The 72,089-nt window shown below is 35.2% G+C and overlaps 4 protein-coding genes across 7 annotated transcripts; all 4 read right to left on the bottom strand.

Moving 5' to 3' along the window:
• Positions 1-4,321: 4,321 nt before the first annotated feature.
• Positions 4,322-11,253, bottom strand: LOC108360673 (uncharacterized protein C9orf172 homolog; the record flags this gene model as incomplete). Its single annotated transcript, XM_017613065.1, has 2 exons — positions 4,322-6,360; positions 11,001-11,253. Coding segments are annotated over 2 exons (1,695 nt in total), but the record flags the coding sequence as incomplete, so codon positions are not given.
• A 3,251-nt stretch (positions 11,254-14,504) lies between these two features.
• LOC108360672 (rho GTPase-activating protein gacZ-like) lies at positions 14,505-39,438 on the bottom strand (the record flags this gene model as incomplete). The annotated part of the gene is made up of 4 exons (XM_017613064.1): positions 14,505-14,870; positions 35,647-35,859; positions 35,941-36,545; positions 39,343-39,438. Coding segments are annotated over 4 exons (1,248 nt in total), but the record flags the coding sequence as incomplete, so codon positions are not given.
• slam (slow as molasses) lies at positions 39,350-57,414 on the bottom strand. 4 transcript variants are annotated; one of them, XM_017613058.1, is made up of 4 exons: positions 57,105-57,414; positions 51,709-51,869; positions 41,841-44,127; positions 39,350-41,778 (listed from the first exon to the last, which is right to left on the bottom strand). In XM_017613058.1, exons 3-4 carry the CDS (start codon positions 44,124-44,126, stop codon positions 39,469-39,471), a joined length of 4,596 nt encoding a protein of 1,531 aa, XP_017468547.1. In that variant the 5' UTR covers position 44,127; positions 51,709-51,869; positions 57,105-57,414; the 3' UTR covers positions 39,350-39,468. The 4 variants fall into 4 exon arrangements, with proteins under 4 accessions (XP_017468547.1, XP_017468550.1, XP_017468548.1 ...); XM_017613061.1 differs by having other exon boundaries at positions 51,709-51,921; positions 57,264-57,414; XM_017613059.1 differs by having other exon boundaries at positions 57,264-57,414.
• A 7,983-nt stretch (positions 57,415-65,397) lies between these two features.
• On the bottom strand, positions 65,398-67,140 carry dunk (disrupted underground network). Its single transcript, XM_017613062.1, has one exon. The coding sequence runs from the start codon at positions 66,607-66,609 to the stop codon at positions 65,689-65,691; it is 921 nt and encodes a 306-aa protein (XP_017468551.1). The 5' UTR covers positions 66,610-67,140; the 3' UTR covers positions 65,398-65,688.
• Positions 67,141-72,089: the final 4,949 nt, after the last annotated feature.

The following is a 72,089-nucleotide window of genomic DNA, read 5'->3' as shown; positions in this document are numbered from 1 at the left end:
CGATATATTTGATAGTTAAAATGCTCACATTCATTGAATTTTATTGCAGTTATCCACTTTTTAATAATTTCCACAGATTTTATGCAGGAAATACAAATTTTTATGTAATTTTAATGCAAATATTAACTTTTTCACAAATTTTTCCCCATAAAATGTAAGCAAACAATGCATGCATTAAAATTAGCAAACGGCAGTGTCGTACTTATCCGTTTCTGCATCTTCTACGTAGAAGTGTGCAGACCTCCTTTGAAATGCATGTGCTCGTCTCAAAATTTCAGGGCGCGACGATAACGCAATCATGATTGGACGACAAGTGTGCAAATGGCCTTACTGAATATATCGTCTCAAGTCACAAAAATAGTCACTCATTTCATAGTCTCCAACTTAGTGATTTGAGAAGTGACTGGCTTACTGACCATAAAGTGAAAATACATATGTACATACATATATAACGTCCATTGCGTCACCGTCAGTTGTCAAAAAGATGAATCGGTGTATTTGTATGAAGTAAAATCGTCGTGAGAATGGGTACTTGTACGTCAATATTGGAAAAGAATGTGTAGGAAGTGGTGCTCCTAACGTATAGAGACGCCAAAATAAAGGCGTCGGGTTTGTAAACAAAAATCAGCTGTTATTTATGGCCGGTACTTGCCTTGTCTTGTATAAACGCAAGGTTATACAACTGCCGGTATTGCCGGACCTACTTGCGTCAAAAGTTTAGAGTTCGTCAACGTGCATTGGTTCCGTCATGCAAGGGTTGTCAGTCTTGCGCTGCATATGCGCCTATGCGACTATGCACACACAGTCTACTCAATTGCCAATTTCACCTTTGAGCGGAACGTCCGCAAAGTACCCATTCTGACGGGGCCATTATGTACTTTAGCTTTTATAACGAATTTCCGTCGTTTGAACAATGCCACAACTTAAGCCGAATTCCCACTAGGCATTGAAATGACAAAAAATTTAAGCCATTTAAAAAATGTCATGTGAAAATGAACTTAATCAATACTTTTTTTTAATGTAATGGCAGAGATCAAGGCATATGAAACAGATAGCAGTAGCACTAGAGCAAAAACAACATTTTATTATTAAGAGTTAAGTGAACGTTCCAAAAGATGGTTTTCAATAGCTTTTTATGAAAAAAGTATCAAATGAAAATACGTTTTGGCAATTTAGTATTTTTGTGAAAAAATAATAATATTGTTTGACACTTTAGAGACCAAATAATTAAAAAAAAAAAATAAGATCAGCTTATCTACTGACAACACTACCTGTTCAATATGCCTCAGTATGAATATTTTTTAATGCCCAATTTTTTCGTTAAAACTGTTGGCATTTAATGCCTAGCGGAAATCCGGCATTAATGACTATGTTTGTCAATGGACAATTTCATCATTAAAATTGTGTGTTTCTGTAATTTGGTGGAAATTTGTCATAAGAAAAGTTGCCTCACACATAAATATATACATACTTATTTATTTGTTTTGAATACGCCTACAAAGTGCATAACGTAATGAAATTATAAGCTATAACTTCCTGTTATTTGTAAAAGATTTTCGAAGTCGAAAAATTATTGTTAAAAAAGTTTTTATATTCGCCGTGCATTCGCAGATAGGGGGTCTCCGCTTAAGACCACCTGACGCTGCGTATGAATATTTGTCTCTTTTAAGTATCTTTCGCCAAAACGTCAAATGTCAAAGTAAATCCCATATACTCCAAAATCTTAACTGCAGTTCAGAGCTCTGTAAGAGTTTCAATCGTAAATATTATATCCAGATCCTAAGGAAACGGTCAGGAAAAAGTGTTATTATTTCGTTTGTGTGAATAGTAGTGTCGAAGAAATTTTGACATCTGATATTGCACAGCCGGTTGTCTCATTCTTTCCTCGCGAAAAAATGGAACGGACATAATTTCTGTTGCAAACATGGGTTTCCTTGTGCTATTTTTTCATTAAAAAAAACTTTAGGAAACCTTAGTAAAAAGCNGTAGTGTCGAAGAAATTTTGACATCTGATATTGCACAGCCGGTTGTCTCACTTCTTCCTCACGAAATAATGGAACGGACATATATTTCTGTTGCAAACATGGGTTTCCTTGTGCTATTTTTTCATTAAAAAAACTTTAGGAAACCGTAGTAAAAAGAGTAGCAAATTTCATAAGAACTGCGTACTGCCTTAAGGAAATTTGACACAAGAAAATTTCTTCGCTATTTCTTGAGCTTTGTTTATATGGTGTTATTGATTTTCTTGAGAGCAGTGTTGCCATAAGTGTAGACTTATCTTCGAAAAGAAAATATATTTCATAAATAATCGAAAAATTTTCACATGAAAATAATTACAACAAAATAAAACTCCATACAACAAATCTTCTCAGTGTAGACATCTGGCAGCACCTGACGATTTTTTTTAGAATAGTTGGCAACAAATTTTTCGTTTTCGTCATCAATTTACTGCTTACATGCGAACGTAGGCCAGCTAGATTTCTATTGTCAAATATGGATAGGAAAAAATTAAACCTTGAACTATGCCCACTTTATACTCTGTGGTTTTTTTGTAGTTGGAACTAGTAGGTGACAAAAAACTTTTCGTTTTTGTCATCAATTTATCTTGCAAGACAAACTCGGCGTTGTGAATTTCAGCAAAATAAAAATGATGGAGCGTTATTTGTTAAAACAAAAACGGAAAATAATTTTGGTTTCTAAATTTACATTAACAAATTAAATTTTCTATAATTGGCTTTATGGAGACATTATCATCATCATTCGATAGCGGGGATGAATTTTAGTAAAAATTCGAAGTGTTTTTATTATAAAATCTTCAATAAAGATAAATCTAGAAAAAAAAAAAGATTTTCTTTCAGTTTTGTAACCTTTTTATGGTTTTTTGAAAATCTTATCATCACTCGAAAGATTTTTAACAAAATTTTTCTGGCAACACTTATTGAGAGCTGGATACTAAGCGTAATCAAGAATTATGGAATACAAGCCCATCAGATCAGATTTTTGAGAATAGTTTTTGTGTGACGTCATACTGGTGCAGTTGCGAGAGAGAAATGCCAAAACGCGAGCAAGAATGGAAGAAGAAGAAGAAATTTTGTAAGAAAAACGTAAACAAGTTGCACATGTGTGACGTCATAAAAACAGCGATTCTGTCAAATTCACTGAGAGCGATATAGCGGTACCAAGATGGGCGCCACTTTTGTTCTCTACATCGTGAAGCGTAATCAAGTTTTGGATTGTATCCATTTTGATAGTTTGCTTTCATAGGATTTATTGTTTCCAAATAGTATGATTGTTTACTTTGCTTACGATAAAATTTAAAATTTTTGCGTTTAACTGATAATAATAAATTTCAGGGATAGGGAATACCGCTAAATAAATTTCTCTCCTCTGTCCTTGGATGCGCGTAAATGTATACCGTGTTTAGTGTTAATACAGCCATAGCTGTTTACGAGTTAAAAAGCTGAAATTTTTTTGTAGCTTTTAGCACTGAAACGAGGTTCACTGCAAGCCTTTTGAGAAACTACAACAGCTGGAGTACAATTTTTTGCCTAAATCGACTTCCATAACACTATTCTCTACGTAAATATAATGCCAGCGCATTTAAATATATTTGTTCATTATTTTGTCAATTTCTTTTTAATCCTACAATACCTTTGTGTATTTATGCATAATGCTTGCATGATTAATTTTGATCCGAGTATGTATTATCTTAAAATCACCATGAATTCCATACCTAGAAAAATTTTTTTTTTTTTAACACTAAGAAAGCACATAAATTAAAATTATCTAGCTAAATACAAATATGACGAAGAAATATTGTACTTTTATGCATGTACACTGACGGCAAAAAGTATTGACACAGCGAATTTTGCGCAATATATGCACCAATTTCTAATCTGATATTTTCCCGCTAATTTCTTTATAAAAATATAATTTCTAAACTTTGTGCAAGGCTCGCGAAAATTCATTAAAGTTCGGAGTTAGTCAAAAATCGCGTTGATTTTTGAGAATTTTTTTTTGTGTTGAAAGCGTTTTTCCCACATGAAGTATTTTCGAAATTTATTTTTTCTATGGAAGAGACTGCTTAGAACTTCTACTTTATTACAATAGAATTTATTGGGCTACAAATCTGCATACCAAAAAAAAATCTTATTAAAAAGTTGAAAATTTGCTGAATTTTGCGCGAGTTTTGCACAAAGTTTAGAAATTACATTTTTATGTTTTTTTGTTGTAGAATGAACCATATGTTTATAAAAAATTGGCGGAAAAATATTACAATAAAAATTGTTGCATATATTGTAAAAAAGCAGCTGTACCAATACTTTTTGCCGGCAGTGTATGTATGTATGTATAGGCTACGGTCATTTACATCGGTATATACTTATGTATGCACGTGTATGTTAAGATAAAATGGATTTAGGAAAATTTAGCAAAAAGTGACTTCCGAAGACGAGAATGATTTAAGCGAACCATGGAAGAATTTTTTGCGTATTCGCGATCGAGTTGTTATGTATGTATGTTTTTAAGCTTTCAAGTGTGTTCCATGTGATTACATATGTATGTATGTATATACGAGTATGCGTTTCTTCAATTGTTGCGTATAGGGGAAGCTTATTTTGACCGTATGCATTTCAGGCAATAAGAGTGAATGATTACAAGTTTATATGTATCTATTCACGTGTGTATGTTTTTATAATTAATAACTTTCTTAAACCCTATTCAAGCTGCGTACTTAGTTGCTAAAATCGTAGCTTTCATAGTTCCTCAATCCTTACATACGCGTGCTCTCCAACGTCAACGAGCCGGCGGCAACATCCGCTGACGCTGTCAGTAATAACAGATCCGACGCCGTCGAATTGGCAGCGCCCGCCGACGAAGAGCGTTTCTTCGTACTGCCTCGACCATTGCTTTTTAAAAATCAACTCGAGGAACGCGTAAGCAGCTCATCATCGTCAAGTTGCGCCAAAGCTGCCGGCGAACCCACATCGATGGTGGTCACACGATTGCCGCCATCCGAGGCAGATGGCAACTTGATGACATCATTGTCAGATGAATGCACTGGCATAATAATGCAAACGAAGCTCTTGCCTGTCTGTGAGTCGCGCGGATGCAATGTTACCGGATTGAATTTCTCCGTTTGTCCATCGGTGTAGGTTTGTAGCCGCTGATAAATCTCCGGATAATGTTTACGCAGCAATACACCACGCCGAGATAATATATCCAGTATGTTGGAGAGTATGAGTTCGCCTTGATTGGCATTCGAGCGCAAGTTCGGATTAAATGTGAGTATAAGTATCTCGGTGGTGGGTTCCGGTACAGCGACAACTGTCAGCGGTGGCTGTTGCTGTTGGAGGGCCTGTTGCTGTTGCTCCAGCTCGGCTAGGATGCTCTTGCAGAGTTTCAGTTTGGCACAACGCGAGACCAGCTGGCGTTCCCAGCGTACTGGCGCCTGTCCCATGCCCGGCGCTTCGCTCACCACACATATGGCCACATAGATGAGCATCTTCGAGTCTGGCTTGTATTCGGTGCTTAGCTTGAGCAACTCCGAGTACAGCTCGAGACCCATTTCGGCGGGCATCAGATCGGGCCAACGCACATAGGACGCCTCGCCCATACACTGAAAGCCGTGCTTGATGAAACTCTCAGCCGCCTCGGCGGAACGGAAGAGCACCCGCACAACGCCGCGACCCTGCGACAGGGAGCCCTTACGTGCCAGCAGACTGAGATGGCGCTGCGAATCTACATCGTCCTTGCAGGTGGCTAACACTTGGCGGCACAAATTCGACGCACGTGAGTGCAGACACGCCTTGCGGTGCTTCTCCCAGTGGGCGCGTCGACATTCACGCGAACAATATAAATGGGTACAATTGTGGCATGACTTGTAATACTTTTTGGCGTCCGCGGGCGTGGCGCTACGATCGCACTTGGTGTTGCGGCACTTGATCTGCAATTCGGATGTGGTCTTGTTATTGGACTCGGAACTGTCGCCGAGCGAGACACGGCGCGTCGGCTGTGTGGCGTTCCCGGTGCCGATGACACAGCTGCCACCTCCGCCAGCTCCGCCTCCATCGATAGCGGGCGTGTTGCTGTTATCTTGGAAGTTGCCAGCGTTGGTGTGCATGTTATTGGCTGTCGAGTTGGTTTTGGCATTTTGGTTGTAGAGTTGTGGTTGCTGTTGTTTTTGTTGTTGCGGTGCATCGCCCTCACTGCGGCGGCGCAAGCGTTGCTGCTCAGCCTGTAATTGCAGTAGTAGTTGCTGTTGGGACTGTTGTAGTTGTGACTGGGACTGGGGGTTTTGTGCCGGCTGTTGCTGCTGCGGCATATGACGAAATGTGACCAGGGACTGACTAGCTGAATCGCCTGCGAAAAGAAGAGAGAAAAGAGAGATATTTTGCTGGAGAATGGAATTGTCAAAAGCTGCGTCACGTATAACATTAGAACTTTTGCTAATAAACTCCTAATATAGAACAACGCTAAGGCATTCCACACAAAGGTTAAATATGAATGTAGAAACGAAATGAAAACAAAAGTTTATTAACGATATTAATTTGGAAATGTTTCGATAAGCACAAGTAGGGAAACTGTAACGAAGAGGAATGAGTTGAACATGCTTGGAGGGATTCAATCGTACTACTTGCTTGGCAATACTTTGACAGATCTTTGAAAATAATAATCAAGCTGCCCTTTTTACCTATACATATAATCACGATTTTTGAAGTTATATTTACATATGTATGTATGTATGTATATGTACTTACAAGTTAAAGAATTTAAAGCAATTTTATGGGTAGGTTTATATCTTTTCACAAATCCGCCCCTTATTCCCATCTCGATGCGCTGGTAATTGCCTCAGTAATGTCCTTCATGCGTACCCTTTCATTTTGGAGAAAATTCCTAGGCTCTCAGATAAATTTACATATTTAAGGCACTGCCTGAACCCCTCTCACTAATATACCTAAAGTACATAAATTAAACTTCCACATTACGGAGATATTTTACAGTAGTTATATTATTTAAAGGAGACCCGTTTTGGCGATGTATAATTTTGCGTAAGCCCCAATAAAAGTGATTCGTGCTTTCTAAATACATATACATACATATATGCCCTCTTTTCTTTGCTGCCTAACAGATGAAATTTCCCATTTCCATCAATAGCTTAACAGCAATTAAGAATTCTATTGAGTTCTAGAAATTATCAGGCCTTCCACCGTATGTTGTTAACTTAAAGGTCGACCGATTGGTAGTTTTCAATTTCAAGGTTTCATTGTTTTGGTATTTATTGTTACCAGGATAATGATTCCTTATTTCTTTCGAGGAAAAACTTCATAATTTTTACTAAACATACAATAGGGGCATTTCAGCGTGACGGATAGGACATTTTAACCAAGGAATGAAACCGATTCAAAATAACGTTCCGGTTTCGTTTCGGTTTTGAAATAAAAAAATTAAAGCAAGTTTGACAAAAAAAGTCACCACCATATTCACTTAAATGTTAAATTTTTGCTGTAAAATTGAAGGTGTATGAAAACTAAAATAATTATGAAATTTTATCCACCCATTCACTTCTGTGCGCTTTACAACTATACATGTGAAAATGAAAATGAAAATGACTTCTTCCAAATAACCGATGGCAGATCGGAGATTTAATTTATTTGGCATCTTTTTAGCAGCGTTTTGCGAAAAGTTACTTTGTCAAAATTACTACTTAACAAGAATTTTAGCAAAATAATTGTGCTTTTGGTTAAATAAATCATTTATTTCAAAGAAATTTATATTTATTTGGGAGGTAAATGTAATTTGTGGAAAGTGAAGTAAAATGAAGTGACGAAGTTAAGGCTTCTAAAGTGAAGTGAAAAACTTCAATTGAAGTGACAGCCGCAGCACTTCGACCGCCTTGTATAAATTCGCCTTGAAAACGCACAGTTATGCTACTGAAGAAAAAATTTTTGGTTGCTAGAGCCTGCAGCTGATTTTTATAAATTTCTGGAAACCGATTGAAACCTGTGCTTGAAACGGTTTCGGTTTCGTTCCTTTTCAGGTCAAGATAAAGGTTACGGTTTCGGTTTCATTCCTTGATTTTAGCTCGTTTACGCTCAAACTTTAAGTAATTTCTCTTAAGCCATTAATTTGACAAGTTTCAAAAAGTCAGCGCTTTAAATCAGATATCAGTTTAATACGAGATTAATAAAGTATAAAACTTAAGGTATATTTTATGTTTTGGTGGCATTATTAAAATGCGGACACATACTTTGTGAGTTAAATGAATACTACTTTTTTGTTATGAATATTTATAATTTTTTTAATAAAATGGTCTTATTTAAAAAATTAGAAGCTTACGTATTTGTACGTTGGTTAAAAACAAACAAATTTTGCCGTGGCGGATGGGACATCCGCATTTCTCTGAATGCTGACAACTTCTCGACATAAATAATAAATAATTTTTTTTAATGTGTTGTGCTCAGTTTTAAAGTCCATGAGTTGTATTTTATTTCCTCTTACACGCTCCAATTTTGTTGAATTCAAGTTGTTGGTTCTTTAAATGGCAAACAATGAAAATGTCAAAAGCAAATCCAGAAACTTGAAACGACACTTCTTCCACTTGCAAGCAGGGAATTTAATTCAATACTTGACCATGTAGAACCCGTTTAAAACTAAAAAAATAGTGGAAAATAAATATTTTACCTCCTTTAAAATTGTCTCAGATTTAAGCGCAATCTGTGTAATTTATTTTTTGGCTTGTAGTGTTGTCTTCGCTGGAATGACCCATGTGTATTTTCTGTGCGAAAAGGGCCTAAAAGTATTTTATGAATCCTTGAGTTAACACCGTTCTGAAATACTGTTAAGACTTTTATATAGGAACATTTTTGTTAAAGCATGCATGGGCGTAGCCAGGTAGGGGCAGGGGGGTGCTCGACACGTTAATCTGCAATATAAAAGTTAACCTCAGATTAAACCAATAACTTTTCGGTGTCCGACCTGGTTTTGTCGATGATTTTTGCGAAGTAGAGGAGAAACCTCAAATGTGAATGTAAAGGAAAATGGTCGTTAGTAAAACAAGAGGTTTTTGCAAGGAAACTTCAAAAAAAAAAAATTTTTTTTTTTTGTTGGTTGAATGCATTAGGGATCTTCGGCTTTTACAGTCGGATTTTAAATTATTGTATATCGGTGTTTTTTTGTTCCAAAGTTCATTGACCTCAAGCACTCCATCCTAGTGTTTACCAACCAGATTTCAGTTCTTATCGCCCTAACGTACCACACTAATTTCATTAAATTAAAGCCCACCAAAATCATTAAACTTTTTCTAAAGGATTGTCTTCACTATGTCAAATTCAGTGGCAAATACTTAAGTGAAACCGCGTTTTCAAATGGAACTAAAAATAGTTAGACGATCGATTTAGATCAGAATAGGTCTTCAGTCCTGCACATGTGCTGCTAAATTTGCTATCTGTCCGTTTTTGGCCAATAATATAACACCGTGCGACAAAAACAAACAAAATTTAAAACACACGAAAGAATCGATATACTCACGAAACTATGGCTCAAATATTGTAAAACTGCCTTTTTACTTCTTCACTCTAACGTCAGGTTTTTTTCAAGGGACTTTGAAATTTTAAAGATGTGATTAATTAATAAAAAAAAATATTTAAAAATATCAGTGCAATGTAGAATAACAATAGATAGAAAATTCTGTGGAATTTAAAAACAATAGTTTTTTTTTTTTTGGTTTACAAGGACGAATAGGTACTGAAAGTGCGCTTTTAATAAATTTTCTCTTTTTAAATTATAAAGTTGTGAGGTCGTGCGCATATTAGTCCTCAAACAATAATTAAAAACAAAAAAATAAAAAATATTGCAAGTTTTCAAGGATATTGTGCATGTGTTCCATACCCATTCGTCCAACATTGCACTGATTTTTTTTAAATAACTTTTTGAAATAATGATCTTTTATAAATCTCAAAGTCCTTTAAAAAAATATCCTGACGTCAGAGAGAAAAACTAAGTACGCAGTTTAACCATAATTTACCCATAGTTTCGAGAACATATTAAGTTTTTTGTGTGTAAAATTTACTGTCGCACGGTGTAATCAGTAAAAGTATGGATAATGAAGATGAATGATGTGTCAACCAGCCTTAAGGAAGTGTTTCGATTATTCCAGTAGAACTACAAATACTAAAGAAGAAACTACTTTAGGCTCAGGGGGGTCGGCGAAATTTTTGTTTGCTTGTAAGGTCGTACGGTAAAATACACATATGTATGTACAGAGAACATTTGACTTTTAGATTTATGTATGTAATTAGCAGTAATTTTCTGTGATCGATAAAGTTCGTACTTCAGTTTTATTAAGTGAACAAAAAAATCAAAACTTCATTTCTAAAATAAGTTAAAGTGGTATGACCCCCTAAAATACTGTAATCTCATAACCATAGAAACTAATAACTAAAGTGAATTGAAGAGAAAATATTTTCCATTACATAAAGGTCATTTCATATTTATAATACAAAAGCAATAAAATTTAAATTTTTGCAAAAATTAATTTCATACACACCACTCGGTGGATAGTGCAAAAATCTTGTTGGAAGTAATTTTTTTTAAATATTTTTTCATCTTTTATTTAAACAAAATATTTAAATAAAGCACTTACTTTAAATTAAAGATAGATGTATGTACGAGTATATAAGACGCTATGATAAAATATTCTTTAACACATAGAAAGAAACACAACAATAAAAAGGAATCCAAAACAATTTTGTGGTTATAATAAAATTTTAAGTAAATCGTTATATTTTGTTTTTTTTTTTGTTTTTGATTATACAAGTAAAACACAATTGTTATTATCTTATTTTTTTTAATTTTCAAATTCTAAATTCAATGTTTACGCGCGCGCATGATTATTTGAACAAGTCTAATTTTTGTTTTTTGTATACTATAATTAGTAAATGTGTATATACGAGTATGTACGAGTATATTTTTGTGATGGAACAAAACTTACAGGTTCATACCTGTCGTCGTGGACCTAGCGTATGGATCACTTGTGGAGGATGGGCCCGCGCTGACGTTGACGCCGACGCCGACGCTAGCGCCTGCACTCGCACTCGCACCTGCACCCGCACCAGCGCCTACGTTCACGCCCTGCACTCCACCACTTGACGCTGACGACGATGGCAGTCCTAATAGTGAGGCTAAGACATCTTCTAGCGATGCGGTGCTCAACGAGCGTTCTGGCGCTAAATTCAGGGTTTCCGAATTGGGCAATTATTTTTTTTATGAATTTGTTTTGTTGTTGATCGGATTAGTAGGAGGGAAAAGGTTGTGTTAATTGGAGTTATCGTTTTTTTTTTTTTTTTTAGTGACATATGTGTTGGTTGGCCGCCATTAGTTGATGCATCGTTTTAATTGTATTTTTTTTTTTATTATCGACATAGTAATGTTTTTGTGATAAAAAAAGGAAAAAAGAAACGAGAATACAAACGCATATTTATAAAAAATTGCTTGAATTTTTTCAAGTCGTTACATTATTATTCTAGCCTAAAATTATACTTAACTAAATTTTAATGAAAATCATTCTACTAACAACAATAAGTGGTTGAAATATACAGACGAAAGACTGAATTGCAAAAATGACTGCCTCAAATGATTATTGCTATTTCTTCAATTGCCGTGTTTTTGCAAAAAAATTTTGAAAAAAGCAAATATGCATAAATCATTGAGTAAGGGTTGCCTACTGTTATCGCAAGTAAATACGCGAGGAAGAAAGGAAGCGTTGAACTGTGGAAGTAGTAGTCATTTGGAGTACGGAAAGGGTGTTTTTAGGAAAGTTGCAAATCAAAAAACATCTACTGGTTGCGTCTACTGGCTACTGCAAATTAGGTGACAAATTATGATCGTTTAGTGAATGTGAATTTTAAGCTACAACCTACAATATGTGTGTATAAAGCTACTTTAGAGTGATTAAAATCTAAGAGTGATACTATGTTAAGCATTTAAAAAAGGAAAAAACATAGACAAAGAATAACATAAATATATGTAGTAAGTTAATAGTAAACAAATCTTTTTGAAACAAGCTTTCTAAATATAAAACAAATCGGACCATAAATATATCAAACCCTAAGCCACCTACCAGAAATTTTTTTTGTGGAGTTATTTCTCTTCATGTATGTAATATACAGGGTGTCTTATACCACCCGTCTACCCCCTCTAAAATGGAGGAAATGTTTTTTTTTTTTTTAAACCGCGAAAATATGACCTAACAAATCGACTTCCGGTGTTGCCAGCATTGGGGTTAAACTGATCGGAGGTACATTTTTTAAATATGTATGTTCTTACCACAAAAAAATACACAACTATTGTAGGAAACTTTATTCTGTAATGCAGTTCCGGTTAAAAGAATGGGCTTCCGGTCTGCTTAACCCACTTCCGGTCGAAACCGAAAGTCGATAACACCGTGCGACAGTAAATTTTACACACAAAAAATGAATATATTCGTGAAACTATCGGTAAATTATAGTAAAGCTGTGTACTTAGTTTTTCTCTCTGACGTTAGAATTTTTTTTAAAAGGACTTTGAAATTTTAAAATATAATTATTTCAAAAAATCATTTGGAACGATTAGCAGTAAATAATATTATTCAAATTTATGTTATTTACTATACTTTTATTACAATTTAAGACGAAAAAGTGGTATTTGCCTTGAGTAAAGGTTTTCAACTTTTAAAGAAAGCCATCACCCACAAACTTTTTTCACTTGATAAGTTATCATTTAAATAATATCAGTGCAGCTAACTTAAAAAAAAAATTTTTTTTTTTTCAACTAAAATTTTGCCGTCTCTAAAGTTTGCCGCCCTAGGCACCTGCCTATGTTGCCTTTACGGTAAATCCGCCACTGGATATGGAATATGTCTTTTAAAAATTTTGTCCTTAAATATCCTAGAAAATTTTCAATATATTTTTGTTTTTTTTAACTATTGTTTGAGGAAAAATTTACTAATTTGAAAATATAAAATTTATTAAAAACGCATTTTTAATACCTATTCGTCCTTGTAAACCAAAAAAGTTCATTGTTGTTAAATTCAACGGAATTTTCTCTCTCATTTGGTACCCATATTGTTATTCTAAATAGCACTGATTTGTTTTAATAATGTTTTTTTAATTAATCATATCTGAAAAATTTCAGAGTCCTTTGAAAAAAATTCTGATGTCAGAGTGAAAAACTAAAAACGCAGTTTTACTATATTTGGCCCATAGTTTCGTGAGTATATCGATTCATTCGTATATTTTGATTTTTTTTTTTGTTTTTGTCGCAATAGTACAAAAAGATAGAGCACCCCTAGCTTGATGATAAATTTTTCTTTTCTTTTTCATTAAGGAAATTTTCGTCCATTTTAGAAGTCCAGGACAAGTTGAAGTTCGAAGGTCATTTAGAGGTTGAAAAAGCCACTTTTAAAAAAGAGTTTTATACATACGTATTTTTATCCTAAGAATTTGAATATGTAGCAAAAACATGTATGTCTAATTTAAGAAAATGGTCAGTTTAACCCACTTCCGGTCGAAATATTACCAAAACATAGAGCATCCCAGATTTGTTAGGACATATTCTTGCGTTTTTTTTTTTTAATAAAAAACATTTCCCTCATACAGGGTGCCTTATGAATATAAACTAAAATGAAACCACAGGTATGCAGGATTTCGAAATATATCGACTGCCGCGCCACCTACCGGCAACATTTTTTTTTGTGGAATCTTTAGAGGTAGATGATATTCCAAACATTTATGCGGTATTTTCCACAATGCCTAAGTGTGTTTGCATTTGAAGGCCATCCTAAGGGTTAGGCACGTGGCTTCGCATTACCATTAAGTTACATAGCGTTGCCAGATAAAGTACGACCACTTTAGACAGCTAATCACTGCGAACCAGAAGCAATACTGAAGAACATCGCAGTCCTTTTGGCAAACTGGAACAACTGGTTATACCCTACCAGATTAGGTAAAAAACCTGCTCGCAGTGGACTAACCCGCAGTCTGCCAAGGGCAGGACACTCGCAGAGGATATGCTCCACCGTCTAAGTGTTAATCGTCTTCAATTGTCTCTTTATTTTGTTTGAGTAGCATAAATCGCTTAATTTTGTAATCGGGTTTTATGGAAACGGTGCAAAGAAAACCTTAAATTGTTTTTTATTTCGGAAAAGTAAGTGGCAATATATTGCTGGTGGTGGTATTTTTTTCAATTAAGGCCTACAGAAAAAGGTGCAAGTGTTTTGGAAAGTGGCGCTGTTCATCGGCAACCTCACTGAGGTTGTGTTGCTGTCCATAATTGACTCATTAGAGAATTTTACATCTTCGTACTATTTAAAACATTATAAAACGATTCTGTTTTTCGGACGTAAATATTTATTATTTATTTCACTTTGATGATATGTTTTACAAGTAAATTTTTAATATNTATATATATATATATATATATATATATATATATGCATATATTTATGTATATGTATAATATTACTAAAAAGTATTATGTAGTATTTAATTAAAAATGTTGCCTAAATCATAATTGTCGACTCACCACCGCCAACGATACTCAGACCGTTCATGCGTAATACATGTGGATTTGTGGTGATCGCTGTGGTGATACCAATGCCACCAATACTATTTGGTGTTGTTATTGCCGTTAATGTATTTGTTGATGAATTATTCGTATTGTAATTGTAATTATAATTGTAATTGTTATACTGGCTGCTGCTGACGCTGTTATTAGTGGTGGTGTTGTTGGTATTGGTAGCGCTACTAAATGCAGTTGCTGTATTCTCGATGACCGGTGTTTGTGGTGAGTCCAGCGGGCGTATGCCAACAAATGAGGATTCAAGCCAACATTTTCTGGCGTAGTGGAGAGGGGAAGATAAGAGCAAAGTATGGTGATAATTAGTTAAATTGCTTAGCTAGAAATACGTAAATATTATTTAGTTAATTTATTAAAAGTTGAACGGCAACTGTTAGTAATCTGTTAGTGTTAGTGCATTAGTGCTTTGGTTCGGTAAAGGTTACAATATGGATTTACATAGATTTTAAAGTAGAGTAGGGTTGAATGTACCTACACCTGTAGATTTCAAGCGACAAGAAATCGCGCTGATTTTTAATAATTTTTTTCCTCGCGAATAAAGCACTCGAAATATATATGGTTTTGGTTAAAGCTTGGACATATTTATAGAAAACAACAAAAGTATTTAACTTGAAAAACATTGTGAATATTTAAAGAAAATCAACACGTCATCACTTCTTTGAGTCATTGTATGTATGTAAATACACATATGTACACTGGTGTCAGAAAAAATAGACCCACCTTATTTTGTTTAAAAATGGACTTAGCAACTTTTCACTCGTAAGCAAGCGATATACAAAAATGCGCATTTTAAACTTTGTGCAAAAGTTATAAAAATTCTAAAAATTAAAAAAACAAACCAAACTTTTATTCAAAAGTTTTAGAAAAATTTACGTATACAGTTTTATAGCAAACTAAATTTTAGTAAGACGAAGTGCAAGATTCATGGCTCCAAAAGTTGCCTAAATTTTTTTGTCGCCATTGCTTCCAAAAACACAATTTATTTTTATATGGAACAAAATCGCTACACCTTCGGCAAAAATGGTAATCAAAGGCATTTAGTAAACACTGCCAGCTACTTTATCCTTCTAAAACGTCATGGGCATGATTACATTTTTTCTTAAACTTCTGATTAAAAAAGTTTGAATTTTAGGGCGGAAATTCGTTGATTTTTATAATTTTCCTTTACAAAGTTTTAAACGCATATTTATATGTGGTTTATTTTATAAAAAGTTGAACTTTTATAAAAAATTGTTAAACATTAAATAAATAAAAGAAATATAGCCATAACTGGTGAAAGTGAGAGTTTTCCATTATTTCTGCCCGAAGTATACAAAGTCTTCTAAACGTTGCGTATACGCCATGACGTTCACGACTTACCTATACCCATAAACTACACTCATACAGCCCGATTCTGTGCACTTGATAAATTGAAAATCTTTATAATTTGTCAATTTTTTATTATTTATCAAGAATTGGAATTCTAGCACAGAAATCAAAAGCTCTTTTCTTGATAAATTATCAAGATTGAAAATGCTATTGACAAATTGAATTTTCATGTGAAATGTATAAATTTTCTATATTAATAAATTTGTTTCTAACAGCTAAATAAATCATTTGCCGGCATTTGAACCTGCAATACACGGAATATTATGGTCGGCATCCCTACCTACTCGGCTACGGCAGTCAAAAGCTTTTTTGCTTTTAAATTCATATTTTTCATATGTGACAATGAAATCAGATGCACTCATGTGGAAATCAGTTCCACTCATTTGGAAATCGTAGAGCTTTTTGTCTTATAAATATTGACAAAGAATGCGAAGGGAGCTTTTACTTGATAAAAATCTTGATACAATTTCTTTACAAAAAATGTATCAAGAAAACACAGAATTGGGCGGATAGTATGTATAATCTCATATTGTCATCATCATTGCGAAAGGCTTCATGTGATTTTATGATTTTTATGATTTGAAAAAACCAGTAAGTTTTAAATTCGGAAAATTTACTACAGATGTAAAGCCGAAGCAAGCCTTATAGGCACTTAATAACAATTTTTTTTTTAGTTGATTTACTTAACTCGGTTATTTAAATATATTTATAATCTCTTTATACCTAGCCCCTTTCTACATTAAAGTATTCATTAAATCATAGAAATGTGAGATGTTATTTAAGAGTAGCTTGCTGGTGTTCATTAGCATTACTCATACGCCGTGGGACTCGTATTTCGCATTCCATTACACAATTTATTTACATTATTCTATATTTTTATATTTTTTAATCACGCGTTTACATACACTTACTATGCTTTTTTCTATAATATTTTTTGGTTTCGATTAAATCTACAAATTTTTTTTGGATTACTTGCAGATGACCCAGAATTTGTAGCGAATAAAAGTGTTTGAAAATACAAAAACTCGATGAAGCTTTGCAACAACAGCTTAAGAAAACCAATATAGAAAAAAGGCTAAAGCCAGATTTATGTGTTTGGTCCCTTGAAAATCAGTGATTGACTGGTATTTCTAAGCAAAATTATCCAATTTCAGGGGTGAGTACCGTACTTATTTCTCACAACTATACATATTCTTGGCAAAATAATTTATTACCACTTTGTTTAGCAATTATTTATAACAAGAAAACCATACATCTTAGACAAATTAAGGCACCAAAGTCAAGATCTAAATCAGATTTGCTCTTTGCATTACATTTTAAAGCTATATGTTTTATATCTTTTAGTTATTGTTAATTATTTTTGATTTTCAATCCGCTAATAATTAAAAAAATCTATTTGGTTTGTGATTTGATTCATCGAGCAAACTACAAATTAATTTAATTTGTGATTTGATTCGTCGACCAAATAGGGAAAAAAATTATTTGCGGTTTCTTTTGTTGGCTATATAAAAAGTAAAATTTATTTGTGATTTGATTCGTCAACCAAATAAAAAATTTAATTTTATTTAGTCGAAAATCGTGCTTGCGTTACACAAAAAATGTTTTGCTCAACAAATCAAATCACAAATAAACTGTATTTTTTTTATTTTTTTGACAAATCAATTCACAAGTAAATTTTATTTTTTATTTTTTATTTGGCCGACCAAATCAATTTTGTTTTTCAATTTGGAATTTGACTTATTAACAATCATGAAATCCTGTTACGGAAAACCTTATTAAAAACCTTAATGCTTTTATCGCGCAACTTTTATTTTCTGAGTTATGACGTTCTTCCAAACAACGAGAAAACAGCTTAAAATTGGTTTATTTTAAAATTAAAGCTACAGTTGTACGCAAAGTAATAAGAGTGCAATATTTTGACCAGTTTTGTTAATTTAATGTTTATTATTTTATACGACAAACACCATATAAATACAGATTTCAAACTTTGTATAAAAATTATAAAAATCTCGCAAATTTCAAACTATTTAATCAGAATCTTTAAAGAAAATTTTGGTATGCACTCTTGTAGCCCATTTAATTCAAGTATAAGGAAGTGCAAGTTTCAAGCTACCAAAAAATTCCGTTGATTTTATGCATTTTTTTTTTGCTGGCAGTGTCCTCAATATAAAAGAAAATTGTCGAACATACTTTGTATGGAAAAAACGTGCAACACCTTCAACCAAAAAAATTCTCAAAAATACTAGAATTAAATGCGCAACAAAACTGCATACCACAATTTTTTCTAAAAATTCTGATTAAAAAGTTTGAAGTTTTGGTGAAAATTTACATAATTTGTATAATTTGTGTATAAAGTTTATATGGTGTTTGTTGTATAACCAGCTAGACTTTTATAAAAGAAATAATAAACATTAAATAAACAAACGACAAATAGGAAAAACTGCTCAAAATATTGCACTGCTATTATTTTGTGGAAAACTGTAAATGTTCTCTTTTCATTATCTTATCCATATAACCTCTAAATGACCAGAGTTCACTTATATTTCGGGGTCATAAACACAAATTTTATCGATTTACTTTTTCTCATAAATCAAAAGTAGAATTTTTCAGTTAGAAAAAAAAAAAAACTAAAAAAATAGGAGGTGGTAAAAATCGCTTAAACTAAATTTTAAAATAACTGCTTAAGTTTGCTCAAAAATGTATTGGTATGAAGAATAATTTAAAAGAGACTAGACTCTCCTTAACAAGTTCTTATTTTACCAAAGCCATTAATTGCTTTGGTCCGAGAGCAGGCGACTTCCGACTATCTCTATCTATAATTTGCGCTATTCCGCCCGCCAAATGCTGAAAGATCTTTTTGCGCTTGCTCCTTTAATTCCACTCATGCACCCTTGCCAATCGTTGCCAATCCTTGGCTGTATAAACAAAGCTTTTTCGTTGGGTTTTTTCATACCAATTTCATATTCTTCGAAAAGTATTGCAGTTTTATATTCTTTCGTGTGCTTTTATATACTTTTATAATAGGCATTAATAACGATTCCAGTGTATGCCTGCTGATCTACCCTTAATTGTCTTGAAAAAATCTTGATAAAAATATAATTTACTTTTCCACCCTTAAATAGGTACTTTTCACTCATTATTTTCATTGCCATCGTGAATTGTCGCCCTCTTTATATCGTGTATAGATATATGTAAGTAAATATAGTATACTCGTGTAACGTTCTACGCACCGGCTAACAATAAGATGTTTATCGCACTCGCTTGTCTATGCTGCTACCTACTTTAGACTTTAGTTAGTTACTTTTTGTACTGCAATTTACAACAAAAGCTTAATTGACGCTTACGTTTGCACTTTTAGTAAATTGCATGATGCGGCTGCAATGCTTGTGAGTGGGTGCAAAAAAATCAATAAATGTTTCCTTAGTTTTTGCAAACAGTATTTACTTGTACTACAAAAAATCAAAAATGTTGCATATAAAAAAGGGTGCAAAACACGGCTGTGCAAATTGCATATGTAGCAAAAGTGTAAAGTGATACGAAAAGAACTAAATATGGTAAATAGAGATATATAGGTAGGTATTGCTGTCGGAACGAAAATCCACAAATGTCATGGAGTTTATTTGCAACTAACTAAAGCCATGCATCTGTTTTTTGGTTTCTTAAACTTTCCAATATGCCTTATACATACATATGTATAAGCAGCATTATTATTCTTATATATTTCTGAGCCATTTGTGTGCCATTGTCCTCTTATTGGCAATTTAACTTCGTATCCTAACCTTTGACAATACAAAGCAAAGATTCATTTTCCGAAATCTGTGTTTATGTAGGTTAGTGGGTTACGTAGGCATGAATCATCAGCTGCGTAGGTGCGCTTGTCTATATACAAAAATGTCTATGTAGTACAAAAATGTCTGTTCAGCTTCCATTGAGCTACATCTATATGCAGATACTATACATACAACATACTCATATATGTGTATAAGTCTTTAATGGTGCAGGTTTAGAGGAAAATCAGAACAATAAATATAGTACATAAATACTCTCAGATTAGTTGGCCACAAAAAATATAAAAAATTTATGAATGTTCATAAAAGATTACAAAGCATACTAAAACACCGTCCGACACGATTTTTCTCCCATAAAAAAATTAAGCATTTTCGGAAATAAGAGCCCAAAAAGTGCCCGTATTTTACAGTTTTTCTAGATCAAGTCATTTACGGTCTCTTAGCTGAGCTCAGTTTTTTAAAACTCAAAATGGCGTATTCAATATGGTGGACAGATTGTTAAAAAATTGTCGGATATTTATGAAATTTGATATCCAAAGGTTCTTTAAGGCGCTGATTACAAAACTAAAATCAATTTAAATAATTTTTTTGTTTCCCATTCATAATAGTGTTCGATGTTTTTATTTTTTTTTTATATTATTTATCGTTATCAATAAAGTTTATCGTTATCGTTATGGATATTACTTTTCAGTTTGTCACCGTTTTTATTGGGCATATTGTCATAGTGGGCGATAATATTATGTATTGCAATCGACATTTCATCGTCGTTTAATTTATAAGCTACAAAATTACTAACCGGAAAATCTCCTGCTTTGGAACTAAAACGTGACTACAATTTTTTATATCTTTGAAGGTGTTTTGGAGTATTTTGGCAGGACTTGGAATTGACCCGATACATTTCAGTGTGTCGATAAATTTCGATAATTTTATACATATTGATAACTCAATGAATTTCAAAAGCACTAACACCGATAAGTCAACAAAATTCAAAAGCTCGACTAATTTCGATAGTTTTCGAGGCTCGGAAAAATTTCGATAACTCAAAAATGTATATATCTCGATATAAATCAATAACTCGATAAACTTTGGATACCTCCATAAATTTCTATAACTCGGTTAATATTGATAGCTTCAAATATTTTTTTTTTTTTTTGATAACGAGATAAATTTTGTCAAGTCTATAAATAATGATAGTTCCATAAATATCGATAGCTTGATAAATTTCATAAACTTGACAAATGTTGATAGTACTATGAACTTTTATAGCTCGATAACTATGCGTGCATATATATTTCGACAACTAAGTTTCTGTGTCTATAAATTTCAACAATTCAATAAACATTGATCGATTTGAATAATTCGATACGTTGCAATAAATCAATTAGCCTGAATAGCCGGATAAATTTTGATAACTATAAATTTCAATGATTCGATTAATTTCGGTAACTTGATAACTTTCGTTAACTAGATTTTTTAAGACTGAATTTATTTCGATTCTTATAGAAAAATTTCAATAAGTACCCTTTCAGTTTTTATCATTTATTTCTTCATTACAAAGTCTAATTTCAAATACGAAGTAAAACAAAATGCGAAAACAACCCATTTTGAACAGGTTGCAACAACAACTATAAACAAATAGGAACATTTTTAAAAGACGATTTTGACTATAATTTGCCACCAATTTTGAAATCATAAAAACTCTCCTCATTTTTCAAAAAAAGCCTGGAAAAAAAAGGATTTGAAAGCCTGTTCTTGGTTTCGAAATCGTGACAAACTACTCTTAAACTCAAAAAACACCAACTGCCGTTCGGAGCCAGCGTTGAACTTTAGACCGACTCCCAAGTGAAATTCTATCCTTTTTAATTGAGAAAGTTCTGGTGGTATTAGTTTTCCGGCATGTCGCTGGAAATGGAGAGATCTGTAGAAATTTAGCTACACATTTTTCAAATTGAACTGCATAACTACGGGCACATTTAGTGAGTGAGTCTAAAATTAGTATGATCTTTTGGCACAATATACTGTATCCTTACGTATTTTAATTTTAGAATTTTAGAGTTTGAAACCACTTGGAATTAGTAGTTATTTCAACAGGCGTCTTTAGTTTTCACTTAAAGCAAAGCAGTTGCCCTTTCTACATATTACAACAAGTAGTAAATATATTCGAAAATCTGTAATTAAAATCTCCTAAAAATCATTTCAACATTTTTACATAGAACAAAGCATACAAATTTTATTTATTTTAACCCAAATTCCCCGTTAAAGGGCTCTTAAATGTACGCTCCAATTTCCTCTTTCAATCGAGTAATTACCTTCAAGTGTAGCTTGCAAAAGTTTTTTTTTTATCCGAAGGCTTACTGCTGCTAAGTAAAATATTTACTTGACTTTACTGTGTGCCAATTGCATTAACTTTAACACTGTTATTTACTTCTTTTATTCCAACTAAAATGAATTCACACAAAAAGTTTAAACTGACTTTTCACTTTACGTTGCGCAAGAGAACACGTCCAACATCTGACACGTTGCAGGCAGCAATGAAACCGAATGCGAATGAAACCGTGTAATATGTACTGGTAACCTCTGCATAAAAGCACATACTCATGTACATATATACATATATATGTATATATATATATGTCTATGTACAGGCAATAATGATCCATACATAAATACTTGGTGCCAGACATACAGGAATATATGGTGACCTAACAACAACTACACGGATATACTCGTAAATACCGCAATGTCGTCTATTTTATGCTATAGTAGTATGTGTTTGACAAAACACACACACACACACACACACACACACATACAACAAACACTGACTTTTCGCTTATGGGTATGGCGTAGCAGCGGTGACTGAAGTGGTTGAACTGCAACTACATACAGTTACAGCATATACGGAAGGCATTTCTTATGAAACTCAAATATATAAATAAAGGATATACGACATGTACATACTTATATGCTTGTATGTTTGTACTTCTTTAATAAAAGAAATTGCAGAAAACTAAGAATCATCTGACGTTGCAAAAAAACATCGCTACTGGCGCCTTAAATTAAGCATCGTTCTAATCCTTGTTTTTCTTTTCTTTACGGCCAAGTTGTGATCGTCTCCGTCTTGACGGCGAATGCTGCTTGGGTGCTTTTTGTTATTGTCTCATAGTTTTGTTTTGAGTTTGGGTTCAATGTGCGGGGTTTATTGGGCGTATTCAGATTCATTCATTTTTCTATGCATATAGTACTTACATATGTATATGCGAATGTGTTTATATTCTATACTAGTAACTATGAGTCATTCCATTTTACAAGAAAGCTCTTAATGGTTGTAAATTTCTTGGTTGTTTGTAGTCGGTGAAAGTAGTAGGACAGAAGTCGGCGAATTTTCACTAAATATTCGTAATTCCTCATTCATCAAAGCTGAAGTAATTGAAGGGATATGAACCATATTGACCATTGGTCTGCTACATTCTACCGAAATGCATGAAGCTGAAATAAAGTTTTACAATTAAGCTTATAATAGCGTTCTATTGTAACCATTAAAAAAAAACTATCTTCCAGCTTAAATCAGAGACAAACACAAATATATATTTAAAAGCTTTTCAAATAGAGAATTCAGGAAAAACAAACAAATTTAAACAAATTTCCTTGACCATCAAAGGGGGGAGGTTTTAATTTTTTTCCTTTTTGATCTGAAATAGCGCAGCAAAAAATTGGTAATCGCTTTTAGTGGTAACGTGTTCTAGAAGGCATAGCATTATAATGCCTTCGAATTTTTTCGCTTCTTTTAGGCATTGCCGGTAATGCAAAGTGGAATGTCCTACAATATTTTATTTGTTTCGCTTCCTTGCTTCGTTTCAGGGAATGCAAAGTAGAATGTCCTACAGCATTTTCTTTTATTTCGCTTGGGTTGTTTACATTTTTTTCTTTAATTTTTTGATCAGTGAAAGTTTCAACACACATTTTTGCTGCTCTTTCAAGAAGGAATCCATTTCCCTTGTCACAGCCGAAATGCTGTTTTTAGGTAGAAAAAGACAAAAAATCAAATTTTCACTTTTCCAGGTCAAGTTTTTTTTTTTTGTTCAATGACCTTCAAAGTAAATTTTTTGATTTTTTATAAAAGTTTGTGCTTAACACTTTTTTAAAAGCTCACTGTATTCTATTTTTAGGTAAAAGAAGGGGAAAAAATTAAAACCTCCTCCACTTGAAGGCCATTTGAAAGGTCAAGGAAACTTTTTTACCCAACGAAAATATATTTCCCGAATTCTCCATCTCAAAAGCCTTTCACTACCCTACGCTCTTTAAGAAAGTCCTAAAAGCGATGTACAAAAGTTTCTATGCCATGGTGCTTTCATTTCTTGTAGCGTTTTTACTTGCGCAAATTCGTTCGTTTATTGAAAAGTTTTTGCCTTCAAACCAGGCTATATACTGATTTAAAAAAAAAAAAAAACAATTTTCAATTAGTGAATAGACCATCGTTCTCATAAGACCTCTCATCATGAAAGATATGATGCATTAGTCTGATTATGACTTTTACTTGGGATAAAAAGATTTTATATTTTTTAAGTTCGTTCTAAACTGTTCGGCTTTTTCACTAATTGATTTGATTTAATCATAATACTTTCAATGAGCTTTCACTAGGATTTTTTGTTTTTTCAATTTAAGCTTTTTCTGTGGCATCCTTTGTTGCATGGATTTTCAAAAAAAAAAATCAATTAAAAAGCACACGAGGCGCATATTCACTTCCTCGCAATAAAAAAAGCAGGCTTTAATTATACTATCACTCAATTATTGATTACTTTTTTCTTTACCTACATCTGATTTCCTTTACATATTTGCTCCTTTATGTTCTGCTTATTTTTTTGACTTTTATTTGTTAGTTCTGGGAACTGCTGCTCTTTATTTGATTTTACATAGTGCGCTTGTGCGGCTTGATTGTTGCTATGTATAAAGAAAGTGTATGAGCTTGGCAAATGTTGCTTTCGAATTCTATAAAGTAGGTGTGTGTGTGTGTATGTGGTTGCTGCACAGAAACACATTCACTGCAATTGTGCTGCAGTTGTACTACATTAAGGTACACAGCATTGTTTACTTTTTCTTCCGTTGCTTTAGTAGATAGTACGAAAAAGTGCTTACGTATCATATATAGTCATGCCCGCAGTGGCAGCGTAATTGCAACAAAACACCAAACGTCAGCAAAAAATAGAAAATGAAACAACAAAAGTGCTGGCATAAGGCACTCCACAACATGTGCACTGAGGATTTCTCACGCAGCGCCAGCCAGCTAATGAACCACAAAGCAGATGGTGAAGCCAACGTGGCGTATGAGTGATGTGCAATTTATATACCAGTATGTATGCATATGTATGTAAATATGTATGTCCATTAGGTTGCATCACTGAACATAAAAAAAAATTGATACTGTTTTTTCATCGGAATTATACAATTTATTATAATTTAAGGAATCCGCCAAAATATTTCGGAAAAATATTAATATTTACTTGAGCTATACCCATTTGAAATTCCTCAAAAAAGTTTTTATAAATAAAATTATTCTTTTGTTTTTTGTTTGTTATTATTTATGGCCTTAAAACAATTAAATTCAACAATTTTATTGAGCTTGAGGCTGTTTCCAATGAAAAATGTTTGTGTGTGTGTTCTTTTTCCACAAACATTTTTCATTGGAAACGGGCTCAAGCTGAATAAAATCGTCCAATAACTCAGATGATAAAATACTTTATGCTTAAAAGGTAGGCATAAAAATGTTTTAAAATGTTGTCAATGTTTATCATAGACATCAAAATAATGTATGTATGGATGTACATATAAAAAAATATGTTTGTATATACATTAGACCGTATCACGATGTATGGGCCGAAATAAAGTTCCATATATTGGAAGCGATTTTGAACACCCATTAAGAAAATACAACAGGAGTGAACACCCTGTAAAACAGCTAAATCGGTGTTTTTTCTATAATTTTTTATTTGATGTCCGATTGGTGCATAACCTTCGGTTGTATTTACAGAACTATTAGCATGCCTAATAATTTTTGCAAGTTATGTTCATTTGTTTGAAAACAACACAGTGTACGCAATATTATGTGTCAGAGAAATTAACTCCATATCAAATTATAACATTACGGCAAGAAAAATACTAACCCATTTTTAACCGACTTCCAAAAAAGGATGAGGTTATCAGTTCGTCGGAATATTGTATTTTTTTAAATGTTTGTTACCGCATAACTTGCTTTTTGCATCGGAAAGGTAGTTTCTCAGAGGTGGTCCCATACTAATCCGGTTTAGATCCGATCAATGGATCATGATATATATATATATATATATATATATATTTTTATATGAGAATTAAAGTCGGTTTTTTTTTTGCTAAAAATTACTTGTCATTAAACAACAACCAGTAAAGATTTAGTTGAAGTAAATCTTTTCGGGATGAAAGATGTCTGTGCTTCTTCCGATGTATTACCTGCATAGCTCACCATAACTATTATGTCTATTATTTCTGCATAGTCAGGCAGATTTCTGCAATTTACCTCCGAGTGAATTTCAACCCCTTTTAATCTGAGTTATCTTTACCTTTGTCTAAATTTTAATCGTAATCCTAATCTTAATCTAAGTGTTAATCCCAATTTCAACCTCAATCTTAACCTCAATCGAAATCTAAATTTTAATCTTAATATAAATCGTAGTCTTGATCTTAATCTTAAACTTAATGTTAAGCTTAACCTCAATTTTAAATCTTAATCTTTATCCCAATCCAAATTCCGATCTTTGTCTAAAAGTATGTTTACATGTAAATATAATCCCATTTTGTTTACTTTTCTATTTGGCATTTCTCCTCTTCTTCGCAAAAATAATCGATAAAAATAGGCAGGACGCCGAGAAGTTATCGGTTTAATCTGAGATTATTTTATAATTACAGATTAACGAGGGATGGATTTTGTATGGCTAATCTCTTTGTCTAATTACAGATTAGGGAGCTAAGCACGAAAATGAGGATAATCTACTTATATGTATGTAAACCTAGTATTAGCCCCTTCATAAATTTGTATCTAAATCGCAATCTGAATCTTAATATAAATTTTAGTCTTAATATTAATCTTAACCTTAATCGTGCACAATCACGCTATCCTCTCCTTTCTTTTGTCGCTATTTCGTTGCGTTGAATGAATGTTTTTCGGGGGCTTAAAATTATAGTCGATTTTTCGTTACATCGACTCCCAACCGAACTTAAAGAAGAATAACTTCGAAAAAACAATTTAGTTGTTTTTACAGAGTGTCGAAAAAAATTTTACACCCCCGAAAAACATTCATACTGAGTGTTGAAAATGGCTGGGAACAAATTCAACTTTTTTTGTGACACAGTCTAATGTACATAAGTACATAAATGCGCACCATACTCGTACATATCATACTTGGAGTAAAATGAAATCGTCCTGAATATGGCCGCCGCTTGAATTGGCACATATTTAAGCTAATAATAGCCTGCTCCTATTTCTTCTGTAAAGTAAACTCATCTTCTGGCCGGCCAACCCGTGTATGTATGTGCGTCAAAGGCAAGGTATTTGTATGTATGTACATAAATCCTCTAAATTTACCTATATTAGTTGCATTGCTCTGCGCATCTCTTTACACACACACACATTTACGTATTAAAGTACAAGCAACTATTTAAAACTCGTAAATCTCAGTTAGAGGGCCACTGAAGTGTCACTTCGCTAGCATTCATTGGCTTGTAATGAAGAAAGCGAAACTAGTTTATGTAAAATGTGCAAATGGCAAAAGCGAAAATTACAAATAGAAAAAAGCAGCCCAATGTGATAAGATATCTAGGACATCGCATAATAAAGCTTCCATTTCAATGACCAACTAAATAAACTGTCTGCCACTAGCAATGCATATGTAGCTGCTGCAGCCCGAGTTTAGGGAGGAGCAGCAGTTGCAGAGAAAGAGAGTAATATAAAATGAAAGTCCACCGCAGCTGTTGCAGAGTGAGAAGGTTCTTCGATGAATATATGTACATATGTATGCACTTCCATAAAGTCGTATTTTCAAATATTTGTGCCAAAGATAAATCTACTGTACGTATGCATTTCACCTGAAAAGTAAACGAAAAAAAAAAAATCATTACGTTTCCTATGCATTTTCACCAGCGCATCCGAAGGACATAAAAACTTCCTCACGTATGTACATATGTACATATTAACGTTACTCAGCAGTATTTTTGCTATGCGAATTTCACTTCTTTCCTGCTGAATTTTCTGTGGAGAAGAAATTACTAAATCTGAATATATTGCACGTTTTCAAACAAAAATGTTGCTAAACTAAGAAATAGCATCTACAAACCGCGTTCACGAATGGATAGCAAAACGACACTGCGCGTTCTGTTTATGCAAACTCAGTTTGAAGCAATGAACTGCAATGAATTTCATGGCGCTTTTAGCCCTGAAAATTTTACTGCTGGGTTAGTACAAAAGTGTTTATAAATGCATGTGATATTCATGTGTGTATGTATGTTCGCAAGCATATGTGAAATTCACTTAAATACAATTTTTATTATCGCTTCGAATAGCAGAGCTGTGAATTCTATTATGAAATGGTTCAATGGCTTCTGATGTGCGGTTGGTTGAGCTAATAATTGCCTTCGCTTTCATAAGCACACCTCGGAATAGGGATTTACAAACAAACACATGCACATATGTACATACATATTTGTGCATATGTAGTGTAAAGTCGTATTACAATCGTACTAAAAAGTGATTGAACAAAATGAAAAAAAAAAAATGACTTCGAACTTAATTGGATTTTATATTGCATTTAGCACTTTTTCATGCAATTCATATCGCTCGAAAATTGTAGTATGTAATTTAAAATTGTACAAATATAATCGCTCTGTTTAATGAGAGGATTTAGTGTGATTCAATATGAATATGAAAAAATAAAAAAATCATGGGCCTTTCATTTACAGCTTTCTTACGGAGAAAAAAAGTTAACGTTTTTTTATGAAACTTATTCCTTTTACATTTCTTTTATCTAAGCTTCTTCAAACATATATTCGTACTCGTATTCGTTACCTTCGATGTCGTTGGCGATAAATTTATTTATATTATTATGGAACTTATTGACAGATATTCCATTGAAAATTTGGCCAAAAAGCTGCAAGTAACATTAGCGTCGACTTTATTTTGACTATGAATAACATCCAATCTATTTAACGTAACGATATGTACAACTATCGATATCGATAAATATCCATGTCAAACAAAAATGTATTGGTAACAAATTTGGTTTCCTAAACGATGGATTTACCAGTGGACACTAGTATCCATACAGTATATGGGTCATTCTATACTAAATTCACACCTCAATATTTTTTTCTTGGTGTGAAATATTTTTTTTTTACATTCTTTATCGAAAAAAAGACACCGATTTTTTATTTCATCATGATATTCGAAAATCTAAAACAATTTCCGAATTTTTGAACTCACAAAGAAGTATCTTTTTTAAATTTTTTGCAGTTAATAAACAATTTATCGGAGAAAATCAGTTAAGTAATCAATATATGCGTAATACCTCGACTTTGCATTAGAGATTTAAATAATATATAGATTTAAATAAATATTGTTTTGCATTAAAAAAATTAAAATTCTTTATAATTTTTTAAATAATTTATTTTTTTTTTTTATTACTTGTACACTGTATAATTTTGGTTTTTTTTTGCAATCGAAATAGTTGGGAAAATTTATGGAGTACACTGTACAAATTTGAGAACGGAAACACCAAAACTGTAGACGTTACGAGTTTTTCATGCCTGTGTACATAAAGTTTCAGCGCACAGGTACATCGTAAATTTTGACAACTATTTAGATTGCAAAAAAGCATAAATCCTACAGTGTATACTTAATAAGAAAATGATTTAAAAAATATAAAAAAATTTGCGAGTTAAAAATTTCGAATCTTTTTTAGAGATTTTCGAATATAATGATGAAATAAAAAAATAGGCGTCTTTTTTCTATAAAGAATGCAAACAAAAATATTTCACACAAAAAAAAAAAAAATATTGAAACGTAAATTTTGTAGGGAATGACCCATATATATTTTTTAGATCACCTGGGATGTAGTTTCTCTGAATCAGTGTATTGGTTGACTTTATGCCATAATTTCTTATGAGTGAATAAAAAAGCGAAGAATAGCTGAAATTTGACATTTGTGTGTTTGAAAGAAAAAACAAAATACATGTCGAATTTGGTTTATGTACCACCGCTACCAGCTTATATGAATTCCTTGGAATTCAGTAATTTTTACCAAGGCGAATTCATTTAAGGTGGTGTTACCAGAGATGCTGATTTCAGGGCGAATTTGTACTGATTGTCAAAATGATGTCTTTGTTGTACATTTGTTTTGTTCTGATTGCTGATACACTAGAATAGAGTGACTGCATGGTGAAATTAGGAATTCGCTTATATTATCGATATTTATGTGTTTTAATCTATTTAAAAAATCATTTACAGTCTTATAGGAAATTGCCTTATTTTACCGCCTTTACTTTTTTAAAGTTACAATATATGTCCAAGCTGTGTGGAGCTGCCGATACAAACACATATTCAGGCTTACAAGCCTGTAATTATACATTTTTCTACATTTAATTTGAAATAGTATACACCAACGGATTAAAAGTAGTAAATAATTAATACCTTTTCTACTACTTTAAAATGCGTGACCGGAATAGACCTGCCGAAAAAGTGAGGTTAAGTAACTGACAACACCTTCTTATTATTCCATCATGAAAATAATCGTTCTCCGGTTCACATTTTTTTTTTTTTGTTGTTCGGCTAATAAATAAAACTGTCGGATCTGGTGTAAACAAAATCCACATATTATTCCCGAACAAACACCTAAACACAAACGTTCACCTTAAGTCATTGTTTGGTGTGGGTTTTGGTCAGGCGGAATTACCGGTCCGTACTGAAGCTGGAGACACCATCTATGGCAATGCAGAGCAGTAAAGTTCGATGATAACCAACCTTTTATGGCCGAAATTGAGAGAACTTGATCTTGACAACAACAGGTTTCAACGAGACGGTGATACGAGCCATACAGCGCTATTCACGACACACGACCCGACTTAGTGGAAAAAGTGCTCGAAATTTGCACTCATATAATTCGTTCCTGTAATAGGAGCCGTGAAGGCCATTTGAATGATGTTGTATCCAAAATTAGGGCCCTCGATTTCTATTAAATTATACCTTAAGTACATTTTGGATATGTATGGACATAAGCAATTTTATAATATTTCGAGAGGGATGCATTTTTAGGACTTTTACTTTAAAACCTTTATAGCTTTTGCTTCTACCCTCTGTGTAAATATTTTAATTTTTATCATATAATTATTCCCCCTTTGACGGATATTAATAATTATTTATTTTTTGCCAGCCACATACAAACAATGACAACCGAAGCGCAGCGTATTTTACACACCATACTTTTCATTAAATTTTCATTGCAGTTGTTTCTGTTTTTTTTTTCTCTCTGCACTAACTTGCAAAATGCAACAAATACAACAAGTACGCTAGTGAAAGAGAAAAATGCAAACTATTTCAGCCATTGAACCAAGGAAAAGACTGCTGAACTGTGCGATACTCGTTGAGCCAGTGAAGGGCACTGACCGAAAAATAGGGCAAGACACTACACAGTTGAGTGAATTGCATTTAAATTGAACTGGCAAAATTTTTGGGCGAATAACAAATTCACAAATAAAACTTACATACATATGTATGTATGTATGCGCATAAATACACAGACGCTGCAGCTACCAAATTGCGTGCATTCGAAAGCCAATAAGAAACTTTTGGCGTAAAGGAGTAATTTGGCTAGCAAAGAGTGATATAATCAATATTTTTGCACAGACGAAATATATGTATGTATGTTTAACAACAATCAAACGGAAACTAAATGGCCATAGTATCACGATAAAACTGTTTGTTTGGGTATTTGTTAATCGCCATGGCGGCGTGCAACCAAAAGGGTGGCGGCCACTTTTTTTTTAATATTTTTTACTATTAATTCAGATCTATAAATCTAATTGATTTTCATTTTTCGCTACAGGAAAAATGCTACCAAACAAGCGCTCTATACGCTTTCAGAATTATGTGTTGGACGCGATGGCCGAATACAACATGCCTCACTGTAAACTCCTAGAATTCACAACACCCATTCAGGGATTTGATGGAATAAGTGCCAAAAGGTACAAGTATGGACCGATTACGATACGCTTATTACGGGCTCAACGGCCAGCCAGCGAAGGTGAAAATGTATTGCAAAAATTTAGCACTAAAAATAAAATGAAAAATGAAGACAAAATATAATAAAATGAAATGAATAAAAAATATATTTAAAACAATATGGCTTATTAAAACATGAAAGCATTATATATTTAGATTCGGGTCTAACTTTATTAAGCAAAATATTCATGATTCGAAAGAGCAAGCTTGTGGCTAAAATTTAAAATTTTTTTGGAACGCTAAACAAGTTTAAAACTGTAATTTTACACATTTTGCTAAATTAAAAATTACTAAAAATTAACTTTTCAGAAAACATGACCTTTTTTGTAAATCCCTGAGGAACTTTAAAGCTAACGATGAAAGAATGCGCTTTGAAAATTACAAGGAAATATTTGAAAAAAAATTTCAAAGTCCGACTTGATTTATTTTTTTCAGAAAAAACAAGCTCACAGAAATTTCACCATAACTCTAAAAAATGTGAATCGGTTTTAACAAAATTAATTTCAAGTAAAAGCGCACCGCCCGGCGCAGTATCCTACACTTTTACTTTTTCGAACTAAGCGCCAAACCTATGAAATTTCGCTACAAAAGCACGTTAGAGAAAGGTTTTGCTGAAATAACAGCCCTGCTTTTAGGAGTGCAGCATAGGAACCCCCTCAGAAAGCACCGCTAAGTGTTGCTCTTTCATCTGATACCCATATTGCTGCAATCGGTCCCTATTTGGCCGAGTTATAGCGATTTTTATGCTGGCGGCACCCTTTCTGCTGGTTTATGGTCGCCTGGTAGAAATTGAAAATGTTGCCGGCGAGAAATGCGACATATCTAGCGAAGTTCCACACCGATTTGCAAGATCCGGGTGTGAAACGAAAGTGCATCCTGTGGCGGAGTACAGCCCTAAAGTATGCAAGCATTTTTGACATCCGGTTCCAGACATCCGGTTCCAGAAATGTTTGGCCGGAAAGAGGCAAAGACGCGGAAACTTCGGTATAACTCTCCCAAATCCTAAGGACATAGGTTGGGGCAGTGGCCTACGTTCTTACTTTTGCGAAATAGGCTCCATACCTAAGAAATTTTGATACAAAAGCACGTTATTGAACGGTTTTCCCAAAATGACAGGTTTAAGTAATTACAACAAATATTTTCGCTCGGCCAGATATGAACCGATACGGCGGTGTGGGTATCATATGAAAGAGCATCGCTTTAGCGGTCAACTTCTCAAAGCAAACTTGGGACATATTTTAGAAAACCCCTTTCCTAGCGTCCTAGGAATAGATCACTGCACCGACCTATGTCCTTTGACATCAATTTTCTTAAAATCGGTTCAGATTTAAAGGTGTTATAAATAAGCCCTCCGGCAAAACGAAAAAAGGGAATTAAAATTTTTTTTTTGTATATTTACTAGCTTAATCATCTACATATGTACATAAAATTCCGCATTCTTTGACATTTGACATAAATGATATTTGCCAAAAAATTAAAAGCCGACAAAAAAAAAGTCCTACAAGACTACAAACTGAAAATTGATAGACCAAACAGGTGCTTTATATACTTATATGTACATATATAATTTTTTAAGTCTGTCGTAGCTTCAGTTACGAATGCTGTTTTCCATTTACGAGTTTTTGCTTTAAACATCTTTGCTACGATTATTTTAACGTCATAAAATATAGTTTTGATAAATTATCGCCATATTTTTAATGAATGAGTTCGCTCACTTGTGTGCTTGTATTGGATAAAAATAATAATAATAATAATAAAGAATTTAAAATTAGTTCAGTTAATGGCATGCTAACGAAACGAAACGAAACGAAACGGTAGTCAAAGGAAAAAAAACACCATTTTAAGTTAACAAAACACAAATTATAAACAATGAATAGTGGTAAAAAAAAACTGCTTACCTCTTCAACTAAAAACGGCTTATTTACAAATCTCATTTCATCTCATCTCATCTTTCTCTCTCTCGTCAATCAACCAATCAATCAATGACTCTAATCAAAATCATAATTTACAAGTAGCTACATAAATGAGAAATACAACAACAATAATATTGTAAAATCTATTAAAAGCGAAAAAGTTGTGGTGCTTTTGGTGTTTGGTTGCTTGGTTGGTGGTGGTGGTGGTGGTTGTTGTGATTCCAGGTTTTTGCTGACATTACGACATTTAGGTTCGAATTGTGACTGACAGGTTGCCTTCGCGCTTTTTGCTACAAATATATATACGATTTTGTTGGTGTTATTTAAATTTTTGCGTTTTTTTGGGGGAGGGGGGGGCGTGGTGAAACAAATACAGTTTAAGTGCACAAAAAATTCTAGAACCAATACAGAGTGAGCCAGATACGTTTAAAGTATGCACAGTTACACACACAGACACGCATAGATACAAGAATACAAAATTAACTACCCTGCAAACCATTTTCTTCAAAGTATTCTGAATTGTAGAGAAATTTAAAAGAATTAGTAAAGATCCCATCCGACTTTTGCCGAATTTTCTAAAATGAAATAAATTATGCACATTTCGATTCATTTCGATTTTCGAAATTTCGGAAGAAAATCGGTAAAGCAATGAAAATAATGCTGCTATGTGCTATTTGTCGTACAAAAATTTCTTTACGAGTTCGTGTCAACCCCTTCATATAATTTTCTTTGAAGATTCGTCAAAAAATCGTTATAGAAATAAGGGACTCCTAAAGATTTCGTTAAGAATTCGGGAACTTTGGTTTGCGGGGTATTTTTTACATAGGATGATGATAGGAAGTGACTACGCCGCAAACATATTCTGGGCGTTCAGAATATATGAGTCCGAAAGGAGTCTAGGTAGATAAGAAATATGAGTTTCAAAAACAACAAATTTTTTACTCTTATATGAATCTTTTAGGAGTCATATATGATCCAAGTTATAAGCCAGCACTTTGTGCCATATAAAAACAATAAAGATTCGAAATTTATATCTTAACTTGTTTATACTGAAATTGAAAATACATATGTACGTATGTATGTAATTAGAAAACGAAAAAGTTAAATAATTAAAAAACAAAATTTAGCTGCAGCTGCTGCTATCAATGGCATGTTGGAATATATATGTATATGCACGTAAGTATGTATGTATGCTATTTGAAAGAAATTTTTGGTGAATGCCTTTGCAAGTATAGTGCGTTCAATAAGACTCAAATAACAACCTAAAATAAGAGTCCGATGTAGTAATTTATGAGGCCGATAAGAGTCTCAAAAAGAGTCTGAAATTAATCATATATGTATGAGGTAAAAAATTGTTTCAAATAAGGCCAACATGAGCCGTATACGAGGCCAATGAGAGTCCAATATGACTCATATTGACGCTCATTTGATGTATGGATTTAAGCTCGTATAAGTCGACCTTCGCACGAAGGGGGAAACACCCTCATTTCGAACTCTTAAATGAGCTCATTGTGAGCATAAAGGCTTCGAAATGGGACTCCTTAAAGATTAATTTTTTGTGTGTGTACGTTTATGTTTAATTTTGTGCTAGTGTGCGTGCCATCGTTACGTAATGGCGCTTGTGGCGTCACTTGGAAATTTTGCGAGTATTTTTTCGTCAGCCTACCTCGAGTTGGGACTCGTCGATCTGCTGCGCTGTTGTTGTTGTTGCGTTTGATCGTTCACATAATGCACAATCGCCGATGTGACCTCCTTAATGGAGCTCTGTATTTCCGGTGTAACTGGCAGCAATTTGCCATTTTCACCATTTGCAGCGACGCCGGCACTCCTTTGTGTGGGCGATGTGCGTTGTTGTTGCGCGAGTAACGACGAAGCCAAGCTGCAAGGCGAGAATAAAACAAATGTACTCAAATTAGTAGAAGCCGCAAAAATGACTCGAAATCATTCGCAAGCTACTCACCGTTCATGGGGCGTGCGCTGTGACAGCTTCTCCTGACTGCGCCAACCCAAATATGGCTGCCGGTAGGAACTTCTTATCACACTACTTTGTCCGCTAGCCACCGATATGAAACTTGAGTTGATTGGACCGCCGCGCGTGAAAGAGCCGCGTTGCGAAACGCTCGGTGATGTTTGTGACGAATTCAAATGCGAGGTGGACCAGCGTGAAAATGCGCCTGCACCGCCACCAGCTGTGCCGTATGCGCTTGTGCCTGCGGTGCCATGCTGCTGCGCCACCTGACCGCCATGATGACTATGCGCTGATGGGCTGAGCAGTAGTGGACTGCGATCGGAGCGCTGTGAGCCGAGCGAACTGAGTGATGTGGTCTTCGAGTTGAGCCCCGCCCAACGGCCAGATTCTGTGGTGCGTTTGCGTGTGAAATTGCCGGGCTTGTAGGCGCCGCCGACCACTGTATTGCCCTCCGGCGAGCGTGATGTGTTCTGATTGTATTGTCGGAACCAGTCGGGTATGTTGAGACGCTGCAGCGAGGCCTGCACGCGCAACTGATGTTCGCTCAAGGCGGCCGGATTGTGATCGTGCGATTTCTGAAGCTCATTTTCGGGTGGCTGAAGAGTGGAGGGAAGAAAGAAAAATGAAAGAGCTTAGTTTGATTGTGTTGTATGACAGGAAATATATGTACAAATATAATTTTTAATATTAGTTTAATAAATTAAGTTGATCAAAAGAGCGTATGTATGTATAAGGGCCAGATTCACAGTGCGTAGTTAACTCAGAATCGGCAGTTAACTATAGTTTTTGTACTGAAAATCTGTAGTTAAATGCCGATTCTGAGTTAACTAAGCATTTGGCCCTAAGCAGAATACAAAAAAATCGATATTTTATATGCCGTTTTCTTTTAGCATCGATTTGAAATTTTCTTGATTTTAAAATTGTATGTGATACATTGGCCTAGGGATGGCAATTTGAATTTAATACTCGACAAATGTATCAAATGTTGAATTGCGAGGCAAAATAAATAATAGCAACTAGTTTTCAATGTATTCATCGATTAATCGGAATTTTCGATTACGTATTTTTGTTTTTAATATTCACAATTTTATTTATTTTCTACTATAAGTAAATATATAAGTAAAATAAAAAAATCGATATTTTATATGCCGTTTTCTTTTAGCATCGATTTGAAATTTTTTTTTATTTTAAAATTGTATGTGATACATTGGCCTAGGGATGGCAATTTGAATTTAATACTCGACAAATGTATCAAATGTTGAATTGCGAGGCAAAATAAATAATAGCAACTAGTTTTCAATGTATTCATCGATTAATCGGAATTTTCGATAACGTATTTGTGTTTTTAATATTCACAATTTTATTTATTTTTTACTATAATACTTGCAAGCATTCGCTTGTATTTTTTATTTAAATATTATTATTATTTATTAAAGTGCACTGTCCACAGCTGCCTACCCACCACATCTGATTGTTAGCATTGCCCACAGCTGCCTACCCAATCAATTTTTGATTGAATAAATGCTCCTGTTCAATGCAAACAACCTCTCTCACTGAGCTAATCAACACTGTAAAACAAGTTAAGGGCTTTTGTTTATGGCCTCAACCAAACTATGCCGAAACCTTTGTTTTCATCTCTGATAGTCAATCTCATCACACTTTTTTCTAGTGGGCTAAAGTTTAAAATTTTTTGGCAAAAATTCATGTATTAATCAGGGATGGAAATAATCATTTTTTAAGTTTTAACCAAAAAAATCAACAAGTTGTAATCGTAGTAAAAACAATTTTAACTATACTCACGTATTTTTATTCGTCGTTCCTACTGTAATTTTCGATGATTTTTATTTTCCGAGTTTAACCAATAAAGATTAAAAATAATAACTAATATTTGAGTTTTAATTTTTCGCTCAAAGATAATTACTGTTACGTGATTAATGCTTTTTCGAGCAAAACGAATGATTAATTTATGATTTTTGTTTTTGCTCAAAGATAATAATTATTATTGAGTTTTATATTTTCACTTAAGAATAATGATCATTCAAAAAACTCAAAAGCTATACAAGCATGATTTCCGTCGTATCCTTTTCAAAGGTAGCGAGACCCTAATAAAAGGATAAGTCCAAAATTTTCAGGTAACAATTTCAATAAGTTGCGTCTGTATGGCCTTTTCAATTTCATAAATAATCGTTATTTTTAAGCGGAAAAATAAAACTCAATAATTATTATCTCTGTGCAACAAAATATAAAATTCATAAAATAAGCATTATTTGTGATCGAAAAATTAAAAATAAATAATAACTATTATTTTTGAGCGAAAAAAATAGAAATCATAAAATAATGATTAAATGCTGATTTAAATTATTTTACTCATAGTGATTACCGTCCTTGGTATAAATCGATATCGAAATTAACTTTTGTGCTCAGATGCATATATGTACAGTGGCTCAAAGAATTGTTCACGTGTCGATTTTTCGTTATATTTCTATACAAATTTTGTCCAAGCTCTAGTCAAACCCATATAAACCCAAGTTTCAAACTTTACACAAAATTTAGGAAAATTTAAAAATTTTTCATCAAAATTTCGAGCTTTTTAATTTGAATCTTTACAACATTTTTGGGTACGCAGTTTTATAGTCCATACAATTTTAGTCTAATGAGTGCAAGTTTTAAGTGCTAAGAAACTGAGTTGATTTTTTTGCTGAGGGATTTTTGCACTTCCTTCCATATAAGCATGAAGTTCTTATGAAATGCGGGAGACCGTTCGCAACAAAATTAAAAAAAAAAACCGACGCCAGTTTTTGTAACTTGTTATATATAAAAAAAAACGTAAAAGTCACCAAAAAACATCTCAAAAATCAACGGAATATTTTTGCCGCTTGAAACCTGCACTTTATCAGACAAAAATTGTATGGACTATAAAACTGCGTACCCAAAAATGTTGTACAGATTCAGATTAAAGAGCTCGAATTTTTTATGAAAACATGTTGAATTTCCCTAAAGCTTGGCCCATATTTTTGTATGTAGAAAAAACACAAAACTTGAAAAACATTGTAAATATTTACAAAAAAAGTCAAAACGTGAACACTTGTTTCAGTCACTGTATTTAGAAGCAAGTAATTTTTTCACATAACATTTATACAACAAATAAAAATTTCATTATTAATTAACCTCCGCAAATAGGGGTCAAAAAGACCACTAACGAGAGGTGTTAAAGGGTTAAAAGCTTCTAAAAAATATTGCTCGCTTGATTCTACTACATTGATGTAGGCCTTTGAAGCAATTACGTGCAATTTTTAATAACTGATTGTCCCTTTGATTCAAAACACAAATCTTGTTTTTAACCGCATGCAACTATATTAGGAGATAAGAAATATTGTTTTTTTTTACATTTACCCAAAAGTGTCTTAAATCTAATAACAGCAGCAAAGTACAAGATTTAAAATCTACAAAGGAATTCCACGTCAATATCCAAAGCCCCTTAAGCTCAGCTCAGTTGTCATCCATCACCTTCATGATATACTAAGCCCCGCCCAATTCCGCATTGGCTTCGATCAATTCTTGTTGCTGCTGTTGTTGTTGATCTAGCAAGGCATCCAGTACTTTGTTCATATGCTTATCACAACTCGCCAAACAAATGTCGGCATAGCGCGTCAGAAAATACATAAAGCTCTCCAGCTGTTTCATGCTGCAAGCCTTGAAGCCATTATCGCGTCCAATATTGTCTATGGCACTGATGATGACGCGCAGCTTTTGCATATAATGTGGCGACTCGTTTGAGTGTGGTATCGTAGCGTCAGCGATACCCGAGTGATTGGAATAGGTTTTCATACGTTTTTCCAATGCCTTCAGTTTCACCTTCTGTTGCTGTAATTTTTGCAGCATTTCAGGTATCGATTGTGACCAATTAGGTTCCTCCGTCTTGTTCTTAGAATTCTTGAGATCCTCCTCAAAGAGTTTATCCAATGATTCTACATCAAATTTATCCTTGAAGAAATTATCACACATTGTTGCGTTGCTAGAGCGTGGCATAATCATGTCCTCATTGTCCTCCGACGCCACATCGAAATAGTTGCTGCCGATAGGTGATTCAGTGTACTGGCGTAGATCGTTGTTATCGAACTCTGAACCCAGCAAGGAGTAATCCAGATCGCTTGTTTTTATAGAGTTGGAGTTGGAGTTCGAATTCGTAGAGTCGTAAACAGAATTAGGCCAAGCGAAGCGACTACGTCCTTCCAGCCCATTACTACTGCCTTGTAGACCAACTAGCATGCTATAACTGCTCTCCATTGAAAATTTGGGCGTGCTCTGCCAGTTTTCAGGCACGCTGGAGAATTCGTAGTCGTCGACGCCAAATCGTAGCTGCGATTTATCCGTCATCGAGTCGTTGATGAAATTGAACAAGCGCTCAATCTTTTCCGGCGCTAAATGTTTGCCACTGAATGGCACAGCGAGATCACCTGTGGAGAACCAATAGTGTGAGCAGCCTTTGATTGCCGGCAGACGCGTTGAAATGTCCGCTTTGTCGCCAGGATTGTGGATGGAATATTTGTAATCATCGATGCCAAAATGTAAGTCGCGTGTCTCACAGCTCTTCTGGCAGAATATATCGTATAGCAGACGTAGACGATCTGGTGGGTTATAGAAGACATCCAGCGATATGGTAAAGTCCTCAGCGCATACCCAAAACTTCGACGGCTTCTCGTGCTGTTCACTATTGTTGGTCATATTCAAGTTAAACGAGGTACCAAAGAAGCTAGCGTCGGATACAGTCGGCGAGTGGGGTGTTTGCGAACGATCAACCTTATCCAAGGGGCGATCTTCACGAATTACTTGCATAGCTATCGAGCTGCGACGCGATTCGTCAGTTTGTAGTGAGCGACGTCGACTGCTATTGAGTGTGCTTATGGGACTAAGGGCTTGCTGTTGTTGCAGGTGACGTGAGATGCTGCTATTGAAGGCATGTGGCGACTGGTTCTGCAAGCCCCTAACTGGCGTCGATGAGAAGCTTGAGCGATTTTGCTGTAGAGTTTTCTCCAGATCGGGTGTAAGTTTGATGAAAAGAGGCGAGGCGCCTTTACTCCTTCTAGGCTTCGGCACCGGTGCTGTTGTTGGACGTTTCGGACTTTCCATGTCATTTGAACCCGTCTCAAAGCCTAGATCGATAAAACTGTCGAGAAGTTTTTGCAATGTGTCTTCCTCTTGTGGGGTTTTCATTGGTGCTTTCTTAGTTTTTGGTGCATCTACATTGAGCGACTTTTCAGGCGTACGCTTTTCTTGCAGCAGCGCCTGTACTATAGCTGGGGACGAGAGTGATGTCTGGTGACGGACACGTCTGCGCATTATTTCCGGATCGCTCTCCGTCATAAGCGGTTCGCTTTCGGTAGATTTCGAGGGCGTTGACAAATGTGTGAGCGTGTAGACGCTTTTAATTTTATGCGGGGAATTCATATTATTTAGCAGAGTTTGATTCAGCTTAGCCTTTTCTTGCTCCTGATCGACAGCTTGTTGGGCCGCTGCAGCCATTTCCTTGATTTCTTGCGACTTCTTCTGTTCCGATGTCGGAGACTTCTTTGCAAACTGACCGACGTTAACATATACAACTTCTTCATCTTCTGGCTTCGCACGCGCTTTGTGTTCTGTCTCGGAGTCGGTGGACGAGGGGACGAAACGACTTTCAATAATACAACTTTCTTTCTTCCAGGTGAGTGTGCGTCGTAATTTCTTCTTGCGTGGTAGTTTATTAGGCTTGGCAAATTCAAAGTCTATTGCCTTTTGGCAATTGGTAGCTGACGGCGCGGCGTGTTCTGGTTGCGACTCATCGCTTGTAATCTATAAATAAAAGCGAGTAATTAGTACTGAATATTTTTTATTTGACTGTTTGCAATACAAACCTTTGGTAAGCTAGAAAGTCCTGATTCGCTTTCCGCATCCGACTGCTTGCCTGAAGACACCGCTGAAGACAACTCCTGCCGCTCTTGTGCTTTTTCGGCATTTTTCGACGTCGATGCTGCTGTAGGTGGCTGTGGCGCTTGCCGTTTCACTTTACGCTGCATTCGATTAGGCGGCTCGCATTTCATGTCATCGCTAGATGTGCCGGTTTTGCTATTACACAGCTCAACTTCAATAACACTCTTGTCAGCATCTTTCTGTTCTCGTGCCTCGTTAATTATTTTCATTGCTTTTTCCATTTTCTTTCCACCATTACTGTCTCGTCTCATCACTCGCGCCTCCACGCTTTCCAATTTGGCGATCGCCTTTTCCAACAACACATGCACCTTCGATTTGGATTTGATAGAACTTTTTGAAGTGTTCACTTCGTCACCATTTCCGCACAAGGAGTCCTCGCTGTTTTCCACTGTCGTAATATCAAATACCACGCCATTCTTCTCCATGATCCAATCGTAGAACAGACGTTCCATATGCGCATTTTGAAAGATTGTCTTTGGCTGCAAGCGTTCGGTTCTGGTGCGTCGTATCTTTCTAGGCGGCCCGTATGCCTCGAACGAGATTGAGGCACGCATCGATTCATTATTGCGTTTCTGCGTGCGCTCTATTACGCGCATATCGTTTAGGAAACGTTGTTCGCGTGCTTTGCGCGGCAGTGGGCGTGGCACATCGCGCTGCTTTGGCACTTTGCCACTTCGGTCTGGACTCGGCTTGAGTACAACAGTCAACGTGCTGACGTGCAGCTCTTCGGCGTCTACTTCCTCTTCGTCGTTTCCTTCTGCGCACAGATTGTCGGCTTGATTGGCCTGTTCTTCTTCTTGTAGTGAGCGTAAAGCGGCCACTATAGCTGGTGGCGGTGATGGCGAAATACGGCTATTGGCTGCGTCATATTCAGGTGATTTTTGTAGCTTTGCAAGCCGCTTTAGAGCCCATTGAGATATCTTTGGCTTGGGTACATTTAATTTGGCCTCCAATTCGCGTGCCAACTCTTTAACTTTAGGTGGGTTCATTACGGGCTCAGTGCGCGCCAACTCCTGCTGTACGTTAGCCTCGACGACGCGGGCGTGCACGCTAAACTGTGGATGTTGCTTGGACATGTCCTCGATAAATTTGTTGTACAGCAACGCTTTATCCTTTACGGAGAGTTGACGGAAGACATCCTCGGCGACAAGGCAAGCACTTTCGCTGTCGCTCGATTGCTGCGACCCCACAGGTTGACTGGGCCTACGTTTGAAACGTGGGCTGGGCACTGGGCTAGGCAATCCGGCGCGATAAATAGGCAAACCGGCGCGCGCCTTGGTTGAAGGTTTCTTTTGAGATTTACCACTTTGGAATTGCGACTTATTGAGACTGGAGTAGCCTTTTTTCTCCGTTGACTCACGGCGCATCAGTTGGACAATTTTGTTATTGAACATGTTCGCCATTTGCTTTACCTTCGATTTGCGTGACAGTTTAGGCGATTTCTGGACCTTTGGCGCGGGCGTTAGCAAGACAGGTGGCGCTGATCTGCGTTGATCTTTCGATTTCTGAACATTCTCTTGTGGCTTTGGAGTTTGTTCTTCGACCAAGTTCTGTTCATATCTTTTGCGCAGCTCCCGTATGTTGTTTGTGTGCATCACCGATTCCGCATGTGATTTGCTTGTCTTCGGTGAAACGACCTCCTGATATGGTGGCGGTGGCGAACCCATAGATTTGGACATTTGTGTTTGCAAATTGGCGATTGCTGCTGCTACAGTGCCTGTTGTGGGCAGCTTATTGGGTGTATCACAGCGCGACAATCCCGAATCCACGTTAACCTCCTCATCAAAATACTTCATGGCATCCTCAATGCTTTGTGACATATCCAAATCTGTTATTTGCCGTGTACCCAACGAATTTTGGTATTCGAGCGCCGACAAAAAACGATCGTCCTCATAAGAACATTCGTAGATTTCTTCATGTGTCATGGTAGCTTCGAGTGGCGTTGGATGACTGAGGCGGCGATGAATTTTACGTAGCTGCTCCTGCTGTTCGATGTCCTTCGAAATAGAGATGCAATGCTCCAAATTTTCACCGTTAAACGATGAGGTGTTAATCAAAAGCGGCTGCTGTGATGAATTGCCACTCTCAGAGTGATTGGGTGTTGAATTGAGCAACATTTTGTCGTTGATTTCTTTCTGAATTCTTGTTAGTTCTCGTTGATAAATATGCACTTCATAAGCGTGATCGTCTCCTGTGAATTGATCGTTCATACTGAACCGAAAGGATGCTGTACTTGCATTTTATATGCAGTACGGGTAATTTACGCATACGAAAACTTAGCTTAAACAGAATTTGTATTTAAACACACTCTATGCATGCACGCAAATGAGTAAGAAGAGCAAGAATGCGCGAGAGAGCAGGATGGCAGTTGGCGAACATGACTTGAAAACGATCCCCGAAAAGGTATTCGCGATTTTCTAAAGAATTCCATACACTCACGCGAAAATTGCGGATAAATCATTCGTTAGGCTTAACGCCGACGATGCATTGTCTAGCCACCGACCGACATAGCGAATGTCACACACACACACCCACACGCACATGCGCGGTGCTACCTGCCCTACTGCATACCGCCACTAAGCCGCGAGGCGTCCAAGGACAAGCTGGCCACTGCAGCAACTTGTCGCCTATTACCTGCTGCTCGCGCCATTATCATTGCTTGTTAAATACTTTCGAGTTGTTTTAAGAAAGGGACGAAATTGAAATACGGAAAGAAAAGATGCGTGAATTCCTTGAAATGTTTACCTAATTTTCTACTATGGGAAATTTGCATATGCATTTGTTCAACCTTGAATGCGCGTAAGAGCACCGAAAAACCGTGTAGTGAGATTATTAAAATTATTATTCAAACCGTATGTACATAAAAAGCAATTTTAAAATGCTTTTTGTGCATCAAAAATTTTTCCGTACATTTTAACCCTCTTAGTGCAAAAAATCCACCGCTGAATCTAAAAATCTTAAAAATTTGTTTACCAGCTAATTTTGGGTCATTGATTTCAGAAATGTAATCAAAAATTTAAGAAAGCTCTTAGTTTTACCGTTACTCAACGTCCATTATATTGGACAGTGGTACCCTAGATTTGTACACAGGGAAGTCATATCAATCATTTTCTTTTTTTGCAAAATATATCTTAAAACTGGGAATGACATTTAACATTTTTTTTTTCGAATCACAATTCCCCCGAAAAATAGTTAATTTGTTCCTATATATTACAGTATTCAATATCGGCTTTTTTGGCACTTTCCACTTTTATGATAAAACACGGTCAACTGCATCCCAAAAATAGAGCAAAATAAATACGGTAAATAAGAATAATAATATGAAGCTCTTATTTAAGAAAAGAAGAGCTTTAAGTACAAAAAAGTGTGTCCAATATATTGGACGTTTGTACTGAAAGGGTTAATACATTGGCTAGCAGCCACGTTAGCCTTCAACTCGATTGTTTGAAGCAGAAATAAGACATTAGCAGGAAACATATGATGTTTACCAACATACTCATTCAGATATAGTTGACACAGGTTAACGCACATATTGTGGTTTTCCACATACATGCATATGCATGCACGTTATGGTGGTCCAAAAATAGTAAAGTCGGAATTTTAATGCTCTCCACCCGCTAGGATTGTTCTACACCGAAAAAAATTAACCCCTGTTGGTTTATTTTGCAATCAAATAATATTTAGAGGTCGCTCAAAGCGCTCGAAAATTTCCATATATTTTATATGGGGGAAAAACGTCTCGTAGAAATGGTATAGAATTCTTAAAAGTAAATATTTTTAGATCGGAAGACTCTTCAGGAGATTCCCAATAATAATACCAAATGAAGAGAAATAGAGTTTTTCGATTGAAAAATATTGGTTTTCAAGAATTCTGTAGCATTTTTGCGAAAGGTTGTTTGATGAAGGGAACTTCCTGGGAAGGTCGTCAGCCGACTCGCTTCCGGTATGCTCCTGTGTCTCAACACCCATGACATACTGCTCTGCCATCAAATTGAGTGATCGGCATCAATTTATTACAGTTTGCAAGTCGCTTCAGGCAGATTGTAGAGCTTTTAAAGCTGGCGTTTGGTCTGAGAAGATGTAAACGAATTCTGAATTTCGAGGGAGAATATTCGCATTGTGTGAATATTCGCATATTAAATTGCAGTTCGAACCTCATTGGAGGGCAAAAGATTTTTGTAATTTTTCAGAAGCAAACTCCTCCTTACTATTCGACATTTTTTCTTAGAAATTATTATTTGTTGTAGATAGTATAATTGCATTGAAAATTCTTCTTCCTTTGAAAATTAAAAACGAGAAATGTTTCACAAAAAATTACGTTTCAGGCCGAATATTTCTAATTTTCTCTATTTTACGAATAATGACCAGTTACACTTATTTGGGAGCCCTCCAATGTAGGATGACGGTAACTGCCGCCCATAAATTGGCGCCTCAGTCGTTTGCGCTAGAAAACGCGACGCTTAGCGCTTTAATTTAGAGACAGCAGTGACACTCATAGTTCACTCAAATACAGTTCAGTGATGTTATCTGTCTTCCTGTGGGAGAACAGATGGTGGGGAATAATGCAAATGGGGAATAATGCAAGTTTTAAGTTCATTGGCAACACAACTTTGTTTTTGACACGGCTATAAAGAAAATAATAAAATTTTCGTAGAGAAAGGAAATTAGCAAAAGTTTGTCAATAAACTTTTATACACAAAAAATATAATAGCGTAATTTAGTGGAGTCCCTTCGAAGCTATTACTGTTTATTTTGCCTGCCTGTTTGCATTAGCAAAAATAAGTGAAAACAATTTTTATCGAAGAGATATTGCGAATGATGAAATGATGCATTTATTTACACCAAATCGTAAAGTTTTTATTTCTAAAAGTTTATGAAAATATTTTATTTATTCATTTATTGCATTAGGATAATAAAATTAACCTAAACAAAAAAGATTAAGCTCTAGCAGGGCCATCAGCTTCACATAAAAGTGAAACAACTTAGGCACTAGGTACATACATACATATGTATGTATATATAAGGATATCACACTTCAAAGAATAGATTCAATTTATCTATGAATTTCATAAATGTTTTTTACGTTTGAAGTACTTTCAATTTTTAATGTTTCTATTAGACCATTTTCGCTCATTTCTTGACGTAGGTTATCTAGCTGCGGGCAACTCTGGTATGATATGATTTACGGTAAGTATACCATTATTGCAGTATGGCCAGGTGGGGGCCTATGTTTTCTCAAATGCACTTAGTTTTTACAATGAAAATGAGACTCTGAAATTTTGGATTCAGTACATTTAATTTGTTACGTGTTACGTTGTTTTTTTATGTGACAAAAAAGTGTTATGTGTTATCACTATGAAGGGTGCGAACAAGCTGATATCTTATAAGTTTGATCAGGAGTGCAGATAGAATCTGAATATTTTTTTTATTTTTGCAGAGGAAGTTAGAGCTTAGGGTGTGTACTAACATTCTGAAGGAGCCACATTCGGAAACTTTTTGAAATGAAACTTCTTTAGCGGCGGTTGGTTGGTTGAGAGTAAATTGGCAAATTCAATGGAAATTGCACACGGAAATGGTGCAACGGAAATGGTTGGGGCTGAAACAAATACTTCTTGTGTGTATGCATATGGTATTAATTTAACAAAAATTTTCTAATAAAATATTAAAGAATAACACTTAGAAAAAGACCAATACAAGAATGAAAGTAAAGGTGAGTGCGTACATAGATAAAGAAAGTGATAAAGGCAAAGGTAAAAATAAAACCAAAACAAAGATGCGTAAAGATAAAGGCAAAAATGAAGACCAAGGTAAATTTAAATACTTTACTTATATAAGGGGAAAGGTGAAGGGGAATATGTATTTAGATGAAGAAAATGATAAAAGATGCAAAGATTTTGTTATCGATTTTATTATCGATTTTGTCATCGATTATTTATCGATTTGGTTATCGATTATTTATCGATCATTTATCGATTTTGTTTTCGATATTTTTATCGACTTTCTAATTTGTTATTAGTATTTTTATCGATTTTGTTATCCATATTTTTATCGGCATTTTTATCGATTTTATAATCGATTTTGATAAAAATATTATTATCGATTTTGCTATCGAAATTTTAAACGAATTTGTCATCGATTTTGTTGGATGTTACCGTCGGTTTTGTTATCGATAGAGTATAAAGATAAAAATGAAGATAAAGGAAAACAGACTAACAAACGTAATTAGAACGAACAGGGGTAGAGGTAGGGATCTAGATAGAAAAAACACAAAAAATATAACCTTAAGCAAAAGCAGATGTATGGATATGTGCACATAGCATGTATGTATATTGGTTAGGAGACAAAATAGATATGTAACGTAAGTTTCACTTCTCCAGTGTGGCCCAGGCACACTTACTTTTTTTTTTATCAAACAGCAGTCACCACAATGCAGCAGCAATGACAAATTTTCCCAATGCATTTTCGACAGGAAAAGGATTCTCATAAAACACCATTTGCCCTTAGAAGGAACTTTTGGTGCTCCTTTGACCCGCAGTCTTAGTCCTCGGTATAAAAAATGTCTCATAGTCCAATTTATTTAATGGATTTATCTACCGCCACAGAGAAGACTTGTCTATAAATCTCAACCCTGCCTCAAACTATTCCCTGGCTAATGTGAATGAAATAGGATTGAAAAACGAACTACCCTCAGTTTCACAAAAGTGAATAATTAATCCGTGCAATGGAGACTAGTCGATCAATTGTCCTTGCGTGCAGCGTCAAAGGAAGAAAAAAAAAACACAAAAAAGGAAATAATAAAATGTGAAAAAAACCACGATGATTGTCTACATACAGTCATGCAATTGTGGACGATTATACTTCATGATGGCCAAATACTGACGCCAATAGTTTTTCAAGGTGCGACGATGACTCTGGCGATGACGCCTACAGTAGGTTGTGTATGTATGTATATATGTTGAAACAGAAAACAAAATTCGAAATGAAAAAGGGCAGACAAAGGCGATTAGAAACGGTTGAGCTGAGCGGGAGTTGGCGACTTAAATGTAAAAACCAAAAAGAAAATCTGGGTAAACAAAAAAAAAAAACAGGAAAATTAAGGTGAAAATATGTAACCAAATCAGAGTAAAGGTCTTTGAAACCGACACAGGTGGGCATGTGAAATTAAACAGTTTGCCAAGAAAGTACTAAATAAAAGCACTAAACGAAGTTACCGAATATTCTTAAAACCAAATTTAAATTATTGTTCAGAAATGAAAAGAGGAAAGCAAAGTGAAAAAAGTGAAGAGGCACAAAAATTCAAGTAACGAGCATAAACGACAGCTTTAGTTAGCAAAATGGCATAAATATTTCCACTAAATCAATTTTCAAGCACTTGCCTGACATTTTTTTTGTCTTCTAAACTAAACAGCGAGCTGTAGAGCGAGAGGTGGTTTTCGGAAAGCAAAGCGGCGAAAAACAATGTACCTGGCACACATACCAAAACACATTGTATTCGAAAAGGTTTAACTATAGGGCGACTGTGGTTGAAGAACTCTATGATTTTTATGCGTTTTCATTTGCTAGTCTTTGCATACATACAAATAAAACAGGAATATAGTATAGATACAGTGAGCGACAAAAATAAATATACGTTTTGACGATTTTATTTATTTATATTTTCCATACAAAATTTTTCTTGTTTTTTTTTTATAAAAATAAAGTTTCTTCAACAGCAAAAACCACAGGAATATTTTTTCTATTTAATACAGAACTCGGAGAAAATGAAAAAAAAAATTTCTTCGAAATTTTCTTGCCTGCTTCTGAATTCGATTTCTTAGACAAATTTTTAGTAAAAATTTGGTTGCCCATTAAATTTTAATATAACAAAGTGCAAGTTTCAAGTTGCTGAAGCTTTCTGTTGATTTTTGAGAAATTTTTTCGCTGATAGTGTTGCGTACCTTCTTTCAACAAAAAATATGTTTATGCCATATACTAAAACTTAATGTGCTACAAAATAGCTTACTGAAAATTTTTCTACGAAATCGAATTGAAAAGTTAACGTGGAAGAAATTCTTTTGCATTTTTTCCGAGTTCTGTATGAAATTAAAAAATTGATTCATAGGTTTTGCTATGGGATGAACTGAATTTTTGTATTAGAAAATATAAAAATTTTATATATAAAATATACGTAAATAAAATCGACAAAAGATTATGGTATACGGCCTTTCGACGCTCACTGCTCATAAGTGCTCATAAGTGCACATTTTTGTGACACTAACATCTACACTCTGGTAACAATGGATACCTACACATACTCGTACCTACGTAGATACTTTTGTCCCTACATTTAAAAATGAAAGAAATCTCTGCTAGAAATCGCATCAATTCAATTTATTGTAAAGAGGGTTGCCATGCACACAACGCTCATCGCACATTCCACATCTCACGTTGCACAAAACGGAAAGGCCCGTTTGGGGGCGAGCAAAAAAAAAAAAATAAAGTAAAGAAATAAGCAGCAAGTATGCGAAAAGTACGTCATACAAATTTGGGTCACACATGTCGACTTGGCTTGGGTTGACTTTATTCCAGCTGAGCTGCTGTTACTGACATGTCGCCTCCTCTTTGCTGGTGCTTTTATATTTTGAATACTCAAGAGTCAGGGGAGTTAAGCGACTGTAACCCCCTTAGCTACCACTTATTGTACTAAATGAGGCTGCATAACTTAGTGCGCTTAATTCTGCTGTAACTTTTCTATGTGTACTTATATTTACATTTATTTTATATTTATTTTTGCTTTGCAGGACTGCTGTACTTATTACTTTCACCCGTTTGGTTTTATTTGAGTTTTGAGTTTTAACCGCATATTTGACCTTTGTTCGATTTAACATTGAACATGCGCTTGAAACGACGACACTTAATCGACATACTCGAATTTCTATAGACGTCAATAAATAGTACACGATGTTGAGTAGGAAATGGATGAAAACGCGTTGGGTTAAGCTGAGATCGTGTACGCTAGTTTGAAAAAAGTTGTCTCGAGAAAAACACAGAAAAAAAGTACCGCCTTTCTGCCACTCCCATTAAGTGCTGTAACTTCTGCAGTTCTTAAGCTCTTTGCTACTATCTGAGCTCTTAACTACAGTTAAGCGTTAGGTGGAAATAAGCTATTAGTCGTTTTAGATATTAGAGCTGCATTAAGTACATATTTATATACATAAATATGAATTATTGGAGGTCAAATATGGTAAAGTTGTCAGGAAAATATTTGGAATGTACTTTCTTATATCAAAGATTGAAAGGATGTGCATTAGGGTGCATCACTCTACATACAAAAAAAAAACCGTAAACGTTTTTCCATCGGGGTTATAAAATTTATTATAATTAAAGTCTGCCGCCAAAAAACTTCGGAAAGATTTTCCGTGAACTGAACCGATTTGAAAATACTTTTTTTTAAATAAAATTAGTTTTCAAAAATATCGTTTTTTAAATCACCTAAGATGATAGCCGATTCAAAGGTCTGATAAATTTTATTAAGAATTTTAACACCGGAATTAAAATAATGAGGTTTTTGGAGGTATGTACATATATATTTTAAAATCGGTCCAGCTAACGTAAATTTAAATATTTTTCGGTGGAAATTGCATTTTATTTTTGGTGTGGCACCCTAATGATAATAATTTTTTTAAATAAACATGATCTTAATTAAGTATTTAGCTGTTATTAATTTTAAAAATTATTAAAATATAAGAATGTACGTGGCTTTTAACTTATTCTATGAAACAAATGCCTTATTCAAAAGACATTTAAAATTACCTTATTGTACTCGATCATTATTATCAGGTGTGCATTTGTGTATAATTTATTTATTAGCAGTCGTAGTAGTTTGTCGTAAAATTAATAATTTTGTGCCATCACATGTTTTCCATTCAATTCTTTTTCGAAAAGCGCATTGCAACTTTTTATATAAACTACTCCTTGAATTCATTGCAGAAGAACGCAGGTAAAATTGAGAAATCAAACGATAAACTTATGGTAACTTGTATTAAAAGTTATGTTTAAAAAAGTGTAACATGAAAAAAATATATATTTTTTACACTTGGACAGCTTTCAATTTTATTTTACACTAACTTTGTGCTTCAAGTAATTTTGTATTTGACTCTATTTTATTTAAGTTATTTACTTATTATTATATAATTTAATGTAATTTTATTTGATTTAACTTAATTCGATTTAATTTAAATTTATTTAATTATTCAGATTTTTTTTGTTTACTTTTTTGTATATATCTGCGTTCATATGGAAAAGTAGCTTATGTCGAAAGGCTGGCTTTAGTATAAATCGGCATTCGCAGCATATGATTGCGAATGACTTACTGGCGCTGAGCCGTTGAAGAACTTTTGGCAAATAAACCTGCGATAAATAGTTCCGATACTAGCAGGTCAACATTCTTATTAAGTCTCTTCAAAAAATTCCTTGTCCTTTAAGGAATAAAGGGAATGCCGCATTATACTAAAGCCAGCCTTTCGACATAAGCTACTTTTCCATACGAACACAGATATGTATGTATGTAGTATATAAGCTGGCATTTTCAATAGACTAGTCCCACAAGAATTCCATCATTCGTCATTAAATTCATATTTCCAACCAACGCATTTTTTATTTTTAGCCTTCAACGTAATAACTAAGTTCGTATGCCGTCACTAGCCCAGCTGCCCACTTGCAATGCATTGCAATTGAAACAATTGTACTTATTTGTTTTACAAATGTATTGTTGACAGGATAAACGATTTGCCAAGTTATGAACCTTTATGTTCTTGAAATATACACTGCAATTGCAGCAGAATTGTTTTCGAGTGGGTGTTTTTTTTTATTTTAATGAAATGAAGAAATTCATTTGAATATTTTTCTCGTACATGTACGCGAAAATCTCCAAAGAGGATGATATGTTCTTTTTTGTTGGCATGTGTTTGCTATTTCGAGAGCTGAGTGGAAGATCGACCTATCTCGGTAGCCAGTTCGAAAACGCCCTATCTCAGAATTTGCTTGAAAAATGAACTATTTCAGAATTCGGTTAAAAATGCCCTATCTCAGCTGCCGATTCAAAAACGCAATATTTCAACATATTTTCAATACATTTTCAGTTGAGATAGGGTGTTTTTGAACCGAATTCTGAAATAGGGCTTTTTCAATTAAATTCTGAGATAGGGCGTTCATGAAAATTTTTCTGAGATAGGGCGGTTTCGAACCGGCTGCCACTCAGCCGTCGATTCCGAGTATACCTCCATAGAGAGGTCTGGAACTCTATGTTTATTTTCAGCGCACAAAAAAGCAATGGAGAAGTTTAAATTCGAGATTCTAGGCAGAGAAACCTAGAAACTTGGCTCATCAAGGAGAGCATCACCTCGATAATACTATATTACTTTGATTGCTATAACAAATGCATTGTCTGCCTGGTGTTTAGTTTGCCCTCTGTCAGAGATCCCCAGCTGCTATTCGTCCTAAGCTTCAAGTCACTTCACTCTCCCATTTCGTTGATCTCTTCACTCCTATACAACAAAATTGCCACCCTCTTTAAGGTGTGGCTGATGGTTGAGACATTTTCGAATAACTTTACACACAACCCCTAGTTTGTTATTGATTTATCATTTGACGTCTATTTCTGTCTGCCCTGAACATTCCAGCCAGTGCCCGTTGAACATTTGGGGAGCCAAACCCCGAGTAGCCTAAAAAAAATCTTACACTCTCCTTGTTCAGGATAACCACCTAGAGGATATCCTTCTAATCCAGCAGTAGCAGCGTTGTAGTTAACAACAACAAGTGAGCTGCTACGTTAAAAGCTGGTTAAGATGCAATACAGTTCTGTGGGAGCTTAAATTCGAGTCCAGTCAAGGCTTAACTGTCCCACTTAAATCTGTTTTGAATATCACTTTTCTTAGAAAAAAATCGATGAGTTATCCGTAGAACGATACTTTCGTTTTGATACATTAAAATCATTAATATTCAAATTAATTTGTTTTAATCAAATTAGCTCTGCAGTGAGAGAAAGATTCTGCGAAAGTTTTATGGATCTTTACGCGTTGGTGATGGCGAATACCACAGACGATTTAACGATGAGCTGTATGAGCTTTACAACGATATAGAAATATAGTGCAGCGAATTAAAATTCAGCGGCTCGCTGGCTTGGCCATGTCGTTCGAATGAACACGAACGCTCCTGCTCTGAAATTATTCAACGCGGACCGCGATGCTGGTAACAGAGGAAGAGGAAGGCCTGCTCTGCGTTGGGAAGACCAGGTGGAGAAGGACTTAGCTTCACTTGGCATTTCCAATTGGCGTCAGTTGGAGCAGAAGAGAAATGACTAGCGTGCTGTTTTGGACTCGGCCAAAATCGCTTAGGCGGTTACAGCGCCAATGAAGAAGAAGAATAAGCTCTGCGTTCAATGTCTGAAAATAATGAGTGTCCTTTTGTTAAATAAAACAGTTATTTAACGTGAAAATTGCAAGCAATTTGAAACTACGAGAATATTTTAATTACAATTTTTCAGAAGCAACCTGATAGGTCGTTTAAAAAAATTACCTAAGAGGTGGGAGTTATTACAAAAAAGGCTTCCTGCTTGTTAAATAGTTCAAAGCGGACCGACGCATTGTTCAAAAGAAAGGTTCGATTAAAAAGAAGTTACCTGATCGCGAAAGGGCAGGGGGATTTGTGACCACACTAACGAAGAATTCGAACATTTCAGGAATGATTTTTGCGTGGAAATAAGACAAGACACAACGTAGAAGATTTATATGCTGAAAAAAGTTCAAGAAGGATACCGAAAAATAACGAGCTGAAACAATTGTTTGTTTTTTTTTTTTTTGAAATTCGTGTCCTGCGTAATAAACTACGAGGGTACGATTTTAAACTAATAAAAACTGTGACAAGAATTTGTCAGTGATGCAGAATGTAGCCGTTAGAGTGGCTTAAAGGCATAATCCACCAAACTGTTGCAAACTTAGGGCAAATTAGGACCAAAGACCTTCAAGCCTACCAAATACGATCGATACGATATACAGTCAGCGTCAAAAATATGAATACCCTGACATTTTGACGTTTTTCTTCTTTTATATTTTCCATACCAATTGGTTTTTATTTTGTTATAAAAATATAATTCATTCTACAGCAAAACCCAGCAGAACCGATTTATTCAATTCCATATAGAAGTCGGGAAAATTTAAGAAATACCAAAGAATTCTATAAAATATTAAAATTTTCAATTCGATTTCTTAGACAAATTTTGAGTACGCAGTTTTGTAGCCCATTAAATTTTAATAAAATTAGGCGCAACTTTCAGGTCTCTAAAAATTACCGTTGAACAAAATCTATTTTTATGTGGGAGAAAATGCGCAACACCCTCGACAAAAAAAAAAATTATAGACTTGAAACTTGCACCTCAGTAAATGGAATTGAAAATTTGAAAATTTTGATGACAATTTTTTGGTAATTCTTGAATTATCCCGAGTTATATACGAAATTGAAAAAATTTGGTCTGGAAAATGTAAATAAAGAAACGTCAGGGTATTCATATTTTCGACGCTGACTGTATGTATTAAAAAAGTGCCAGCAAAATCAAACCTGCGGGATTATTTCTGTCTTGAAAAAACTTCTCTATGAAAGGTGCCCCCATTTCAGTTACATAACATATGCAAAGCGCGACCAAACACTAAAAATATGGTAGCGCCAAGTATTTTTTTTTTTTTTAATTTTTTTTAGCATACATTTGGATTACTAATAAATTTGCTAAAATTTTGCTGAGGCTATCGACTTTCGGCGATGCATAAGGATCTCTTCCTCTCCAACGTTTATCCAGCAAACCATTTACTTAATTGTTGACACTAAGCTAAAGAAGAAGAAGAATGAAATACCACAGATTAGTGTACACGAAAACGCTTAAGTAATAGCTTAAGGGTGAAACCGCGCGCGTTCTTTAGGTCAAATTGGGGTTTTCCACACCGGCTGTTTGTACACACGCAGTTGTGATAAAACAACAACAAACCACGGTTTGTGTATAAAGTTATTTGACTGCTGGAATGGCATGAAAATGTCACAACCATCAACCACACCTTGAGGAGGGTGGCAATTTGGCAATACGTGAGTGAAGAGATCACGAAAAAGGGCAAGTGAAGTGGTTTGAAGCCTAGGACGATAACTGCTGCCGTGAGCCTCGCAGATATTTCTCAATTTAATTAATAGCATTTCCGCATTACAAACAGAGCGGCGGGCGGATACACAGAACTTCCGTGCTGTTGGCGCTCAAAAGGGTGAAATTATGTTGAGGTATGAAATGGTGAGTGTGTGTGTGTTTTTGTATGTGTATCAAACTGCACAAAAAAAAAAGTTTCGTGTATAGAGGCAGCTCATCAACACCCAACAGCTGTGGCAGACGCGAAATTGAGTAAAGGCTGATGTTCTAGGCGCACCTAGCGCGACGTAGACACACCTCTTAAATCAACTGGCGAAGGTTTTCGTTTACTCTTTTCGTGTCTTTTTGCGCACCCTTTTCGCGTAAGAACTTCAAGTGCGCTCAAGCGATTTTTTCACACTTCACAGAAAACTTTTTCGAGAGTAATTTATTTTCACAATTTTTCAGCTACTGTATTCACTTGATTTAACGAAAACTTCACTGCTACGAAAGTTGATGTGTGCACGTTGTAACGCCAAAAAGTATGCTCGACACAAATGACCTTAAACGTATAGAAGAAATGTCACTCGCGCTCAAGCACAGCGTAAAATAAAACAACAACAAAAAAAAACTACAAACGATAGCGACAATGTGTGACACTGGCTGACAGTATACCGCAGCGCAGCGCAGTTCAAGCGCGCTCGGTAGGCGAAAGGGTGCAGGAGAGCGCCTCGGCGCGCGGTGAGCTGTTGGCACTTGGAGATGGCGAAGTCATCAATTATACGCTGGATTGCCAAAAAAATACAAATTTGGTGAACGACTTGATTGTAACTCGATTGGGTTCGATTGGCAATTTTAGCTACACTGTGGTGGCAAAGCGGTGGGATTATGTGGACAGCGGAAAACTAAGTACATAGTTTCCATATTTTTTTTTTTTTACTAAAAAAAACACCAACAACACAACAACTATGCATTTTCTCCAAGCAACTTTGTGTACGGCGATTTTAATATAAATTTTCAGTGATTTTTATTCTTCGTAATTTCATACTTCAAAGCGCATTTTCCACATTTTCACGCAAAAACTTTAGCAACACATCTTCACACGGCGAGGGAAAGCGCATTTTTCGCCAGCTGCATAATTTTTATCACCTATAAAAGAAAATCCTATAAGATTTTCTTATTTTTCATGTGAATTTTCACCACATACTACTACGTTTTCCCAAATGCTACGCTCGGCCAACATAGCCTCTCGTTGTCACATCAAAGCCAAAGTTGGAATTGTGTGATAGATACTCGTAGTTGCTGCTGTGCTACTATAGAAAAGCAAGCCAAGCCAAGCTAGCATAGTCGTATGCCGAAGTAAAAGCCAAGCGAAGTCTGTGTGAGGGTGTGTGTGTGTGTGTGTGTGTGCAGGATATGGAGCACACACACACACACACACACGCACATCCGCACAAAATTTAGTAAGGAAAACAAAAAAGGAAAATGTATATGCATCTAGGAAAAACCTTAAAGAGTAAACGTATTGGCACACAAACAAACAAACACTAGCCTACAATAAGGACACACATATCACCGAAACACTAAATATACCCGTCGTACATTGAGCATTTCCTCAAAAAGCGCATACGATGAAATTTGTTGGCCTGGCCGTCTCAAATTTGTTGGCAGCCGTTTTGCTGCTTTGGTAGAGGAAAACAAGGTATAGTAGAGCACAATGGTATAAAAAAGGAACAAAACCAACAACAACAACAAGTAAGGTAAACTTGCACATGCTGAATACAGGAAGCTTTCTATGTGCCACACAAATACTTGTACACGCAACGTAAGCGACGTCCTCTATGCAATTTACTCTGGGGCGCATCCATGAAATGAGCAATCAATAGCGAAAGCAACAGTCGGCTGTTTGTGTGGATTGTGGAAAATCAGATATAGAGAGACAGAGGAAAAAAAAGAGGGAGAGGAACGCTCTCTAAGTCAAAGCTTTTTTAGTGTCAAAAGGGATGTGTATGAATTGAAAGCAAGCCAAAGCACAGGATTGTTGAGGATAGCACGAAAGTAAAAAATGTAGTAAATGTCAGAGACATGGAGAAAAGCTTAGTAAACTTTAGGGAAAGTTGAGGTTTTACAAAAGCTTTTATCTGATGATGAAACGACTTGCTTGCTATAATTTAATTTATTTACTATAAAATAGGAAATTAAAGAAAGTGATAATCGCATAGAAAGAAATACGTGGAAACTAGCCCAATACTTTCCCTCACAACAGCTATGGCAGCGGTATAAGAATGCTTAAGCCAAAATCTTCAAAATCGTTGGGAGCCATTCGGTATAAAACCGTTCTATTCAACTAAAAGCCAGCCATAAATCGACACACGCCATTTTGTGGTCGATTTTAAAGCCGCTTTTGGTAGCACGAAATACGACTATGTAGATGGACCTTGAGCGCAATCTTCCACTCTATTCAAATTGAGAAGGACCTCTTGGAGTCGTTTGAGACCAAACGAGCTTTTAGCCCAAGCGATCACTCTCGTGCGACTTCTTGGATTTGAGTTTATAATAAAAACTACTTGAAAACAATTGTAGGGTTTTCCAAATGAAAGAAAAAAAAAATAAATAAATAAGATGAAATGTTATACAAAAATGTTCACCAAAATATTTTTTATTTGTTTTTGGTTTAAGAAAAATTGTGGGCAGTTTGCAGTTGTATAGACAATTAAATTTTAGTATAATAAAGTGCAAGTTGCAAGTGGCTAAGAGTTCGCGTTGATCTTGGACATAGTTAAGCCCATAAAAACAAACAACGACTACGCTGGCTTGGCCATGTACGCATGGACAACGGCACTTCAGTGAAAATATCCTTTGACTCGGCACCCATGGCTGGACCTGTCTGCAGTCGGGATGAGCAACTGGCGGAAATTCGTACAGGAAAGGTAATTGGAGAAGCTTTTTCGTATCGGCCTAAACCGACAAACGGTTGTATTGCCAAATAAGAGGAAGCTAAGTTTAGAGAACAAATCAGAGAAGTATAAAGGGCAGATACAGTTTGATTATTTACTTTAACTCAGGTCAGGTAAGGTTAAGTTACCTGCTATTAAAGAGTTTACTCCGAAGTTACAGATCCATAACGGGTGTTGACAAAAAAATGAGAATAATGTTGAACACATAATAAAACTATAGTTTAAAAAACTTAAACCTCGCTATTAAAATTTTCCATTCGTACTGTCATCAGGTTACTTTAAAATTGAAGTTTAAAGCAATTCCCATTCGTACTGTCGTCAGGTATGTAACTTGAGAATGGAAATCGCTGCATCTTTTAGGCGCATTAATATTACATAGTTACATCCCGAGCTAATAAAAGCGAGGTAATAATAAAAAAGGTGGTAGTAGCAATGACGGAGTAGGCTGAGGTCAGACCCATTTCTTTGATAATCGTACATCAGTTTGATATACTTTAGTGAATTGTACTAAATCTTGCTAGTTTAAAAATGTGTTCCAAGCAAAAAGATGTTCGTACGTCGGCTGTAAAATATTGCGAAAATCATAATTGCTCATTAAAAAGTATATAATGGACAACTTTAAGCTTTAAAATGTTCCGATTTCGATCATGTATAGAATTCTTAAAACTTATAGCAATCGGAGAAAGTGTGGTTCGGAGGAAAAACCAACCATAAAGACCCGAAGAACAATCGTAAAACTCAGATCCAAATTGTGACAACATATCGCACGTTTAATAATATACAGAATTACTTATTTCTCGAATAGTTGGTATACCAAAACACAGATGGAAATACACCTATCTTCGCCATTTTTAGGAAGTTAAGGAATCTGTTAAACTATGTTTACTTACATATACAAAGAATCTCAATCAAAGGTCGTTTGTTAATCACCCCATTTACACAGGAAAATCTCAGATTACTAGCCGTCAAATTTGTTGTGCTGGTTATTCCCACATCTCAAAGAAATGGTAAGTTTCTTCTCTATGCCGTTGTGATCACTTTTTCTGCTATATTAAGCAATTTAAGTATAAATTTTAACTTATTATTTTATTACAACACCTACCTTTAAACACCTCTTTTCTTTGCTAGCGTCCATTTTTGTTTACTATCACATTTGACATTTCTCCCCTCTTTCGCAAAAATAATCGGTACAACGAAAAGTTATCGGTTTAAGATGATTGAGATTATTTTATAATTACAGATAAACGAGGGACGANAACTTCAATATTTCGAAATTGAAGGACGCTAATTTGCTCAAAATTTTTACCATCTAGCGGAAGGTTTCGGAAAGGTAAAAAAACATATATTTAATACTTGCGCCGGGTATTTAATGTTCGGCTCCGCCCGAACTTAGACTTTCTTACTTGTTTCTAATTAAAGATTAGCGAATTAATCTGGAAAATGCGGATAATCTACTTATATGTAAACCTAGCGTTAGGCTGAACATATTCTACTCTTCAAGCTTATTAATTGTATGATAAAATCTCTAAAAACGTAAATTTTGATTTCCATCTCTATATTATTAAACATGCGATAGGTAAGTCAGCGGATTGAGCCAAAAGTTCGTTAAAAAATTACGCTTTGCTCTCAAGGAGTTTACTTTGGGAGCCTACATTTATTGCAAGGTATTGGGAAGCTTTAATCAATGCTATTACCATGCATCATTGAACCATTTCAATATTTTGCTAAAGAGTTCCACAACACCATTTGCAAAACGATATTTATCATAAGTGCTAATCGATCTTTGGCTAATTGATTTTTTCTGCGTTATTTTTAATTTTTTATTCAGACATTCTATGTAGCACTACACTTGAGTTCAAGTGAGTATCGTGTCGCTTTCAATATGCAGCATCAATTTAAAGTAAATCAGTGTTGACACGAGAAACTCAATTCAATGTGAAAGCTGCGATGGAAGCACTTCTAATCCAATTGCATGTGTAAACAAGTGCGTAGCTTCACCTAAAGCTGCTCAATAATTCACGCTGATAAGTATAGAACGCTCAACCTACATCTTGTGGTGCATACATAGAGCCAAGAGCCATAGAGCCAAGTGAAAAATAATAGCGACGCGACATTTTGAGCAGTTTTATTAATTTTTTTGTTTGTTTGTTTATTGTTTATTTTTTTTATAAAAATACAGCTCTTTATCTAACAAAAACCAGATAAGTGCAAATTTTGAACTTTGTAGAAAAATTTGAAAATTTCAACAAAATTATACAACAACAACAGACTGTGATATTAAGCTATAATTTAATGGGCTACGAAACTGCATACTTAGAATGTTTCTTAAAATTCGTAACAAAAAGTTTGTAGTTGTAAAATTTTGTCGAATTTTTCTTATTTTTGTAAATAGTTTGAAATTTGGTATTATATAGTTTTTGCTGGTTAATTGGCTGTATTTTTATAAAGAAAAAATAAAAAATAAACAATAAACAAACAAAAGAAAAACACCCAAAACCGGTCAAAATGTTGTGTCGCTATTATTTTCACATGACTGTATGTATGTACGTGATTTATATATTCATATTGAATCCATAATACCTTGCGACTCTAGCCAACATTTCAGTGGGATTAATTTATAAGAATATAAATAAATCCGAACAAGTCATTGATTCGCGAAAAGAGTTTGGCTATTTCGTGGCTAGACTTTACATTTACTTTTGTAATCTAGCCATACAATTTCAGAAACTCTTTATTGGCTTGTTTCATGCCATTTTTTTTTTTTTACAAATTTAATACTTAAAAAAATCTACAATTACTGCTTGCATTGGCATATCCTCTTTTAGGACAGCAGGTTTCTTTGAATATCACGGAAAACTATAATATCACTGTGTCTCTTTTAGATAATTTGGGTACGCTGATTTCAATGGTGTTAACCGGTTTGCAGAATTGGCACATGACTCCGTACATAATTTTTAAATCAAAACTTTGCCTAAAAAGTAGGGATTTTTCTCTAAATTATTCTCTGAAAGTCCGAATAAAACGTTGAATTTTCAACGAAAACTAGAGGAACTATTAAAAAATCATATTTCAGGATACAATAAAACCATTTGTATTTCGATCCCATATGTGGTTTTTGAGCTTTTTTGTTACTTTTTTACCGAACAAATTTTATTTCAACTTTTCGCCATTTATTAGACTAAAAATTGTTTTACATCATCCGTAAATAATGGTTGTATTTTATGAACTTAAAAACAACAACAGTGTATATAATGACTTTTTAAGGTAATCATCATATCAAATTATTTCCATCTTCATATACAAATATTATAAATTAACAAACATTTAGCCTTACCCAATACTACTTAATTCTTTATATCTTCAATTACAAATATTTCCCTGCCTTCAAGGCGCTAAATTTGGGTATTGGGTAATGCAATTAATTTTAATGAAGATTACCCGAGTTGTGCAATTACCAGTTCATCGAACCCATCTGAATAACCTGTTTCTTTATTTGGGTACTCTTTATTGTAACAGCAGAGCTGCGTACGGCATGAAATTGATTTTTTTTTAGAAGGGAAAATGTGCTTAACTATTTTATGACTACATCTCGCTCATAAAATAGTTAATTTAAAAGTAAAAGTATGACGGAGTTACATAAATCAAAGATGTTTTGTTTAATTCACACACTTTGAGCTAAAAAAATGTAGGAAGCTAAACAATGGCCGTATGACAGTATCGCATTAAAAAAATCCTGGGAAAACGGATAGGTATACTCACATCCAAAAAACACTCAACTGTGCCGATGCGTTAAAGTTTTATATGAACGCACTAATTTACACTGAGAAAAAAAAAGTTAGTTTCGACAACTAAATGTATTTATATATAGATACATATATACGAAAATGTTCAGAATGAAAAGAGAAATCGATTAAGCCACGTTTGTCCGCCCGTCCGTTTGTCTGTGCACACGATAACTCTAGTAAAAATTTAGATATCTAAATGAAAATTGGCCCCTGTATCTCTATTGAGCAACGGCCAGATGGTATTGAAAATGAAAAAAATTGGACAATAACCACGCTTACCTTCCATATTGCGGTACTTGGCTGAAATATGAAAACTGCGATATTTAAGTAACTCCTGAAGCTTATCAACTCAAAATTGACATTTACTCTTGGCGGAAAAGAGAGCTGGGTAAACGAAATTACATTCCAACTACAATTACATTCCTCAGTAATGCTTTCAGTCCACAGCAAAGAAATTGATTAGATTTTAAATTCTTTTTCCATGGCAAGGAATTTGGACATATTGGAGTTGCAGCTAGCAACTAGGAAATTGAAGAAAGCTATTGAAATTCAACAATCAATAAATTATTTAATAAGTTTTTTAAATTACTTTCAGGAATGGAATTCAAAGCAAAAGTTCTATTTTTCCTTTCAACTGAATTGCAAAAAAAAAACTGATTACTTTATCAATTCCTTTCAAAGGAATTGGAAACAATTACATTTCTTGCACGCAATTAATTCTAATTACAACATGCAACTCCTTGTAATGGAATTTGAAAAAAAAAACGTNTGCTTAACTATTTTATGACTACATCTCGCTCATAAAATAGTTAATTTAAAAGTAAAAGTATGACGGAGTTACATAAATCAAAGATGTTTTGTTTAATTCACACACTTTGAGCTAAAAAAATGTAGGAAGCTAAACAATGGCCGTATGACAGTATCGCATTAAAAAAATCCTGGGAAAACGGATAGGTATACTCACATCCAAAAAACACTCAACTGTGCCGATGCGTTAAAGTTTTATATGAACGCACTAATTTACACTGAGAAAAAAAAAGTTAGTTTCGACAACTAAATGTATTTATATATAGATACATATATACGAAAATGTTCAGAATGAAAAGAGAAATCGATTAAGCCACGTTTGTCCGCCCGTCCGTTTGTCTGTGCACACGATAACTCTAGTAAAAATTTAGATATCTAAATGAAAATTGGCCCCTGTATCTCTATTGAGCAACGGCCAGATGGTATTGAAAATGAAAAAAATTGGACAATAACCACGCTTACCTTCCATATTGCGGTACTTGGCTGAAATATGAAAACTGCGATATTTAAGTAACTCCTGAAGCTTATCAACTCAAAATTGACATTTACTCTTGGCGGAAAAGAGAGCTGGGTAAACGAAATTACATTCCAACTACAATTACATTCCTCAGTAATGCTTTCAGTCCACAGCAAAGAAATTGATTAGATTTTAAATTCTTTTTCCATGGCAAGGAATTTGGACATATTGGAGTTGCAGCTAGCAACTAGGAAATTGAAGAAAGCTATTGAAATTCAACAATCAATAAATTATTTAATAAGTTTTTTAAATTACTTTCAGGAATGGAATTCAAAGCAAAAGTTCTATTTTTCCTTTCAACTGAATTGCAAAAAAAAAACTGATTACTTTATCAATTCCTTTCAAAGGAATTGGAAACAATTACATTTCTTGCACGCAATTAATTCTAATTACAACATGCAACTCCTTGTAATGGAATTTGAAAAAAAAAACGTTTAAAAATACTTCTAAGGAATTGAAAAATCAATTAAGTTCTCCTAAGTTTGGCATAGTTGTTACCCTGGATAAAAATCCAACGCCTGAAAATTAAAAAAAATCGGAAAATAACCACGCCCACATCTCACATAAGGATAATTTAGAGAAATACGAAACCTACGATAATTCAGTAGGTTAGATTAAGGGGTCTTGTGTGGAATATTCCATACTTTTACTCGGAGAGATAATTCTTTATTGTGAGTACCATCTTTAAGCGAATGTCAGGAGGAGACACGTACCTATAAACAAAAGAGTAGGTTCAAGTCATTATTCTGCTGAATCAATTACTATCTCTAATAAAGCCGAGCAGATCCAACAGTTCCACCGCTGCTATCTCGCCAAGACCGTTGAAAAAGCGTGAACCAAAGTGCTTGAGGCGCTTCGTCTGTAGACTTGGATATCGACACAGAAAGTGGACAATTGTCTCTTCTCTCTTTATAATTTCGCCAACGTAAGTTTGTATTGGACCAGGTCGGTGGTACCCAAAAGAAATGAATTATTCTTCATTACCCGCTCTAATATTAAGTCTGTTGTTTATAAGATAGCCTCGGTTCCAAAATCCCTGAGTCCCACAAATCAAGATTTACATTCCTTTCGACAAACCAAACAGACGACCTTACAACAAATAGCCAGACTTTCTTAATTCTGCCATGCTAAATTTCTCGAAAAAATATTATTCATCAAAGCGAGGGTAAACAGTTTTCATTATCATCCAACAGATTGTGAAGTTATGCATATTTAAAAAATCATGATTTTGATGGTTAGTCCGTTTTTTTATTTCTTACATTATGATTCTTGTACGATATATAAAAATATATACATACTTACAAACTACTATTTAAAATCAATTTTTATTATAATCAATTTAGTGCTTAAAACTAGTCTTACAATAAAATAAGTAGTTTTGTTTTCATAATTTGGCGCTGCCTCTTCTGCGTATATTTCTGAATACTTTTACTTAAGATTTCAGTCATACATTTTAATGCCAAATATTTTAAATCATCAACCGGTTCTCGTTATTTACATGTGTAATCTCTTAGAGATTTCTTTGGAATCGCTCACCTATAAACGTATGCTTCCACGCTAAACCTCTTACAAAGTCATGTAGCGCAATGCTTTGTCCAAAATTTCCATATCCTTTGCCTTCACCTCCTCCTCAATGACATTCTTCAACTTCTTTCTGATATAACGACCTGCAAAACGTTTATATTTCTGCTTGATGACTTCGTGTAAGTCACGTTCCTCAGATTGATCCTTGCTTACGTTGAGATTTGAGGTAGCTTTCTTGATAAACCCGCTCAACTGCTCCTCACTCTCTTTTGGCTTGTCATGCGTCAATTCGCGTCTCAATATCAAAGCGAGTATGCGTGAACGTGCTGAACGCTTCGGCTTCTCGAAGATCGGTTTTGCGCGGTAACGCATTGGTTTTGGTGGCGGTGTCGTAAGAACCTCGGGCAGCGGAAATACGCCAGATTCTTCGGAATCAGAACCAGAGTTGACTTTCGATGATTTTGTTGGTGTTGTAAACAGCAGCCGTGGTTTCTTCGATTGGCCATTCGGCGTGGAACGTGGGCTAGTGCTAGCATCACTGAAGTAGGTCTCATCTTCATCGGAAGAACGACGTTGTGAAATGGGACGCTTTGGTTTCGGCTGGTTGGTATGATTCGCGGTAACTGTTTGAGTTTCGGATTTCGTTTGTGCTGTTTCTTCGTTAAAATGCAACTCCTGTAGTTCCTCTATAAGCGATGATGTAGGGCTGGGCGCACAACCCACTGCGGTTACCGATGTCGGCGGCTGAAATTGAGCGTGTAGCAGCGCACGCGTTTCACGTATTTGCTCCTTGCGCCGCTGACGACGCTCATGTTTTTCACGTTTCAGATTTTGTATGATTTCCAAGTTTTCAATGAACAACAGGAGATCTTCTTGGGAGAAGTGCGATGTGTTGACACGAAATTCCGATGTAGAATCAAAAACGGGTATGGAGAAATAACTAGCGTTTTTATGTGTAGCCATTGCGTGGTGAATTTTTTGCGTAAATAATTCTCACACTTTTTGAGTTCGATTTCTGCTCCAGCAGTTGTTTGTTTTGCAACTATTCGTTTGCGAATGCTACTCCCTACCTCAGGTGCTCAGCTTTTATAGCGAGTTTCGTGTGTGCACACAGGTAGTCAGGAGAGTTCTCGTCACTCACCGGTAGTAAACTCCCGTATCTAGGAATCTTCATAATTACCAATGTCGTTGGCGCGCGTCAATCTCAATCTAGATATGTCTGTGTCTACCTGTCTCGCCAAATCTGCAAATTTGCGGGCGTGTCGCCACGACAGCTATTTCAAGCATGACTAATTTTCCATGATCCTTACAGCTCGCTAGCTACGCTCTTTGCAAATACTATCTAGTACACGTGTACACACATAAATGTAAGATGACCTGCTTAATAGCGGTGTATTGCTGCTGACACCTTTAATGAATAAAGGTATTGTTTACCTTGAGTTGACTACCTTTGTATGTGCGCGCTCTCGCGCGGACACTTTCGCGCTGAACAAAAGATCATTTCGCATTCTTTTGTTTGTGAAAAAACTATTTATGTATTGTCGCGGGAAAATCCGCGATGTGTATTTTTACGTGGAAAATTACTTATTTGCATAGGTGTGCTATTTAAATTTTGCCTCTTTACATATTGCCTGTTTTTGAAGGATATTCTCCCGCACAGCTTTGTTCGAAGAAATTGAATATCTTACGGTGGCAAGATTTCACTGTTGCTGAAGACTTTCAGCAGTTTACCTTTGTGAAAACCAAAAATGCTTCGCTTTTCTTTTGTACGAAGTGCTGGTCCGCTAATCCAAATGACATGTGTTCAAGGACAAATTCATACTTGAGTGAAGGATTGCTGGTACTGCTGCGTAAATTATAGGTAACCACTCACTTATTATTTCACGAGTGTTTTTCTAGAACGTTTAGGGATCGAAAGAAATTTAAAGCAGAAAGTACCTACAGAAGTGTGAAATGACCAAAGCTAAATGAATGCTGTGTAGTATAAAAGCCTTTCAGCAAAAAATCTGTGTATTAATGATGTTTCTTGAGGGTAAGCAAATGAAAGTACAGGCAGCACAATAACTCAAACAAAAAATTTACCAAAGGACGAACTGATGTCTATGAATTATGAAATATGAAAGATAAATTAATCCGCAAGGTGGCGCGGGTGTCGAGATATTTGAAAAATCTGTATATATGGACCGATATGGTTCATATTTGGAATGTAATATTATCTATATGAAAAGGAATAACTTCAATGGCCTTTAACATTTTTTTTTGTACAATTTAATTTGAAGCGAACTCATTATGATGAGCGGAAATCTTAAAGTAAAATTTCGTTATAAAAATTAATTCGACCCCGAATGCTGCGATTCGCACCATTATTAAATGACATCTTTTTTAGATATTTACTGTTTTAGGGTTGGAAATTATGAAGATACAAGTTAGGTAAAGCCTGCTGGCCTCTGTAGCCGAGTGGTTAGAGGTGCGTACTACCACTCCGTTGGCTCAAGGTTCGATCATTGGTCAAAGCTATTTGTCTTCCGGAGGCGGCTTGAAACTTTAGTCTACCTATTTGTGTACAAACATCAAAACGCTCAGCACAAATTGGAGGAGAAGTACGGCCCAATACTTAGCAAAAGTGAAAGCCGCAACGTACAAAATCTTTATTCAGCACATCTTAGTTGATACTAATAAAATTGCAACATCGAGAGGATAGGTCTCGCAACTAATCGAGTCCTATATAATGAAGCCCAATCAACCGCCTAGCACTCATACTACATAGGAAAAATAAATTCAAACGGGGAAACCTTGTCGGACACTTTGAAATCAGGAAGGAATAGAAGGCAACCATGGCCAAAACTCTGTCCTCAGACCAAATTGATGTCGTCTTCAGCTTTAAGAAGCAAACAACTGTGTGGAGCACTACGTGCTACTGCAACAAACACATGCACATGCTTGGCCTCTGTAGTACAGACATTTGCAGGTTTCTTGTGTAATAAATAAATAAAATAATAAAGGTAATTTTAGAGCTGCCTGCACGAAAAAAAAAAAATGACAGTGCCCTCGGGTTAGGTGTCAAGGGGCTCACTTAATCGTAAGCGTTGGTCTATTGTAATACAACTGCGAACGGTAACTGCCAAGTAAAAGCGATAATCCCTGTGTGTCGAGAACGAAGTTTCACAGGTGGCAGATGTTAGTCCCGGATGCAGCTGCGACAAAAAGGTCTATTCTGATATTTAATTTCACTATATGAACCCCGATAGGACAATGGCCTGCCAGTATACCCACCAGAATTGAGAGAATTGGATTCGTGAGCGTAGGTCTAGGGCCCTCGTTTTTTCCCAGCGTTTGCTGAGTTGACCCGAGACCCATCTTTCCAAGAGCAGTCCACAAGCAGTCAAGGTAACTCCCACTCAGCTGTCTCCTCTTGGCGATATTGGCTCGATGGTGCTTGCTACCGCTGGCCAGTTCATCAGCCACACAATTTCCTGCGATAAACATAACTATGGCCTACGTGACCAAAAGTGAATTAAGGAATTACCCTAAAATCTTTGCGCGTATCGCAAGCGATACCAGGACTCTTATTGCCGCCTGGATGCCTGAGTATATATTAACCTCTCTTAGCGCAGTCACGCACAACATCAGCAATGGATGGTTTCCTTAATTGCAGCAATCTCTGCCTGAAAAAAACTACAGTAATCAGGAAGCCTAAATTTAAGGTTTGTGGATAGCTACTTGGCAAAGACCCCTTTGGCCAGGCCTCGACCTACCTATGTAACAGTTCACCGGTGCCTCCTCCCAACAACTGCCCTCGTCCAATCATCCCTTGATGCGATGTGCATATTATCAGGGATGAAATCGAAGCCCCTGAGAATACCAGAGGACCCAGACTCCGAGTCAGTCAGGCAACCAGTGCCCCTTTCTGCGGCTGCGATATCGACAGGTGGGAGTGGTGCTAAGTGCCTGCTGATTCCAATGAGGGTAGCAAGTTCCACTCGCTCCAGCCAACTGACTAAGATAGCCTTCTCCAATGAATTCTACCAGACGAAGACTACACAAAACATAATGGGCTTAGATATGGTTTCATAGAGTCAGGAAATAACTCGCGACTGCTGTTGCCAATTATTTTTTTTGCTTGCCTTTTTTTTAGTCTTATGCTAGTGGAAGACGTTATTTTACATACATACATACATACATACATACGCTTCTCGCCAAACTAATTTTCGTTTCGAAACGAAAAATTACTTCATCTGAAAGTCATCTAGAATATTTCCGTTTCTTAAACAACAATCGCATTGTCCTCATAATTACATTCAAAAATTACACAAAAACTTGCAGCATCCTGAACTTCCCACTTTAATAAGTGTAGAACGTCAACTAATAAAAAGTGACTGCTTTTGATAAACAACAGACTGCTTGAAATGAATTAAACAATTGTGCTCGCAACTCAGTCAAAGCTGATGCTGACATTTAACCCTTTGTTGCATATTGAATGTACAACTTGGCCAGACACAAGTATAGCCCGTTGCTGATGCTGATATGAAGGGCAGTAAGAAGTTCGAAAAAAAGTACAAGTTGCTTTCGAAATCTTATTGTTGATGGGCAGCGCTGACTTTCTCAAACTAGCTAAGTGGATTTTAATTTAAAGATAATCTGCGGCAGTAAAGCAATTGGTTTGAAGTGCGTTCAACAGATGCATACATATGTACCTAAATAAGTATGTATACAAGAGGGTACCGACTTAAAGAAAATTAAGATATGAATGGAAAAACTTTTAGTCATATAAACAGCATCAGTAAGGGTAATAATGACGTGACGAAGAGAGTCTGCCGCGAAATTTCCACATAATAACTGCCGAAATAATACGCCAATTTAGTCATGTAAAAATCAACAACCGGCACTTATAAATAATCGCACTTTTCCTGTATTTTGCTTTTATGCTCCAATTCTTTTTTCTTTGTCTTAAACCTTTGTACTATTTATTTGCATAAATTAATCTGTAAAATTTCGCTTTTCTTTCTGTATTTTCAAAATATGTTAATACCTTTCCTTTCATTCGCCTTTTGTATGTAAATTCGTTGTTGTTGTCATTTTCACCCATTTGCGGCTTTGTATTTATTTATGTGTAATGCCAGTCGAGTCTCTCGGTCACAGCTGTCAAATTAGTGTAATTTTTAGTTTGACTTTCAGTTGTGGTCGCACACCGCTCATCACTATGTAGCGTCAGCGTCACTGTCTGCAAATTACATAGGTATGTTCGTATGTATGTATGTATGTTTGTATGTACATCTCTGGTATTCAACAATTTTCGTTGTCGCCAAACTTGTCCGTCATTGTTATTTTGTGGTCATCGTATTTTTCATTTTGCCTTGTTCGAAATCCTCTCATCAGCCTACAAATGCGGAGTCTCATTTGTCTAGCACAGCAGGTTNTAAAAAGTGTATCCATCTGCTGAAAAGATATTTTCGCAGATTCACAATTGCCCAATCTCCAATTCCATGTGAATAAATCTCCCCAGTGCTTAAATAATTTTCACCACATTAAATAGCTGCACAACACCCTAATTGCCGAAAAAGCGTTGCTTGCAACACTAGTCCTTTATGGGGACCAAACTTGGCGAGAAAAAAATAGCTAAGTTTGTTTACTGGATATACTGAGGGTTCAATGCTCTTGTGGACCCGGTTGGTCAGCGGTCAGCCTACATAGTCTTGTTATTTTGGCAATTATTTATTTATTTTTTTCACATTCATTCAGTCGTTTGCTGTTACATATTTACTTCATTCGGTCGGTCTTTATTCCTCGACTCACTTTTTTTTGTGTATGTTCACTGTCAGTTTACAAGAGACGATGCCACAAATTGACACGTTTCATTTGACAGCCGACAAGTCATTGACGCCGTAAGTAACGAGCGTGGAGGCGTTTGGGTAAATAAAAAACAATAACAAAATAAAATATTTATTAAGTAAAAGAAAATCATTAAATTTGCCCTTTGCGATGTGTCGGTTGTCTATCAATATGTTGATGAAGTGGTAAACCGACAAGTCGTCAGAAAAAAAACGAGCACAAAGTACATATAAGGAAGTGTCCAAGAAACTTATTTATTTTCAAATCCAGTAGACAATTTCTCGATGTGGAAATGCGTTCCCGGAAAATAAAAGGCCACCTCCGTAAATATATCAAGTAGGTCCAACCCTGCACTTCGCAACCATTCGAGTCAACTGGGTAACGATAGCAACTGAACGCTATTCTCTGGTTATCCGTAAAAGGAAACACGCATAACGTTGGCTAAAATGGTCTTCCGGAAATGAAGAAGCCTCGATTTTTACGCATACCCGTCCTCGTCGGCCGCCGTAGACGTCCTGTGCGACTTAAATCCCGAAACGACGAAACACCCGATTGGTATTGGTGTGTCTTGGGAGCCGAAAGGATGACGGGAATAATATCGTCTGGTAGTTGAG

The sequence above is a fragment of the Rhagoletis zephyria genome, unplaced genomic scaffold (assembly GCF_001687245.7).
Source record: "Rhagoletis zephyria isolate East Lansing unplaced genomic scaffold, Rhagoletis_zephyria_1.1 Rzeph_scaffold_00604, whole genome shotgun sequence".
Lineage (NCBI taxonomy): Eukaryota > Metazoa > Arthropoda > Insecta > Diptera > Tephritidae > Rhagoletis > Rhagoletis zephyria.
This window is presented reverse-complemented; position numbering and strand designations above follow the sequence as displayed.

What these genes read in the sequence shown, in the direction of transcription:
- slam (XM_017613058.1), bottom strand. Translation starts at nt 44,126, where the DNA reads ATGAACGATCAATTCACAGGAGACGATCACGCTTATGAAGTGCATATT. An exon ending in GACTTTCTAGCTTACCAAAG is followed by an intron (nt 41,779 to 41,840) that starts GTTTGTATTGCA and finishes TTTTATTTATAG; the next exon opens with ATTACAAGCGATGAGTCGCA.
- dunk (XM_017613062.1), bottom strand. Translation starts at nt 66,609, where the DNA reads ATGGCTACACATAAAAACGCTAGTTATTTCTCCATACCCGTTTTTGAT.